A 72089-nucleotide genomic window follows, 5' to 3' on the forward strand; every position below is an offset into this window, starting at 1 on the left:
TAAGGATTGTCATGTTAAACCCTGCAGGTGGACTTAGTCCTACATGACGATAAGGTTGAGTGGTACTACTCTTGGACTAAGATATTAATTAAATGAGTTGTCAGTAACTCACTTAATTAGTGGACATTCGATATCTTAAACACAGGGAGACTAACACACTCATAATAAGAAGGAGCCCAAAAATGTAATTTGGGATTGGTGCGGTAGTTCAATAATAGTTCTCTAGTGGAATGAATTATTATTGATAAAATTAAGTTGTGTGTTCGGGGCGAACACGGGATACTTAATTTTATCGGGAGACCAAAACCAATTCCTCCTCTCGGTCCCTATCGTAGCCTCTTATTTATAGAGTACTATACCCACCTATACCCACTTTCTATACCCACCTAAAAGGGGTCGGCCTAAGCATGAATTGGGGTGGCCGACCCTAGCTTGAACCCAAGCTAGAGGGGTCGGCCATATTAAATTAAAAAGGATTTTAATTTTAATTTTTATTATGTGGAAGATATAATTAAAGAGAATTAAAATTAAAATATCTCTCTTGTAAAAGATCTACAAAAGATTAAAGAAAGAGATTAGATCTCTTTCCTTATTTGTAGATTGGTGAGATATTTTATTTTTTCTTTAAAAATTATTCACATGTTGTAAAATTAAAATTATAAAAATTTCCTTTTATTAACCATGAAGAGATTTTTGAAGAGAAATTTTATTTTTAAAATTTCTGGAAACAAATTAGGAAGTTTTAATTGTTGATTGAAACTTGTCTAATTTGATTTCATGATGTGGCCGACCATTAGAATTTAATTGGGGAAATTTTATTTTTCTCAATTAAATCATGTCAAGGAAATTAAGGAAATTTTATTGTAATAAATTTCCTAATTTGCCTAGGCCAAGGAATATAAAAGAAGGGGTGAGGGTGCCTTCATGGTTACAACCTCTATTATTTTCTCTCCCTCTTTTCCTTGGTGTTGTTGTCACGCCCCAAAGGAGTCTCTGCCAGACAAAAATCCGACAGCACCTCCTCTGTACGGCTGACAATCTGAAGCATCACTACAAGCAAAATACATCAGCCACATGTGGCTGGAATATTTATATACACAACCACGCATTTATAATAGCAACCCACACGACTGGAATGAAACAATCACAACCACGCAGTTATATATAAAACAGCCCACACGGCTGTACCAAAAACCAACACAGCGGAAAAACGAAAACGGAAAGCCCACACAAGATAAATAGATACGATGCATGCCGGCACGGCTTAAACACAAATACAACACCAAAACTATAAGATAGCCACATGGCTATACACAAAATACAATGCCAAAAATAAGAAAAGAATATACAAAGAAAGCAAGCGCGATCTTCGGATGAGACGTAGGACCCGGCAGACAGGATACTCCGAGCGACACTCCAACCATCTACCTGAAAACATAAGGATATACATGTGGTGGTGAGTATAGGTAACTCAGCGGGTAATAGACAAGATAGTGCATGGTCCATAAACAACATGGAGATCACAAGTATACAGTCTCAGTAGGGAAATAAGAACATGATCATACTATCATACTCAATGCACCTAAACATATCTGACATAATAACCTGACATACATACTGTATAAATCACAACCGACATAATGATAGATACATGCCCAATCTGGAATCAACACCTGGTACAATGGTCAGTAAACTCACTGGATCTGCAACACTACATGCGAAATATAAAACATCATATACATGTAAAATAAATGACATGTATGCAGCATGACAACCATATGCAACAATCATATCGCAAACAAATGCAACATACCACAAACACATGCAACTAGTATCTAGTAGGCATGTATGCAAATATAACCCCCAGATGCACCGTGCATCATATGCAAAAGTGCATGCATGCTCCATGGTCACCCCCGCCACCTCTCCGAACACCACGACCCCTGTATGGCCGAGAGGCTTGGGTCTGTGACGACTGTACTACCCTCCAGCCCACTATATAGTGGTCGAGGCGGACAGTCCACTAATAGCTATCTAGCTAAATAGCATCAGGGTCCCTGACTGCTCACAATGCCGGATCTCACTAAACCTCGTGACCGGGTGGCGCGACAGGACGAGCGGCAACTACTCCAGCTACCACTACCCATGAGTGGCCGAGTGTGCGGCGTTAAACCAAACCAACTGACGACTCTCTCACCACAAGGGAGACAATGGTCATCAGATGCAATGAATGATGAACATGATATATATATATATAAAATCATCATCCATGCAATAACTCCAAACCTCATAAATACCTCCAACATGAGTATAATCGTCATGATACCTCCACGTATCCCACCAAACATATGTACACACTATACATGTATAATCAACAAAAATCTCCAATAATCCCACCAGACATGTACACAAAAGATAAGTACAATCAACATGTATCCTCCAGTAAAAACACAACAGACATGTGTATATATCTCAAACATACAATCAACACAACTCCTCCAAAAGTACATGACAAATACGTATGTACACACCACATGTAAATGCACGGTCAACAAGATGACTCCTATACCATATACCCATCTATGTACAGTCCACATCATAGACCCAATCAGCATGGTAATACCAACAACCCGACAATCCCTACAAGACATACTCTACGCGTGTACTCACAACAGAGTAGATATCAAGAGTAGAGACTGTATATGAATTAAATAGATCATCTCTAAGCTCAAGCAAAAGTAACAAGCAGGAAAAACAGCAACTGAACACAATATAGGGTAAAGTAACCTAATCCGTCAAATAACAACCATGCACTAAGCTCAAAGAAAATCTACATAGAGGCAAAGGAAGAAATACCCGCCTTTATCTGTCGACCGCGTCAGACAAATCAATTCCACTTCGAGACGCTCGTCCCGAACCCAAGTCCTGCGAATCACATGGTATATATATAATGTGTAGCTAATCACATAATCAACAACAAACTAAACTCAAAACCTAATCCTACGTCGATTAGGTAACCCTGTTTAGTTTCCACCCAACGATCCAAACCAAAGTAGATGATAGGTCCATCCTTAAATTCCACTCTTTCTAAATCCAACCATAATCCACAATTCATCAATCTACCCAAGGCACCTTAAATCAATTTCTACAATCATCTCCACTAATCCCAACAAATGTAGAAATGAAACTAATCTTCAAAACTCACCTAAATCAACATATCACAATACTTCCAAATACGAGAATCATTTAATCATTTAATCCATTAAATCAACCACTAAACATCATGAATCCAACATGTATAATTCGTCCACATAATCAATCCAATGATCCTAAGAATAATCACATAACCAACTATATCGACCAATCACCATCAACAACTAATTAACCAAAACGCAACAACTTACCACTACAAGTAAAACCTTAATCCTTCTTTCAACCTTCCATGTTCACCCAAAACAAGACAAACCTAATAAGAAAACTAGTGGTAAACACTTACCCTGAGATATAGCGGCCAATCTAGTACCTCACAGCTCTACACCCATTGTCCAGCAGCTACAATTACACCTACACACCAATTCTTCCAAGAATTAATCTAGAATACCAATTATACAGCAAAGGGTTTGCTGAAACCCTAATCCACAGTCCAAAACTTACCTCAACAGAACCTCCATCCTCACCCGTGACCTCCACAGCTGCAAGAATTGGAGAGGGCAGTGACCGGCAACAAGGAGGGTCCATAGTACACCGACCCGATGCTTCCTCTCAACCGATCAAGAAGAACACTATAATCAGGAACCAATTCCTCAATAATTCTTGAATCCACAGCATTTCCAAACAAAGCCTTACCTTAATTGATCACCTACAGCTGATGTCGTGCGATCCACCTTGGCTGGTGACGATCGGCAATGCCCACCAGTAACCAGGTCAAGGAGGAGAACCAAAAGGGCCACGATCCGTGGGGAACAAGGCGAATCCCTTCTCCTCGTCGTGCCCTAACTCCACCGAGTCACTGCCGCACGCGCACGAGCACAGCCTAAGAGAGGATCGCATCGTCGGAGATGGTCAGAGCCGTCAAGATTCGGCAACTCCTCCTCAGGCGACTCGGCGAGTACAGAACCACGGCAGAGGGAGCTCTCCGTCGGTGCCAGGCGCCCGCGCATGAGAGGGAAGAAGAAAGGATCGCAAGAGGAGCCAATGGAGTCTTTGCCCTAACCTCGCCTGAAGGAAGATGGCCGGCGATCGTGAGCTCGGCGTCGGTAAGGCGAGAAATCGCCGGAGAAGGGTTTCGGGCAGAGAGAATCGGGAGAGGGAGGTGGGTTCGGCAGAATCGGGAAGGAGGAGAAGAAATCGGGGATTTAGGGATTATTAAACTTAGGTTAGTTTAATTAACCTTTAAGTTTATTCCTTAATCAATTTCTATTTAAGGGGTATTTTAAACAGGCTTTCACTATACCCCTAATTCATCCCCTCAAAACGAGTCATACGGACTCCGTTTAAATCCTGAAAAATTTCTAAAAATTTTAGAAAAATCCAATAAGATTTTTCGTACAGTAATATTTATTATTTAATTTTTCTGATATCTTACATTCTCCCCCACTAATAAAAATTTGGTCCCCAAATTTACTGGTCAACTCAGGGATCCTCATCCAAGGGTAACATCCGAACAACAAACTCATATACCAACCATCCAAGTAATATGAACAACTCTCAAACTGTGATGATTCACCTCCACGTGAATAACGATGACTTTGGGAGTCATAAGTCCATCCTACTACTACTCTCACATTATTGCCTAACCAGCTATGGCCAAAATCTACTATCTCTGAAATCTATAACCCACCATCAATAGTTCCTCCATCATCTATATAAGGCATTCAACTATCCATCAGTCTGAGGATAAAAATTTATACTAAAGCGAAGCTCCTAATCCAAAGTCTGCTATAACCATAGTTAAAAGCAAGATGAAAAATCGCGGATCTCCATCCAAAGCAATACTCAGAGATACCTCATCCAGTCTGGTAATCCCTCTAGAGTATAATCCTACTACTCAATCCAAAAGAATCTGTCCTACAAATCGATAGCTAGGGAGCAAGTCGTCGCCCAACAATGATTACCCAAACCAACATATCCTCTCCAAGTCCTGGATAATCCCACAACAAAATCCGTCATAACATGCTCCCAACTTCACTTCAGTATCCAAATCAACGGAGATAATCCTACTAATCACTGATGTTCAGCTTCCACTTGCTGACATAATAAACATCAAGTTACAAAATCCGCGATGTCTTTCTTCATATCGTTCCACCCATCAGAATGCCCTCAATCTCCCTACATCAGGTGTCAACCAAATGTATCACAAATCCAGATCAATATGTTTCCTGCAGTAACTCCTCCCGGATAAGAAGTTGTAGGACCGTTAGATTCGATAGAGGGGGGGGGGATGAATATCGATTCGAAAAACAAGAGTATAAGCGCAGCGGAAAAGTAAAATAGACACAATTATTTTACTTCGTTCGGAGCCTGTGACGACTCCTACTCGAAGGCCCGTGGTCCTTGACCACTTTCGTTGGGCAATCACTAGCAATTCGAAATAATGATTACAAAAGAATCGTACAGTGAATGCTAATGAAAACTAAAAACAAAATACCGACAAGAAGGGAAAAGAATGGAGCGTAGTGTCGGAGCTTTGTTGGCGTCGCACTGAACGTTGAGCAGCAAGACCAGCAGTAGAAGAATTCTCAGCTTAATTGATTGATACTGAAGCTCCTGTCTGGGGCTTCTTTTATATGCTGTTCCGGGCGCCTGGATTCCTTCCGGGCGCCTGGAATGTGACGTAGCTGCACAAATCGTGATGCTCCACGTGGCGACGACTCGGCTGGATATAATTTGCATTCCGGGCGCCCGGATCCCCTCCGGGCGCCCGGACCACCTTGTTCCAGAAATCTCCTTTTTCCTGCAAAACAAAGTTAGTCCGAGGCAATATATATCCTGCAAAACAGATTATTAGCACATTTGTAATAGTATGAATTGGCATAAGTTAGTATGACTTAGATTCCGTCCTTTCGGGCCGGAATCTAGTCACGATCTCGACTTAGACATCCGGTGGATCTAAGCCGGATCGGCGCCTAATGTCCCTTCGGGACCGTCCTCACGGTCACTCCCTCTGGTGACTTACCTCACTTACCGCCTGAGGCGCCATGTCGGCCCGTCTGATCCTATAGGTAGCTCGAGCTCATGGACCCGGTACGTGCACATAACCATCGAACGCTAATTCCTCTCCAACTTCCCGTTCCCCATCGACCGCTTGGACTTCGCCGATTATCCGGTCAGCCGTCGACTGCGGACTTTCCGCACACTTGATCAAAGTGTCAGATAACAACAAAACTAACTTAACCTATTTGTCATTCATCAAAACCTGGGTTAGACCGTTAGTGCTACCCGCACCAACAATCTCCCCCTTTTTGATGGAATGACAACTTGGTTAAGTTAGTGAAAACATATGCAAGAAGCAACATGTATTTATGTGGTTTTTAAGTTAGTTTGCATTTTCAAATTGATTTAGCTAACTTAACCACCTAACCCTTCTCCCCCTTTGGCATTCATAATAAAAACATGAACAAAGGTAAATAATCATAGTGAAGAGTTACTGTAACAGGTAATCAAATTTTGAAAGATATCTAAGTTTGGTTCAAAATTTGAACGATAAAAGTGTAATTTTTAACACCAAGTAAAAAAAAAATAGTCAAGTTGACTTGGGGGAGTTTAAAGTTTTGAAAACTTGTTTAAAGCATTAGCTTTTAGCTTTTAGAAAAATTGCTAAGTTTAGATAGTCTAATTTTCAGACATAAGTGTGTAAGGTCTAGATTTCAAGATCAAGTTTAAATTTTCAAAACAAGTTTCAACTTTGAAACGCTTTTCAAACATAAGTTTTCAAAACCAAAATTTCAAAATTAAGTTTGAAAAATTTATTTTTCAAAACTGATTGAAAAATACTAGAAAAATTCAGTTTTCTAGAATACTAGAAAAGTACTAGTTTCAAAATCATGGTTTAAAATACTAGAAAAGTTCAGTTTTTAAGTACTAAGTAAAAAGGATAAAAAGTTTGTGATTTAAAACAAACAATTTTGAGTTGAAAAAAAATTTCACAATTTTAAGCAAGTTGATTTTGAAAATTGATTTTTAAACTTTGATTTTCAAAATTAAGGAAAATGATTTTGAGAAGCTTAGTTTGTAAACTTAAGTTTTGAAAAATCTAATTTCCATAATTTTAAAAACTAAGTTAAATCTAATTTTCAAAATCAATTTTCAATAAAAAGTAAAACCCAATTCTTAAAAACAACTTAGTTTTATAAGAGTTAGTTTTCAAAAGTAGGTTTAAGAAATTTTTAAGAAAATATTTTTCAAACAAAATTTAAAATATTTTATATAAAGGAAAATTTTTAATTAATTCCTCCCCCTGAACCTGACACTTAACTTTAACCAGCTGTCTAACCAATTCGATACTAACTAACTATCAGAAGATAGTAGCTTTCACTTGGTTAGTCAGATTAAGTTAATTACAACCAGTCAGTGTTTGACTTGACTGATGAACTTTAATCTGATTAATATCTGAATTATATTTAACGTCCAGACTTATGCTGATGCACTGGAATAAGCATCTTAAGTCCAGACAGTTGGCCTATGCATCTCACCCCTTTCTATGTTTGTCAAACACAAGCAAGGTAAACCTAGGGTGTTGGTGAGATGATCAAAAACTAGTCCTATGGGTACATGCTTTCTAAGGATTCAAAACTAGTCTAAGGCCAAAACTGTTTTTGAAAATCTAAAAATGAAAAGTTTTGAAAATATACAGTTTTAACTTATGAGTTAAAAAAAACATTATTTTAAAAATAGTTTTAAGACAATCCTAGTCTATTAGGCACATCCCTAATTTTCGTCGTAGGTTGCTAAATTCACTTTCAGGGAGTGGTTTTGTAAAAATGTCAGCTAAATTTGATTTGGACTCAATGTACTTGAGTTCAATATCACCTTTAGTAACATGATCCCTGATGAAGTGGTGCCTAATTTCAATATGTTTGGTTCTTGAATGATGCACAGGATTCTTGGTTAAGTTAATTGAACTTATATTGTCAATTAATACTTTTACATTCGTGATGTTTAAATTGAAATCTTTTAGAGTATGCATCATCCATAATAATTATGCAACACATTCGCCTATAGCTATGTATTCTGACTCAGTTGTAGATAGAGCAACACAATGTTGCTTTCTACTAAACCAGCTAACAAGTGATGAACCTAATAATTGGCATCCACCACTTGTGCTTTTGCGGTCTAATTTGCATCTAGCATAATCTGAGTCAGAATACCCTATTAGTTCAAAATTATTTGTCCTAGGATACCAGATTCCTACATTTGTTGTTCCTTTAAGATATCTAAAAATTCTTTTAACTTGTGTCAAATGGGATTCCTTAGCACAAGTTTGGTATCTAGCACACATACTAACTGCAAATAAGATATCAGGTCGGCTTGCAGTTAAGTACAGTAGGCTACCTATTGCACTTCTATAGTATTTTAAATCAATTGGTTTTCCATTTGGGTCACTGTCTAAGATTGTGTTTACTGCCATAGGTGTTTTTATTTCTTTTGTATTTTCCATTCCGAATTTTTTAAGTAATTCTTTGGTGTATTTATGTTGATAAATATAATTTCCTTCATTTGTTTGTTTGATTTGTAATCCTAAGAAATAGGTTAATTTTCCTACTAAGCTCATTTCAAATTCTTTTTCCATTAGATTAATAAATTCTTCTAAAAATTTTGAATTTGTTGAGCCAAATATTATATCATCTACGTATATTTGTGCAATAAATATGTCTGTATTTAATGATTTAACAAACAAGGTTGGGTCAATTTGACCTTGTTTGAATCCTTTAGATGTTAAGTAAGATGTTAGCCTCTCATACCATGCCCTGGGAGCTTGTTTAAGTCCATATAGTGCTTTCTTTAATTTAAAAACATAATCAGGGTGTTCTAGACTTTCAAACCCAGGAGGCTGACCTACATAAACTTCTTCTTTATTTAGTCCATTGAGAAAGACAGACTTAACGTCCATTTGGTATAGTTTGAGTCCCTTATGGGCTGCATAACCTAGTAACATTCTAATGGATTCTAATCTGGCTACTGGGGCATATGTTTCATCATAGTCAAGTCCTTCAACTTGAATAAATCCTTTGGCAACCAGCCTAGCCTTATTTCTAGTAATTTCCCCAGTTTCACTTAGTTTGTTTCTGAATACCCATTTTGTTTCTATTATTTTCTTGTTATTAGGTGGTGGAACTAGGTCCCAGACCTCATTACGCTCAAATTGGGCTAGTTCTTCTTGCATAGCTATGATCCAATCTGGGTCTAGTAGGGATTCATCCACAGTTTTGGGTTCAATTTTTGAAATTAATGAAATTTAACTTAGGTTTCTAAACGATGATCTGGTTTGAACTCTTAATTCTGGGTCACCAATTATTTGATCAGTTGGATGATTTGGGTTAACCCTTATTGTTCTAGGAGGTTGATCCTCCTGATGTTGTTCCTCTTTTTCATGACTTAGAGTTTGGTTGGTTTCTGGAACAAACTCAGGTGTTTGTGTAGATCCTATGTCTTGTTTAGTTTCTTCAAATTTTACATTAGTAGTTTCTTCAATTTTTAAGGTAACCTTATTGTAAATTCTGTAGCCTCTACTATTTAGGGAATACCCTACAAAAATTCCATTTTCAATTTTGGAGGTGAATTTTCCTAAGTGTTCTCTTGTATTTAAGATGAAAACTGGGCATCCAAATACCTTAAAATATTTTATATTTGGTTGTTTATTATAAAACAATTCGAAGAACGTTTTGTTATGAGTTTTATTTATTGTTGTTCTGTTCTGTACATAGCAGGCTGTACTGACGGCTTCTGCCCAAAAGTATTTAAGTAGGTTATACTCATTTAACATTATTCTAAAAGCTTCAAGTAAGGTTCTATTTTTTCTTTCTACAATTCCATTTTGTTGGGGGGTTTTAGGGCATGAGAACTCATGATGGTAACCGTTTTCTAGACAAAAACTGTTAAAGTGGTGATTTTTAAATTCTCCTCCGTTGTCACTCCTAATTCTTTTAATTTTAATATCTTTTTCGTTCTCAATCTGTTTGCAAAAATTTGTAAAAATTTCAAAAGTTTCATCTTTATGTTTTAAGAATTTTACCCAAGTAAACCTAGAATAGTCGTCTATAATTACTAAACAATATAAGTTTCCATTTATAGATTTGACTCCATGGGAGTCAAAAAGATCTAAATGTAGAAGTTCTAAGATTGAGTTAGTTTGTGGTTGATTTGTTTGTTTGTGGGCTGATTTAGTTTGTTTGCCTTGTTGACAAGCATTACATATGGTTGAATCTAAGTTAGGTAGCTTTGGTAAGCCTTTTACAAGTCCATTTAGTTTACTTATATTTTTAAAGTTGGTGTGAGACATCCTCCTATGCCATAACCAAGTTTCTTCTTTTTGTGTTAAATAACACTTAATGGGAGAAATGGTTAGGTTGATGGCATAGATGTTGTCTTTTCTAAAACCTTTTAAGCTTATGGTAGGATTATCTAGATGTTTGATTAAACATTCTGTAGTTAGAAATTTGACCTTATACCTAGTATCACACAATTGACTTATACTTAGAAGATTATATTTAAAATTTTCAACAAGTAAAACATTTGTAATTATAAAGTCTAATTTTAATTCAATATTACCTATACCAATTACCCTGAGTTTGCCGTTGTTTCCAAAGGCAACTGTTCCTAGGCTTTTGTAAGTGAGTTGAGTGAACTTGGTGTGATCTCCAGTCATATGTTTGGAGCAACCACTGTCCAAAATCCACTTGGTTTCCTACAGTAAGTAGGATTTAGAGTTAGTCTTTTGAGCATGCATTATTTAAGTGTAGAATTAATTTAAGTTTAAAATTTTGAAATTAATTTTTAAGTTTAAAATTAAAATTTTGAAATTTATTTTTAAGTTTAGAATTAAAATTTTCAAATTAATTTTTAAGTTTAAAATTAAAATTTTGAAATTTATTTTTAAGTTTAAAATTAAAATTTTGAAATTAATTTTTAAGTTTAAAATTAAAAATTTGAAATTTATTTTTAAGTTTAGAATTAAAATTTTGAAATTTATTTTTAAGTTTAGAATTAAAATTTTGAAATTTATTTTTGAGTTTAAAATTAAAATTTTGAAATTTATTTTTAAGTTTAAAATTAAAATTTTGAAAATAATTTTTAAGTTTTAAAATTAAAATTTTGAAATTAATTTTTAAGTTTAAAATTAAAATTTTGAAAATAATTTTTATGTTTAAAATTAAAATTTTGAAATTTATTTTTGAGTTAAAATTAAAATTTTGAAATTTATTTTTAAGTTTAAAATTAAAATTTTAAAAATAATTTTTAAGTTTTAAAATTAAAATTTTGAAATTAATTTTTAAGTTTAAAATTAAAATTTTGAAAATAATTTTTGAGTTTAAAATTAAAATTTTGAAAATAATTTTAAATTTAAAATAAAATTTTGAAATTAATTTTTAAGTTTAAAATTTTGAAATTAAGTTTAAAATTAAAATTTTGAAATTAATTTTTAAGTTTAAAATTAAAATTTTGAAATTAATTTTTAAGTTTAAAATTAAAATTTTGAAAATAATTTTTAAGTTTAAAATTAAAATTTTGAAAATAATTTTTAAGTTTAAAATTAAAATTTTGAAAATAATTTTTAAGTTTAAAATTAAAATTTTGAAATTAATTTTTAAGTTTAAAATTAAAATTTTGAAATTAATTTTTAAGTTTAAAATTAAAATTTTGAAAATAATTTTTGAGTTTAAAATTAAAATTTTGAAAATAATTTTAAAATTAAAATTTAAGCCTTATTCATCTCACCCGATCTATATTATCAATCAGGGAATCCTATGATTTTGTGAGATGAAATTAGTTTGATTACAGAGTTTTGTTTTAACTTATGTTAGATTCAGACTTAGCTTTGGTTTCCACAAATAGGCATTCTTCGGATAAACTTCTAAGCTTGGTGAGTCACAAGGACATCATTAGAAGTAACCAACCTTTCGAGGTTTTCCGAATAGTCCTATCCACGGAACTTAGTACTAAATCTTGGTCTAACTGGTTAGGATTCGTTTAAGGGTAGCTTCGGTTAGTTCCACTTGGCCAAATGCACCAGATCGAAACCATATCTTTCTAGACATGCGATGCCCAAGTTTCCCTAACGTACTATCATCCAAAAATTTCACCAGTACCATGATTCAAGTTAAACTTGGTCTCTAATTCTAATTGCCCTGCAGGGTTTGTTAGTTTTGGAGGTGCCAGCTATTCTGGAGCCTCCCCCTGAATTATTGGCCATTAATTTAAGTTTTGATTTTAGGCTTGTGTCGATTCTTTTTATAGTTATAGTTAACTTGGTGATAATTTTGTTGTTTTTTAAACTGTTTAGATTTTGAATTTGATTTAGGTTTGGATTTTGGATTTTGGTTTGGTTTATTTATATAATGTATTTTTTCTTTAGGTATATAATATTGATTAAGTCCTACTTGCGTGGTTAGACACGCTTTCGGAACCCAAGCTAGATTGGTTGACTTGTATTGGGTTATTAATGATTTGAAGGTTTTATTTGAATTCGACTTATATCCTAGTCCGGTTTTATTATAACATGCTTTTTGATTATTTAGGATTAAGTCTAAATTTTTTGATCTTGTTGTGAATTTTTCTAACATCTCCTTTAAATTGTTTATTTCATTTTTTAATGATAAATTCTCCTTCTCAAGTGTTAGATCTTGAGTTGGATTTGAATTTTTTAATTGTTCCTTGAGGTTTTGATTTTCCTCAAGAAGTAATTTATTTTCATTTTCTACTTTGGTTAATTTGCTATTTAAACAGGAAATAATTCTAAAAAATTTTTTGTTTAAATTAAAGTATACCTCATTCGGGCCTTTGGAAACGAGTACGGACTCGTGGCTTGTTTCGGGTTCAGACCCGTCTTCATCTTCCGACTCGTTATCTGTTTCGGCTTCGCGGGCCATCAGTGCGAGGTGGCTCTGATGTTTCTGCTCTTCTTCCTCCGATTCGTCCGAGGAGTCGTCCCACGTTGCTTTGAGTGCCTTCTTTTTGGTTGGTTTTGGTTTGTCGAACTTTAGTTTTGGACATTCGTTCTTGTAATGTCCTTTTTTGTTGCAGCCGTAGCAAGTCACGTTTTTTTGTTCTGAGGGTCCTTTTTGCTGAAGCTCCTCTTTCTCCTGGTGAACATTTTTCTTACCAAGTTCACCAGGTGTTCTTCGTCTTCAGAATCTTGATCGGAGTCTTCTTCAAGTTCATGCTTGCTTTTCTTTGAGGAACCTGCAAATAAGGCTACACCTTTCTCGGCTCCAGCATTAGTTTGTTCGTGCAATTCTAATTCACAGAAAAGCTCATCCAATTTTAATTTAGAAAGATTCTTAGAAATTTTGTAGGCATCCACTATTGATGCCCACAAACTATTACGTGGAAAGGCGTTTAATGCGTACCTTATCAAGTCTCTGTTCTCCATCTGGTGGCCTATCGCATGGAGCCCGTTGAGGATGTCCTTGATCCTCGCGTGGAGTTGATTCGCTGTTTCTCCTTCCTGCATTTTTATATTAAAAATTTTATTTAAAAGCAGGTCTCGTTTTGTTACCTTAGCGTCGCTTGTTCCTTCGTGCAGCTCGATCAGTTTGTCCCACAATTCTTTAGCGTTTTTGTGTGGACCGACTCTGTTTAGCTCTTCTCTTGTTAGTCCGCACTGTAGAGTGTTGATCGCTTTGTTTTCTGTTGACGCTTTTTTCTTGAGATCTGCTGTCCAGTCTTCAGGATCCACTAGATTCCCGGCGTTGTCCACTGGAATTTTGTAAGGTCTTGTAATGCTCATCCATTGGTCAAAGTCAGTTTTGAGGTAGACCTCCATGCGCTTCTTCCAGTAAGGGAAGTCGTCCCCGTTGAAGAGTGGAGGTCGCACTGTGGTGAATCCTTCTTGTTGGGACATTCTGTGCACAGGTAAATAACCAAAAAATATCCCAAGACTTGGTCTTGGATTAGTAGTGCGGGAAGAAAAGAACTAGATTCGTGTTGCACTAATTTAAATTGATTAGAGAAATATTAAGTTAACAAAACACCAGTTTTTAAAATAAAAAAAACAAAAGAAAATTCACCCCCTGTCTGATTGGTGGTTGCACTAAAACAGAGCGTAACCTGGCTCTGATACCACTTGTAGGACCGTTAGATTCGATAGAGGGGGGGTGAATATCGATTCGAAAAACAAGAGTATAAGCGCAGCGGAAAAGTAAAATAGACACAGTTGTTTTACTTCGTTCGGAGCCTGTGACGACTCCTACTCGAAGGCCCGTGGTCCTTGACCACTTTCGTTGGGCAATCACTAGCAATTCGAAATAATGATTACAAAAGAATCGTACAGTGAATGCTAATGAAAACTAAAAACAAAATACCGTCAAGCAAGGAAAAGAATGGAGCGTAGTGTTGAGCTTTGTTGGCGATCGCCTGAACGTTGGCGGAAGACCGGCAGAGAAGAATTCTCACCAATTGATTGATATCTGAAGCTCTGTGCGGGCTTCTTTTATATCTTGCCCGCACTGGATTCCTTCCGCGCTGAATGTACGAGTCGCACAAACCGTGATGCTCCATGTGGCGACGACCGACTTGGCTGGATATAATTTGCATTCCGGCGCCCGGATCCTCCGGCGCCTGGACCTCAGCCGGATCGCCCGGACCACCTTGTTCCAGAAATCTCCTTTTTCATGCAAAACAAAGTTAGTCCGAGCAATATATATCCTGCAAAACAGATTATTAGCACATTTGTAATAGTATGAATTGGCATAAGTTAGTATGACTTAGATTCCGTCTTTCCGAGACCGGAATCTAGTCATGATCTCGACTTAGACATCCGAAAAGTCCCATCGGGACGCGTCCTCATGGATCACTCCCCTCTAGTGACTTACCTCACTTACCGCCTGAGGCGACCATGAAGGCCCGTCATGATCCTATGGCCCGTCGACCCGCTTGGACTTCTCGCCAGCTATCCGGTCAGCCCGTCGACCTAGCTGGACTTCTCGCCAAGCGTCCGGTCAGCCCGTCGACCCGCTTGGACTTCTCGCCAGTTATCCGGTCAGCCCGTCGACCTGTCTGGACTTTTCCTGCACACTTGATCAAAGTGTCAGACAACAACAAAACTAACTTAACCTATTTGTCATTCATCAAAACCTGGGTTAGACCGTTAGTGCTACCCGCACCAACAGAAGTGACTCAGAAACACACATAATCTCCCACGAAGAAAGAGAATCTAATTCTCATTACCTGCGAATTCTACTTACCAGCACAAGACTACTCTGCTCATGCTACATCGGAACTGCACTAAATCCTAGGTACAATACATTTGTGTAGAGTACAAATCCGTCTACACTAGAAAGCATAACTAGGATAGTGCGGTTAACAACTTTTCGTTTCAACTCCTGAAACTGATCTCGTACGCATCTATCCAGGAAAATTCCATACCCATCCTAGACAGTCCAGTCAACGGCGTAATAATGCTGGAGTAACCCTCAATCCAATCTCCAGTAATATCCAGCTAGACCAAGGAACAGCAAGTCTCCGGTATAGACTACGACTACTCCCAACTGATAACAACCTCTATCTCCTGTGGATCCACCGATATCCCTCTACTAAACACAATGTATCCCAAAAAGTCGTAAAAGACAATCACAATACGTACTACTAACTTCACATATAGATGTTCCCATCGAAACATCTCTAGAACAATACGAAGTTAGTGTACGTGATCCACCTCAGGTCGGGAATAGATCACAACATCGTCAATGGAGACAATGTAAACTGATCCAAACACCCTAATGATACCAAGTACATCGAGTCCATAATAACATTTAGGGCACAGTATGCCTAAATGGTAACACCAAAGTCTCAGAATATACGTACAATAGGCTCACTCAACCATAAGATCAACAACAGCAAGTCTGTAATTTAATCACCAACTATAAATCACCAAATCCATAAATATCACACATGTGCTACTCCTCATGTCACTATCAACATCAATCGCCAATTAATAGATCATCAAACTAAACATCCACCAATAGATCATCAAAAGACAACATATCACCACATCTGATCACACAATATCCACCAATCTCCAATCATCCTCAACATCAATCAGTCATACTAGATAGTCTCATAAACAAAGATAGAGTCAAAGGAAAGTATCCAACCTTCAACCCCCACTACCAACAAACTAAACGTATCCCAAAAAGGTCTGTCAAATCTTATCATCTCATCCTTTCCGATAATCGAATATCTACAGTAGAGGAATGTAAATCCAAAGTCGTAGGGTCACACAACCCGCTGACTAAGTGTCTACCTAACAAAGAGATATCTCCACCACCCTCATCATCATCCTATATATGTCCCTCAACAAATACCGATAAAAGGTCAAACCCTATAATATGAGATATAGACTACAAGATCTGGTAAAATGATCACGTGGTCAGGGTCTTGAGCTATCTGATAGAGACAATGTTAGCTGAGTCGTCTAACCATTGTCTTGTACCCCATCCTACTATGATTGCTCCACCCTGAGGTTCAGCAACCTTCAGTATCGAGCAATGAACACAAAGATAGAGGAACGCTATAACTAAATAGCTGATCAAACTATCTGTCAATCGACGCTCTACCCCTCGAGGATTATCATCTAGAATTATACCTAGTTATTGTCGGAACTCCTAGGTATTACTCAATTAATACCACTTCCTCCGTATCATTACAAGTCGTAGATCACTAGATACATCAAGGATATCTAACTACATCCGATAGGTCCATGAATCAGGATCTCCCATGGAGACACTTTAGGCGAGTCTACTAGTCATCGCCTTAAAACCCATCCTGCTATCAAAAGAAGTAGAGAATTACTCTCTCTCCAAACACCTCAAGGAAATCGCTAAGTGATGACCTGATCCTCCAAAAAACATTCTCTGCTTCTTCCCTCACATGGTACCGGGTCACGTAAAGGTTAAGCAGCTAACTTCAACCCTCTCATATCAGTACAAATCATATATCCAAATGTACTCTCCAACTCATACACCCTAGTAATGGATGTATCTCATAAGTGTTAAGCAGGTAGCTTTACACTTTTCCACATCAATGGAGGTATCATATCCAAATGTACCTTCTAAGTCATCCTATCAGGTACAGACAACCCATGGTCAAAGTCCCCATGGAATAGGATATGACAACCCTCTACAGGCTGACCAAGCCGACAATGGTATACGGCTAACTCAGTCCTCTCCATGACGGTACAAGTCACGTACTCAAGTGAGTCTCCCAAATATCTAACCCAACACAAGTAACCCCAAAGATCAGAATCTCTAAAAATAGAGTAAGTTGACCTCCTACTGATCGGATCAACATAAACAAATCGATCAACTACTATATGATCCAACAAGAGTATATCAATCCTCCACTAATCAAACTAAGGTAAATGATACACAACTACCCAAGTCAACAAGGGTAATAAGTCAACCATGTAAATCAATCCTCAACAAGAGTAAACTGGTACTCTACTAATCGAACTAACAGGAACACAGAACCAACTAAAATAAGTCAAGCCCCAACTATACCAGTCAACCAGGTAAAACAATCCTCAACTAATCGAGCCAATAAGAGTAAACCGATACTCAACTAACTGAATCAATATGAGTACATAGATACCCTCCACTATCCAGCTAATAATAACAAGGACTGGTATGTGACTCTAAATCTCAACCAACTAGTCATAGCAGTAACTAACACAAATGGTAGTATGATATAACAAATCCCTTGAGACTATAATCTTTGATCTCCATTAGGTCAATCGTGATCAGTGATTGACCCAACACATGCAATGCATGCTACAAACAACTGCACAGGTACTAACAAAGATGTACTAACACATGTCATAACTAACTATCATGAACAACAGTATATACACCAACAGAAATGTATGATAAAAATATGCAAACATACCTCCTATAGCCTGAAGATGTCCTGCTGCTGCCTGGTCCCAAAATCGAAAAAGTCCTATCAAGAAAATTGAATCACGAAATCCAAAACACGAATAACAGGCATCGTACCTGCTCTGATACCAAAAATTGGTATCAGATAAATCTCGAAAATCTAAAACAAAAACAAAACAGGCATCGTACCCGCTCTGATACCAAAAATTGTCACGCCCCAAAGGAGTCTCCTCTGTACGGCTGACAATCTGAAGCATCACTACAAGCAAAATACATCAGCCACATGCGGCTGGAATATTTATATACACAACCACGCAGTTATAATAACAGCCCACACGGCTGGAATGAAACAATCACAACCACGCAATTATATATAAAACAGCCCACACGGCTGTACCAAAAACCAACACAGCGGAAAAACGAAAACGGAAAGCCCACACAAGACAAATAGATACGATGCATGCCGGCACGACTTAAACACAAATACAACACCAAAACTATAAGATAGCCACATGGCTATACACAAATACAATGCCAAAAATAAGAAAAGAATATACAAAGAAAGTAAGCGCGATCTTCGGATGTCACGTAGGACCCGGCAGACAGGATACTCCGAGCGACACTCCAACCATCTACCTGAAAACATAAGGATATACATGCGGTGGTGAGTATAGGTAACTCAGCGGGTAATAGACAAGATAGTGCATGATCCATAAACAACATGGAGATCACAAGTATACAGTCTCAGTAGGGAAATAAGAACATGATCATACTATCATACTCAATGCACCTAAACATATCTGACATAATAACCTGACATACATACTGTATAAATCACAACCGATATAATGATAGATACATACCCAATCTGGAATCAACACCTGGTACAATGGTCAGTAAACTCACTGGATCTGCAACAGACATACCCGTGACACCTGTGCGATATAAATACGACTGCATATACATGTAAAATAAATGACATGTATGCAGCATGACAACCATATGCAACAATCATATCGCAAACAAATGCAACATACCACAAACACATGCAACTAGTATCTAGTAGGCATGTATGCAAATATAACCCCCAGATGCACCGTGCATCATATGCAAAAGTGCATGCATGCTCCATGGTCACCCCCGCCACCTCTCCAGATACCACGACCCCTGTATGGCCGAGAGGCTTGGGTCTGTGACGACTGTACTACCCTCCAGCCCACTATATAGTGGTCGAGGCGGACAGTCCGCTAATAGCTATCTAGCTACATAGCATCAGGGTCCCTGACTGCTCACAACGCCGGATCTCACAAAAACCTCGTGACCGGGTGGCACGACAGGACTAGCAGCAACTGCTCCAGCTACCACTACCCATGAGTGGTCGAGTGTGCGGTGCTAAACCAAACCAACTGACGACTCTCTCACCACAAGGGAGACAATGGTCATCAGATGCAATGAATGATGAACATGATATATATATATATAAAATCATCATCCATGCAATAACTCCAAACCTCATAAATACCTCCAACATGAGTATAATCGTCATGATACCTCCACGTATCCCACCAAACATATGTACACACTATACATGTATAATCAACAAAAATCTCCAATAATCCCACCAGACATGTACACAAAAGATAAGTACAATCAACATGTATCCTCCAGTAAAAACACAACAGACATGTGTATATATCTCAAACATACAATCAACACAACTCCTCCAAAAGTACATGACAAATACGTATGTACACACCACATGTAAATGCACGGTCAACAAGATGACTCCTATACCATATACCCATCTATGTACAGTCCACATCATAGACCCAATCAGCATGGTAATACCAACAACCCGACAATCCCTACAAGACATACTCTACGCGTGTACTCACAACAGAGTAGATATCAAGAGTAGAGACTGTATATGAATTAAATAGATCATCTCTAAGCTCAAGCAAAAGTAACAAGCAGGAAAAACAGCAACTGAACACAATATAGGGTAAAGTAACCTAATCCGTCAAATAACAACCATGCACTAAGCTCAAAGAAAATCTACATAGAGGCAAAGGAAGAAATACCCGCCTTTATCTGTCGACCGCGTCAGACAAATCAATTCCACTTCGAGACGCTCGTCCCGAACCCAAGTCCTGCGAATCACATGGTATATATATAATGTGTTGCTAATCACATAATCAACAACAAACTAAACTCAAAACCTAATCCTACGTCGATTAGGTAACCCTGTTTAGTTTCCACCCAACGATCCAAACCAAAGTAGATGATAGGTCCATCCTTAAATTCCACTCTTTCTAAATCCAACCATAATCCACAATTCATCAATCTACCCAAGGCACCTTAAATCAATTTCTACAATCATCTCCACTAATCCCAACAAATGTAGAAATGAAACTAATCTTCAAAACTCACCTAAATCAACATATCACAATACTTCCAAATACGAGAATCATTTAATCATTTAATCCATTAAATCAACCACTAAACATCATGAATCCAACATGTATAATTCGTCCACATAATCAATCCAATGATCCTAAGAATAATCACATAACCAACTATATCAACCAATCACCATCAACAACTAATTAACCAAAACGCAACAACTTACCACTACAAGTAAAACCTTAATCCTTCTTTCAACCTTCCATGTTCACCCAAAACAAGACAAACCTAATAAGAAAACTAGTGGTAAACACTTACCCTGAGATATAGCAGCCAATCCAGTACCTCACAGCTCTACACCCATTGTCCAGCAGCTACAATTACACCTACACACCAATTCTTCCAAGAATTAATCTAGAATACCAATTATACAGCAAAGGGTTTGCTGAAACCCTAATCCACAGTCCAAAACTTACCTCAACAGAACCTCCATCCTCACCCGTGACCTCCACAGCTGCAAGAATTGGAGAGGGCAGTGACCGACAACAAGGAGGGTTCACAGTACACCGACCCGATGCTTCCTCTCAACCGATCAAGAAGAACACTATAATCAGGAACCAATTCCTCAATAATTCTTGAATCCACAACATTTCCAAACAAAGCCTTACCTTAATTGATCACCTACAGCTGTTGTCGTGCGATCCACCTTGGCTGGTGACGATCGGCAATGCCCACCAGTAACCAGGTCAAGGAGGAGAACCAAAAGGGCCACGATCCATAGGGAACAAGGCGAATCCCTTCTCCTCGTCGTGCCCTAACTCCACCGAGTCACTGCCGCACGCGCACGAGCACAGCCTAAGAGAGGATCGCATCGTCGGAGATGGTCGGAGCTGTCAAGATTCGGCAACTCCTCCTTAGGCGACTCGGCGAGTACAGAACCACGGCAGAGGGAGCTCTCTGTCAGTGCCAGGCGCCCGCGCATGAGAGGGAAGAAGAAAGGATCGCAAGAGGAGCCAATGGAGTCTTTGCCCTAACCTCGCCTGAAGGAAGATGGCCGGCGATCGTGAGCTCGGCGTCGGTAAGGCGAGAAATTGCCGGAGAAGGGTTTCGGGCAGAGAGAATCGGGAGAGGGAGGTGGGTTCGGCAGAATCGGGAAGGAGGAGAAGAAATCGGGGATTTAGGGATTATTAAACTTAGGTTAGTTTAATTAACCTTTAAGTTTATTCCTTAATCAATTTCTATTTAAGGGGTATTTTAAACAGGCTTTCACTATACCCCTAATTCATCCCCTCAAAACGAGTCATACAGACTCCGTTTAAATCCCGAAAAATTTCTAAAAATTTCAGAAAAATCCAATAAGATTTTTCGTCCCGTAATATTTATTATTTAATTTTTCTGATATCTTACAGTTGTGGCCGGTCATCATCCTCTCCCTCTCTTCCTCTTGTGGTGGCCGAATACTTCATCCCTCTTGGAGTTCTTGTGGCGGCCGGATACTACTTGGAGAAGAAGAAGAAGAAGGAGAGAAAGCTAGCATCTCTTGGAGCTTGGTTGGTGTTTTGATCTTCTTCCTTGGTGAAGCTTCCTTATTGTTGGCCGAACCTAGCTAGGAGGAGAAGAAGGTGGTTGGTGGTTTCTCATCTCGGAAGATCGTTGCACACACAACGTCCGAGGTTAGAAGAGGAATACGGTAGAAGATCAAGAGGTCTTTCTAGAAGGTATAACTAGTAATTTTTCCTTTCCGCATCATACTTGTTATTTATGGAAATAATATCAAATACAAGAGGCTTACGTTCTAGTATTTCGAATATGTTTTTCGAAGTTGTGTTCTTTTGTTTTATTTTTCCTTGTGATTTGATTGTTCTTTTCGGTTAACCTAAAGTTATTTTAGGAAATTAAATAGTAGATTTTTATAAAAGGTTTTGTCTAGTCGGTGGTGGTTGCTCCCATATCCAAGAAGGCCATGTGCCTCGCCACTTCAGTACTGGGAACCAATTATGGAAATTAATATTTAATGGAATTAATAACTTAAGGTGATTTGGGTCGAACGTGTTAAGTTCCGCAGGAGATCCAAGTCAAAACCTAAAAGAACAAATAGATTAAGTTTTGGATCAAACGTGTTAAGTTCCGCAGGCGATCCAAAATTTAATTTAAAAGAACACATGGTAGCTAGGAAAAGGTTCATACCTTTGTACAAAATTTTTGTACAGTGGAACCTCTAGGCTTTCCGAGTAGCAACCAACACCAACCTCACTATCGCTCCTCCAGTTGTTTACCTCAACCTACCTACCAAACTTAGATCCTCAAGATCTAGTTTAGACTTTTCACTTAGCTTTGATCGGCTTGCCAGGACTTTTCTCTTGATCTTCAGTCCTCCAGACCTCTCGATCACACCACCAAGCGTCGGGTCCCCTTGACCCACTTGGACTTACACCTGGGTTCCACAATCTGCTAAAATTTCTCCTGCCTAGCCTTGAACTAGGTCTTTCCCGGTTGAGTAAACAGCCTGCACACTCAGTCAACTTGTTAGATCACAACAAGACTTAACTTGAACCTTTGACAACATCAAAACTTTCATTCTGATGCAACTTGCACCAACAATCTCCCCCTTTTTGATGTTTGACAACCAAGGTTCAAAGTTAAGTTAAAATATGCAATAATTAAATAAACAAGTAATTTAACTATTAACTCTCCCCCTGAGTTAAACAACTCCCCCTGAATTCTCTATCTCTTCCCCTTTGACACACATCAAAAATAGGGGAAAACTTCAAAACCAATTTAAAAGAAAATCTTTGAGTTAAAAAAAAATTAAGGTTTACAACCTAGTTAAAATTTCACAAAGTTTTTTTTAATAATATTTGAAAACCCTAACAATTTTTAGTTAAATCTTTTGAAGAATTTGAAAAATATTTGAAAAGTTAATGAAGTTAAGATTTTAAAAACATAGCAAAGTTAAGATTTTAACATAGGTAAAGTGTTTAGAAAAAATCCAATCTAAAAAATTATTGTTTACATAAAAAATATTTAGGAAGAGTGAAAGAAAAATAATTTTAAAAGAGATATAAGAATTAAGAAATTTTTGTTACAAAATATAATAATTTTGAAAATTTTGAGAAGTGTAAAATTGTGAAAAATTTCCACAAATTATAGAAATATTCCAAAAAAATTTCAAAAATAATTGTGAAAATGAATTTATAAACAGGAAAAGATTTGGAAATTTTGTAAGGTAGACTTGAAAAATATAGTTCGAAGCTCCCCCTAAAATTGATAATATCCTAAAAGTCCAAGCATGGTTAGAAAAACTAAGAAAAAAATGTTCTTATGATGAAATGTCCAACCTTTGTACAAAGCTAACTACCAATCTACAACAAGATAGTAGCAACTGACATAAGTTGGCCTATTTGAGCGTTTGGAGCTAACTAAGTTGTTACTAGCTAGCTCACTCAAATTGATCCATGTATGTTGTTTACAGCCCAGATTTATAGTGATGCACTGACATAAGCATCTAAAATCTTAGGCTAGGTCCTAAACATTTCACCCATTCTAAGTTATCAAGCAAGGGATCCTACTATGCTTGTGATGTGCGCAAATATTATGATCATTTACGCATGTTTTAGCGCACATTCACGTACTTTATGCATATATATTCGTTGCATGATTGCCTCTTTCATCCTGTATTCAGTATATATACCCTTTTGTTTGGATATCTGCTCTTTGTTTGGTTTTGTGTTGACAGGGATAACTTTTGGAGCGAAAACGATGATTATTAACGCACCGGAACAAGCCGAAGAACATGGTCATGCACTCTAGGCACAGCCGTGTGACCAGACAGAAAGGGAGCAGTGCATGGTCATGCAATCCTTGCACAGCCGTGCGGCCGAGACTAAGGCAGTTCAACACACGACCATGCAACCCTGCATGGTCGTGCCACCCTGAGACCGAGACCCGGAAGTGCCCAACCGTGCATCCTTGCACGACCGTGTGGTAGGGACCGAGGCCAGACACCACACGGTCATGCAGCACCAGCAGAGGAGGAAATGAACACGGTCGTGCCATCTGGGCGCGGTCATGTCGCCACAGCCAAACCCTAGTCTATATAAGGGTTTTAACCTTTTTTCTCGAGGGAGAGCACCGGGAAGTGAGCCATCAGTTGGAGAATTATCTTGGAGTCATCCCACGCTGTCTTGGACCTTCGTCCAGCGATCTTCCACCACCATATTGTCTCCAGAGGCAGAGGATTTGACCCGAAGGTCACTCGTTGACATAGGATAAGCATATTCTTTTCTTCTTTCTCCGTGTCTGAAGATTGTATGTCTATCTTCTTTATGTTGTTGGGTATTTATCCAACACTTATGGAGTAGATCCTTTGTTCTAGGATTAGGGAGTAGTTGTGGTTCGGTTTGATGTAGAACTCGTATTGTACTTACACTCGTTGGATGATCTTTTATGCTTTGTCTCAATTGCATGTTGCTTGATTGTGTAGAGCTTGTTAACCTCGTAGAGGAATTATTCCTAGATCATACACCCGAGGGGCCCTAGTGACAGGGGTAACTCATTCACGGACGTCTAGGATACTTCCTTGAAAGAGAGGCAAATTCTCCTCAAGGAAGCGAGAGACCAAACCTAAGTCTTAACCACTATTCTTAACTTACCAGTTAGAGTCGTGTCCTCAAGATTTACTGAGGTGCCCTAGTGACAGGGGTAAACCGTGACAGGACTTCTTAGGGTCCTTCTTTACCCTGTTACTTAAAAATAGCTGCTTTGGCTTCTGGTAATTGCATGTTAAAGGACAACGAGTGTAGGATAAAGCGTGACACATCAATATCACCACAACGAAACTGACCTCCTAGAGCTCTACATAATTAAGAGAACATTTCGACTCACCAGCTCTCGACCCTTCTCCCTAACCTTTCTTCCCTAGATTATTCGCAACCATTGGTAGTCTAGCTAACCCTTAGTGAACAATTGCTAGTGCTTATAACCAATCCCTATGGAATCGATATTTTTATTACTGACGATAAATCCGTACACTTACGAAATCATAACAAGTTTTTGGCACCGTTGCCGAGGACTACATCTATAACATTAGCAAAATCATATTGGATTAGACTAGGCTTTCTTTTCCTTTCTTAGTTCTTCGCATTCATTTCTTCTCTTTTGTTATTTTCTATTCCGCTATCATATTTCATATCTTATTATTGCATGCATAGAGCTAACCTTTCAGGACAGCTACTACCCTTTGATCCAGAGATTGACAGGACCTTTCTGAGGAGAAGAAATCTACAAAAGGCATTCCAAGTAGCACGAGAATCCTCAGAAATGGCCGAAAAACTACTAAAAGATTACACGGCACTGTATGCACGAGGGGTTTGGTCCAGCATCACTCGACCACCCATTGAAGCCAACAACTTTGAAATCAAGCCCGCAGTAATCCACATGGTCCAGCAAAACCAATTCGGAGGAGGACCACATGAGGACCCAAACCACCACCTAGAGCTATTTTACGAGATCTATGGCACTATGAAGGTGAATGGAGTCCCTCCAGAATCAGTCAGACTACTTCTCTTCGGGTTTTCTCTGAAGGACAGAGCCAAGCAATGGCTGAACTCACTTCCAGTGAACAACATATCATCCTGGGATCAGTGTGAGCATAAGTTTCTGGATAAGTTCTACCCACCTAACAAAACTGCTCACATGAGGAACCTGATTGCCAGCTTCAAACAAATAGACTCGGAATCATTATTTGAAGCTTGGGATAGATTCAAGAATATGCTAAGACAGTGCCCCCATCATGGCCTTGAAAAATGGTTGGTCTTGCACACCTTCTATAATGGAATAAATTGTCACACGAAGGTATCTCTTGATTCTGCAGCAGGAGGAGCACTGATGAATAAAAGCCTCGATGAAGCCGAAGAGATCATAGAAAATGTGGCACAGAACCACCATCAATGGGCATCTGAAAGATTCAGTGGCTCTTTTACTGGGAATCCAATTAAAGCGTAAGGGAAATTCGACGTAGATGCAGTTACACTGATGTCTGCAAAGCTGGACGCTCTGACCAAAAAATTTGATGCCATGGGAGGCAACACAGCTAATGCAATAGCATGTATTTGCGACACTTATGGAAGTACGGATCATGCTCAAGACACTTGCCTCTTTGGGCCGATACAGGCACAGATGAATCAACTTGAGCAATGTGATGCAATAACCAGCTACAATCAGAGGTAAAATAATCCGTACTCCAATACATACAACCCTGGATGGAGGAATCACCCCAATTTCTCATACTGAAATAATCAGGATCAAGGACCAGCACATTAGAATTATCAGCTTGGGTAGCAAAGCCACCAATTTGGACAACAGACCTATCAACAACAGCAGCCTTCACAACTGTCCAGGATTGAAAAGATGCTTGAGGAAGCTCTCTCAGAGCAAAAGGAGATGAGGAGCGAGATCAAACAACTGACTCAGAGGCTGGAAAACTCTGAAAAACACCAGAAAATGCAAGATAGACAGATAGCTCAGTCTGTCTCAAGAGCATAGGGTACATTCCCAGGGAAGCCAGATCTAAACCCAGTGGAACATTGCAACTGCATTGAGCTGAGGAGCGGACGTACTGTGGGAGATCCCCAAATCACTAGTCAAAAGGAGCTTGACTCAGAGAAAGAGCCCTATCTCTTACTGCCCAATCAGCCTCAAAACAGGGATGGAGAAGTGGCTGCTAAAAAGGTTGAAGGAACTCCTCAAGCTGCCCCACAGAATCAGACGATCCCTTTTTCCTCAGAAGCTTATAGCATCCCAGAAAGATGAAGAGTTCAATCAATTCCTTAAGAAGATCAAAGAAATCTACATAGAAGTACCATTGATAGATGCGCTGCACCAAATGCCAAAGTTCGCAAAATTTTTAAAGGGAATCCTATCTAACAAGAGGCAAAAAGGTGACTTCGAGACCGTGGCATTAACAGATAATTGTAGCGCTCTCCTTATGGTGAATTCTCCACCAAAGCTTCAGGACCCAGGAAGTTTCTCCATACCGTGAAAAATTGGTCCTGAACTCATACCGAGAGCCTTCTGCGACTTGGGGGGCAGTGTCAGCCTGCTTCCGTACTCCTTGTGCAAGAAGCTGGGCCTCCAGAACATAAAATTGACCACTATGGCACTTCAATTAGCGGACCATTTATGTAGATATCCAATGGGAGTAGTGGAAGATGTGTCAGTTGAAGTGGGTGGGTGTATAGTTCCCACAAATTTCATTATTTTGGACATGGAGGAAGACCCTAAGATACCGATCATCCTTGGAAGACCATTCCTTGCCACAACTGGATCCATCATCGATGTAAAATGTCACAGGCTATCCTTGGAGATCGGTAAAGAAAAGATCAAGTTTGATTTATCAGATTCCTCCATCTGCAACTCCTATCCTCCGCGACATTCTCGCAAGGTCAACATACACAAAGTCGAGTGCAATTTCCATGAGAGTTCTCCTCCAGCAAACAACATGAAATACATTTGTCCTGCACTAGTGAAATTGAAGGCGCAGGCTGGAGCATTAACCCTAGGTGGGGAACCATCCTTCCACGGGTTTAGTCTGCATTAACGGAAACGGGGTCGAGCTAAAGACCTAAAACAAGCACTTCTTGGGAGGCAACCCAAGGGTCTTCTTATTTTAGTTCATCATTCCTTTTTGTCGTTCTATTTCTCTAGTAAGTTTTAGTCTAGTGTTTTATTTTGGGTACTTCATTTTCAAGATGTGTATAGCCTCCATGAGCTGGCCATGAGCGCTTCTCATGGGCGTGGAGGCGACGGAGGAGTCAAACTGACGAAGAACGAATCACTACGAGCTTAAGGGAGCTGGCTGTGTGACCTCACACTGCCGTGTGGAGCCAACGTGGAGACTAAAGCCATGGGTCGTGCAACTCGAGACAGCCATGTGGTTTGTGCAGAGAAGGAAGAGGCACAGGTCGTGCCAATTAGCACGGTCGTGCAGCCCTACTAGAGAGGAGAAAGATCCTGGCCATGCCAACTGGCACGGTCGTGTAGCTCATACAGAGAAGAGGAAGACAAGGGTCGTGCCAACCGGCACGGTCATGCCACTTCAGCCGAGGGGAGAAAGAAGGAGTCCGTGCATCCTTGCACGACCGTGAAGCGTCCCGTTTGACCCGGCCGTGTCTATAAGACACGGCCGTGGCTCAACCCGTGCATGTCGCCTCCTCTTCCAAGAACCCCTATTTCCATCGCCCCCTCTCCCAAAAATCTTCTCCTCTCCACTACACCTCACCAACCCCTGATTTCCCACCTCTAGAGCTCACTTTTGCCTAGATCTACACTTAGATCTAGACCCTCCTCAAGCCACAAATCCGAAAAGAGAGAAGAATCTTCCCCATTTCCCCTCCCTTCCCCTCACTATTTCCATTCTCAAGATCCATTTCCACAAAGAACTCCTCCAAGCCTCGCACCATGTCGCGGATCTTGAAAAGGCTTCGTCGAGGGAGTGGTGGATCTAGCGGAGGAGACGCACCGGGAGGCGACAAAGGCAAAGGGAAGGCTCTTGCTTCAAAAGCCAAAGGAAAGAGAGTGGCATACGACGAAGGTAACGAAAACGAGTTCAATATTATTTTTAGAAATCATGAGCAAAAAGCTAGATATGATATTCTTGTCGTTAGGAAAATCTTATGCACTAAATATATGGATCCCACTACTATGGATGTGCTAGGAATTAGGGAGGACATAGATTGGATAATTAATGCTTTAGATTGGAATGATATAATGTACGCTCATGCACCGACTTACCCCCGCCTAGTTCTTAAATTTTTGAGCTCATTAGATGTTAGATTTCCTTCCGAGGACGACTACGCAGGGGTCATAACTTTCATAATGATGAATAAAGAAGTTCGGTGGATTTTTAGTGATTTCAATGATTGTTTTGGGTTACCTACTGGTGGATCGCGTGGATTTGATAGTGGTATTAAATGGAATTAATTTTGGATGTCGATTACCGGATCACAAGACCCTTATGAGCCCTCTAGAGCTAAAGCATCCCGGATGCAAAACCCGACCTTTAGATACCTTCACAGAGTGATGAGTAAAACGATCTTTGGTTGAGGAGAGAGCGATGGGATGGTTAAGAAGACAGAACTCTATTCTCTTTAGGCGGTGTTAAATAAAGTTGATTTTGATTCGGGGTTTCATTTCTTGCAAACTTTGTGGAACGCAGCTAAGGCATGTTCGGGGATGATAGTGTTTGGAGGATTAATCACCCAAGTAGCATTCAATCTAGGTTGTGCACTTGATGGATTAGAGGTAGTTCATGGTAATGACAGGATCGACATCGATTCTTGTCTTGCCATGAAGATGATTTGTCGGGATGAGAATGAGTTTGCTTTCCCTATAACCAACGGTTTTCCATTACCCCTTCCTTGCCCCGAGCATACTTCAGTTTGCGACCCCGCGAATTGGGTGATTTCTGATTTACACCCCGAGAATGTACCTTCCATTGTAGAAGAACCCGAGTACCACCAAGAGCCCTCGTCATCGGGGTTCCCGCAGCCTTCTGGACACCCGGACCCTCCTAGACACTCTTTTGCATATGGCACGGGACCCTCTAGTTTTGATTTTTCGAATTTCCATACCTCTTTAGACTCCCTTCATGAGAAGCAAAACATCCAACAACGATTGTTGGAGGGTCGCTTCATGTTATCTGACGACCAGTTTAGAGAGGTACAGGACCATTTTCAGTTCACTAGGGACTTCCATAGTCAGGTGACAGGGTTCATTCAGGATTATGATGTTGACCAGGAAAGGATGAGAAATTTTATGGATAATATGGATATCACTAGACAACAAGTAGATGCTTTGTATCAATATCATCAACATCTTGGCCATCTTCCTGGAATATCTAGATTTCCCCCTAGCTCACATCAAGGGTCGCCTTATCCCCCACCCTCGCCACCGTATTAATTTCATCAGGACGATGAAAGGTCTAAGTCTGGGGGTGTTGTTGCACAACCTGAGTTTTTGTCTTTCTCTTGTTTTTACATACTTTACCTACTTTTGGATATTTTATTTGATTTATTTTATTTAGTCTTGTTCTATTTGCATTTTATTTGTTTCTGCTTGTAACTCATTTGCATTTTTTCTTTCCTATCTTTAATTTTGTGGCATATTTGAGAACATCAACCATATACTTTCTCTGCTACTTGTCTGATAGTAAAATAGCTAGCATTTTCTTAGTTCATGAGTTTCCAGATGGTGTTAGTATGTTTGGTGTATCTTCTTTCTCTATCTTTAGTAGCATGAAATAAGCTAAGTATCGTACAGAGTTTGGTATAAGTTTTGGCCTAATCTTAAGGACCTTATTTTCACTACACTTAAGTACTTAAGCTTGAATAGTAGATATACTTTTGAAATAGTTATGATTCATGATTCATCTAAATTGTTTAGTACTTTTGTTCCCATAGTGATTCCTTACTTACATTTTGCTTACTGGATAATCTCGGATCATGGAAGCTCATTTGGAAAAATCCAAATCCCAACATATGCATCGCATGTGTAATAAGTGCTACATCTATAGCACCCAAAAAGAAAAAAAATGAAATAATGGATAAAAAAATAGTTGTCATGAGTGGAAACTAACAATTCACCCCTTTGAGACTAAGTTAGGTTACTGGGGAAATGAATGTTATGTTTCTCTTGACTCCGAGAAGTACCCTTTAAGACCTTGTGTAAATTAAGGAAAACGAACCAAGTGTGTGCAGGTAAGTGCCTATCACCGGGAACATTAGGAACTCAAATTGTATGACGACTTAACTAGGACAAAGAATTGAAACTTAAAGAGTTTGAGCTACTTACTGCACCGAGCACAAAAGACTTATGCTTAGGTCATACTTAGGTTGCTCCACAGTCATGCTTATCAATGAAACTAGTTGATAGAATTAGGCGAATGCACGAGGGATTATGAAACACTGCAGGAACTCAGGACACATAGTTTGTAGCATTTTGCTTGAGAACAAGCAAATGATCAAGTCTGGGGGTGTGATGTGCGCAAATATTATGATCATTTACGCATTTTTAGTGCACATTCACGTACTTTATGCATATATATTCGTTGCATGATTGCCTCTTTCATTTTGTATTCAGTATATATACCCTTTTGTTCGGATATCTGCTCTTTGTTTAGTTTTGTGTTGACAGGGACAACTTTCGGAGTGAAAATGACGATTATCGATGCATCGAAACAAGCTGAAGAACACAGCCATGCACTCTTGGCACGGCCGTGTGACCAGACAGAAAGGGAGCAGTGCATGGTCGTGCAATCCTTGCACGGCCATGCGGCCAAGACAGAGGCAGTTCAACACACGGTCGTGCAACCCTGCACGGCCGTGCCACCCCGAGACCGAGACCAGGAAGTGCCCGGTCGTGCATCCTTGCACGGCCGTGCGGCAAGGACCGAGGCCAGACACCACACAGTAGTTCCAATTGGCATGCCGTGCAGCGCCAGCAAAGGAGGAAATGAACACGGTCGTGCCATCTGGGCGCGGCCGTGTCACCGCAGCCAAACCCTAGTCTATATAAGGGTTTTGACCCTTTTTCTCAAGGGGGAGCGCCGGGAAGCGAGCCGTCAGTTGGAGAATCATCTTGGAGCCATCCCACGCTGTCTTGGACCTCCGTCCAGTGATCTTCCACCACCACATCATCTCCAGAGGTAGAGGATTTGACCCGAAGGCCAATCATCGACATAGGATAAGCATATTCTTTTCTTCTTTCTCCATGTCTGAAGATTGTATGTCTATCTTCTTTATGTATTTGGGTATTTATCCGACACTTATGGAGTAGATCCTTTGTTCTAGGATTAGGGAGTAGTTGTGGTTCGGTTTGATGTAGAACTCGTATTGTACTTACACTCGTAGAGGCAAATTCATGTTTTATGCTTTGTCTCAATTGCATGTTGCTTGATTGTGTAGAGCTTGTTAACCTCGTAGAGGGATTATTCCTAGATCGTACACCCGAGGGGCCCTAGAGACAGGGGTAACCCATTCACGGATGTCTAGGATACTTCCTTGAAAGGAGAGGCAAATTCTCCTCGAGGAAGCGAGAGACCAAACTTAAGTCTTAACCACTATTTTTAACTTACCAGTTAGAGTCATGGCCTCAAGATTTACCGAGGTGCCCTAGTGATAGGGGTAAACCGTGACAGGACTTCTTAGGGTCCTTCTTTACCCTGGTACTTAAGAATAGCCACTTCGGCTTCCGGCAATTGCATGTTAAAGGACAACGAGTGTAGGATAAAGCTTGACACATCAATACCACCACAACGAAACTGACCTCCTAGAGCTCCACATAACCAAGAGAACACTTCAACTCACCAGCTCTCGGCTCTTCTCCCCGATCTTTCTGTTGGAACCCCAAGATTGTTTTGGTGTGATCAACAAGTTAAGTTAGGTCCTGTGTGTTTCTAACCTTGTGTCTAAGTGTGCAGGAGCTTAGAAGCACAGGTAGTCGAGCGGAAGACGCAGCTAGCGAGAAGGACGGCAGTCCGATGGACAAGGTGCTGCGGAAGAGTATATCGGCGGACGAGAAGGAAGCGTGCGGTGGTTCCGAGGGACGAAAGCCGGAGCGGAAAATTGCTCGGGGAGCAAGAGACGCAGCTAGCGAGAAGGACGGCAAGCGGTGCGTCTGAGGGACGAAGACTGCGGATGAGTACGCCGGCGGACGAGAAGGAAACACGCGGCGATTCCGAGGGACGAGAAGTCGAAGGGAAGCCCGCTCGAGAAGACCGAAAGTTGGGTTCGGGTGAGCCCTTTTCCGGATGGCAGAGATCACCTAAGCGAACGGATCTGGAGTAGAAGACCCGGACCGAGGCGAACTGAACCGGAGCAGTGGTCCCCGGATGAAAAAGTCAACATCGGTTGACTTTAGGCTCCGGGGCCCCCAGAACAGTCCGGGGCCCCCGGAGCAGCCTGGGGTGCTCAGAGCAGCCCGGGGCGCCCGGAACCCTTCCGAGCGCCCAGACCCGGTTTGCTGACCAGATCGCATCAAACGCGATCTGAACGTTGGGGATAAAGTTTTATCCCCCCAGGGCGCCCGGAACCCCTTCCAGGCGCCCCGACCAAGGCTATAAATATAGCCTTGGTCCAGAAGCTTTTAATCAACTCAGTGCATTCCATTTCCAACACTTGTACGCTACTGTTCTAGATTAACTTCTCTATTTTATGCTTTCACTGCTGTAAGAGGCTTCTCCGCCTGAAGGAGATACTAGTGCTACATTCCTTGGATTAACAACCTCCTTGATTGTAACCAAGTAAAAAACCTTCTGCCTCTTTCTTTCTGCTTTTTATTTACTGCTTTAATTTTATACAAATGTACTGTTGAGAGTTCAAGAAAGGGTTGTCTTATTTTTGCAGGCTATCCAACCCCCCTTCTAGCCGACCGCAACGTTCCTACAAGTGGTATCAGAGTCGAGACGCTTCAGGAGAACTAACCGCCAAACAAAGCAACGAGTTGGCCGGATCTAACATCCACCCGCCAAAATTCGAGAGGGACTTTGCAAGCTGGAAGAAGCACATGGAGGTATTTTTTTGGTACAGATTTCGATTTATTACTAACAATGGAACTCGATTTTGAAGCTCCCGAGGGCAAATCAAAAAATCAATGGACAAAGAAAGAGCAGGCCGAGTGCGTGGCAAATAAGAAAGTAGAATTCCATCTGCTAAGCATACTTCCGCCACAAGAAGTCAACCGTGTCGGCACCTACAACTCGGCAAAGGAGCTTTGGAAGAAGTTCCTTGAACTATACGAAGGAACATCTGAAGCCAAGCTTGTGAGGCGGGACTTACTTCGCAACCAGCTCACCAACCTCCGTCTTGAAGAAGGTGAAACAATTGCACATCTACACTCGAGGATACAGGAGCTCATCACCGGACTTTCGAATCTCGGAGAAGAGGTAAGTAACCGAGATTCGCTCAGGTACACTTTAAATTCCTTTCCTAGAAACTCAAAATGGGCATCACTAGTAGATGCCTTTTACATTTTGAAAGATCTAGAAAAATTTTCATTAGACGAATTCTTTTCAACATTTGAAGTGCATGAGTTAAGATGTGCAGGAATGAAGGAGCCCAAGAATAACGTCGCCCTCAAAGCTTTGAGAGACGAACCTGAGTCAGAATCTTCTCTTGATGACGAGGAAATGGTAATTATGGTAAGACGATTTAAGAAGTTATATAATTCTAGAAAAACTAACTATCCACAGGGTAGAAAGAAAAGAACGATCCGTTGCTACCATTGTGACAAAGAAGGAAACATCAAGGACAACTGCCTCAAGCTAAAGAACAAGGATAAAGAAAAAGGTATAAAGCTTGTTCAAAAGTGCAAGGCCCTAAAAGCGACGTGGGACGATACATCGTCCGAATCGGAAGTCGAAGCATTCTCTGGACTCACACTGATGGCGAGTCATCAAGACGACGACTGCAATTCAAGTTCCTCCGAGATGAGCATCGAAAGCATCGATGAAGGGGGAGCTTCGTCAGAAGAAAGCAGCAGTTCAGGGGGAGACACGGATAACGAAATCAAGGTAAGTCAAGTACGTTCACTTCCTCCCGACAAACTTTTTAAATTTATTAAATTACTAACTAAAGACTGCTGCAAGTTAGAAAAAGAAATTAAAAATTTAAAAGGAATATTAGCTGAATCTTGCTCGTTAGAAATGTTAGACAAATCAAAACTAGAAAAATGAAAATTTGAAGTTAGAAATTCAAATTTTGAAAATTTAAGTAGAAAACTTAAAAAACCATACATGTCCATCTAAAACCAATTTTAGAAGATCTAATCATTTAAATTGGTACTTTAAATATCACCCTGGACAAATTAGGAACATTTCAAGAAAATATGTCCCTAAAAATTTTTTAATTAATCTAGTGGGTTGGAACCTATATTGGGTTCCTAAATCATGCTTAAATTAATTTTAAAATTAAAATTAGCACTTTAAGTGAGAAAATTAAACAAAGAATTTCTTTATGAGGCTTTGTCAAGGAAGTTATTGTTGCTCCAATAACCAAGAAGGCCTAGTACCTCGCCACGACCTGGAAGCCAAAATATTGAAATAAATATTTAATTAACTTACTAATAAAGCATTAATTCAAGAATTAATTAATTCTTTAACAAATTTATTTAAAACATTTTATTTTAATTTAGAAATTTACTTACTTAGAAATTTTTTTTTAATTGCCTAAGTCATTTTTTTTTTAAAAAAATGAGCTTAAAAATTCTCAAAAATTTAAGGTAGAATTTTTTTTAAAAAAAAAATTTACTTAGGATTTTTTTGTACTTAGAAAAATTTTCAATAATCATTTTCTCCTAAGTTAAAAACTTTTTCTTGAAACTAGAAATCTCAGCTTAAATTACTTAGAAAATTTTTCTAAAATTTCTTAAAAACTTAGAACTTTTTTAGAAATATTTTCTCTAAATCTTTAACCCTTAGATTGTTTTTCTTGGAACCCTATTTTTTTTGTGATCAAAGGGGGAGAAGGGAAAGTATAAGTCTAGGGGGAGGTAGATAGATTTAATTTTTTATCTTTTCTATCTTTTGCACTTAAATTACAAATTATGTTAATTTACTTAATTTTATTTTATGTCTATTTTAACCCTAGCTTAACTTGCGTTGATCACACCAAAAAGGGGGAGATTGTTGGAACCCCAAGGTTGTTTTGGTGTGATCAACAAGTTAAGTTAGGTCCTGTGTGTTTCCAACCTTGTGTCTAAGTGTGCAGGAGCTTAGGAGCACAGGTAGTCGAGCGGAAGACGCAGTTAGTGAGAAGGACGGCAATCCGAGGGACGAGATGCTGCGGAAGAGTACACCGGCGGACGAGAAGGAAATGTGCGGTGGTTCTGAGGGACGAAAGCTAGAGCGGAAGATTGCTCGGGGAGCAAGAGACGCAACTAGCGAGAAGGATGGCACGCGGTGCGTCTGAGGGAGGAAGACTGTGGATGAGTACGTCGACGGATGAGAAGGAAACACGCGGCAATTCCGAGGGACGAGAAGCCGGAGGGAAGCCCGCTTGAGAAGACCGGAAGTTGGGTTCGGGTGAGCCCTTTTCCGGATGGCAGAGATCACCCAAACGAACGGATCCGGAGTAGAAGACCCGGACCGAGGCGAACTGAACCGGAGCAGTGGTCCCTGGATGAAAAAGTCAACATCGGTTGACTTTAGGCTCCAGGGCCCCCGTAGCAGTCCGAGCGCCCGGAGCAACCCGGGGCGCCCGAAACCCTTCCGGGCGTCCGGAGCAGCCCGGGGCACCCGGAACCCACCCGGTATGTTGACCAGATATCGTCAAACATGATCTGAATGTTGGGGATAAAGTTTTATCCCCCCAGGGCTCCCGGAACCCTTCCAGGCGCCCCCGACCAAGGTTATAAATATAACCTTGGTCCAGAAGCTTTTAATCAACTCAGTGCATTCCATTTCCAACACTTGTACGCTACTGTTCTAGATTAGCTTCTCTATTTTACGCTTTCACTGCTGTAAGAGGCTTCTCCGCCTGAAGGAGATACTAGTTCTACATTCCTTGGATTAATAACCTCCTTGGTTGTAACCAAGTAAAAACCTTCTGCCTCTTTCTTTCTACTTTTTATTTACTGCTTTAATTTTATACAAGTGTACTGTTGAGAGTTCGAGAAAGGGTTGTCTTATTTTTGCAGGCTATCCAACCCCCCCTTCTAGTCGGCCGCAACGGTCCTACACTTTCTTCCCTAGATTATTCGTAACCATTGGTAGTCTAGCTAACCCATAGTGAACAATTGCTAGTGCTTATAACCAGTCCCTATGGAATCGATATTTTTATTTCTGACGACAAATTCGTGCACTTACGGAATCATAACAGCTTGTGAGATGCTGGCTCCTAAAACAATAGGATCGTGTAATTCTAGGGTAAAGACCTAGGCTACTCTATAAAGAGAAAAAAATATGAAATAGGTTTTGAAAATAAAATTTGAAATGGGAATTTTTATAAAAAAATCATTTGAAAAACTACTAAGTAATATTTTAAAAGCATGTTAAGAAACCTATTCTATAAAACACAACCCTAATTGTCTTCTTAGGTCACTAAATTCTACTTCAGGTAAAGGTTTAGTAAAAATATCTACCAAGTTATATTTTGATTCAATATAATTAAGTTCAATATTCCCTTTGGATACATGATCCCTAATGAAGTGATGTTTAACCTCTATATGTTTAGTTCTAGAGTGATGAACTGGATTTTTAGTTAGGTTTATAGAACTTATATTATCAATGTAGGTTTTTACATTTTTATAATCTAGATTAAAGTCTTTTAATGTATGGGACATCCATAGCAATTGGGTTACGCATTCACCCATTGCTATGTATTCGGCTTCAGTGGTAGATAAGGTCACACATTATTGCTTACGGCTAAACCAACTAACTAAAGATGATCCTAGCAATTGACATCCTCCACTAGTACTCTTTCTGTCTAACTTACATCCAGCATAATCCGAATCAGAATACCCAACTAAGTCAAATTATGAAGTTAGAGGGTACCACATTCCTACACTAACAGTTCTATTGATACAATCGACCTAGGATTAAATAGGGTGATCTTTATTTTTGATGTGTGTGTCAAAGGGTTTAAGTTAGACTTTACATTGATTCTAATATGTACTTAAGTTATGCAGGACTTGGTAGATTGCACAAGCTTGGAAAGTTCAATGGCTCAGGTTCTTGGAGATTGGTGAAGGATGGTGCATCCGATGGACCACGGATAAGAAGCAAACGGAGTGAAGGGAAGTGAACCTCAAGGCAATGTGAAGGATGGCACGAAGAATAGTTGCAGGCTTGAGTGCATCTGAGGGACAAAGGCTGAGGAGGAAGACTTCAAGAGCAACTCCGGACACCAGTCCACTGATCCAGTCAACTGGGAGCGAACAGAATGCTTCTGTTCACTCAGTCCACAGTCACCAGTCGACTGATGAAACATGCAGTCGACTGCATGTTTCAGCAGTCGACTGATATAATGTCGTTGTGTGATACCAGTCGACTGCATGTTTTAGCAGTCGACTGATATCGGGAATTCCAGCATACTGTATATAAAGTTGAGAGCTTGGAAAGAAAAACTTAACTGATTCAAATTACTGTTTAAGCTTTCCAAGTGATCTTCAAGTCTTACAACTCTTATTCTCTCCTCCCTAAGCTCATCAAAAACTTGTAAAAGGAGGAGATCATCTTGTAAAGGTTTCTCCACCATCACTCTTGGATTAAAAAGGAGAAGATCTTAGTGAAGCTTGATTGGGTGTGTGTGTGCCTTGGATTAGTCACCTCAAGGAGGTGGAGACCAAGTAAATCGAGGAGTTAGCCTTGTTTTCTTATTGTTTTTCAATTTCATTTCTTTTTGTGCTTCCGCTAACAAACTGTAGGTGAAGAATCGAAGAAAGGCTATTCACCCCCCCCCCTCTGGCCATACTCAAGGTCCTATCAATTGGTATCAGAGCCCGGGTTCGCATCGGAAGACCTCACCGTCAACCGAAGCATCAAAATGGCATTTCAAGAGGGATATAGCATCGCAAGGCCACCCTTCTTTGATGGGAACGACTTTGCATATTGGAAAGGTAGGATGGAGTATTATTTAATAAATGACATTAAAAATTAGTTTAGTGTTGTAGATGGATTCGAGATGCCAAAGGATGGGTCGGGAGCTCCTCTTTCAACCAAGGATTGGACAAAAGAGATGGCAAAGAAGGCTCAAGCAAATGCAAAGGCTACAACAACCCTACAATGTGGACTCTCAAAGGAGCAACTAAGCAAAGTAGGACCATTCAACTCCGCCAAAGAGCTTTGGGAAAAACTCATTGAGTTAAATGAAGGATCAAGCGAATCAAGGAGAGCCAAGAGAGATCGCTTGTTGGGGCAACTTCAAACTTTCACTATGAAGTCCAATGAAACCGTGAGTCAAATGCACGGTAGATTCAAGGAGATAGTAAATGGACTTCATGTAATAGGTGAGAAAATTGACAATCGAGACTTAGTAAGGTATGTTCTACAATCCTTTCCTAGAACTACCTTATGGGCATCAATGGTTGATGTGTATAAGGTTTTTCTAGAGATCTTTCCTTAGTTAAGCTTGATGAATTATTTTGTTAATTTGAACTTCATGAACAAGTTAATATGGTTTCAAAAGAGAAAGGTATGACTCTTATTGTAGAAAAGAAGGAAAAGAAAAAGAAGAAAGAAAAGAAGATAGAATCCTCATCATCCGAATCCGAGCAAGAATCATCGGATAGTGATGATGAAATGTCGGCGAGTGAAGTGGCTCACTATGTCAAAAAGATGATGGGAAGATTAAGAAAATTCACAAGAAAGGATGTGAAGAAAATGTTTCAACCCTCAAAAGGTAAAAGTAGTCAAAGTTCAAGTTTTAACACTAATGTCACTTGTTATGGATGTAACAAGAAAGGACACATCAAGCCAAATTGCCCGGAACTAAAGAAGAAAGAAGAAAAGGAGAATAAGAAGAAGGAGAAAAAGAAGAAGGAAGCCATGGTGGCTCAAGCTACATGGGATACACCAAGCATTGACTCATCGGATGAAGATGAGCTATGCCATGTTACTCGACATATGGCATTTATGGCGTTTGAAGATGACAAAGAAGAGTCAAATCAAGAAGAAGTGTCAAGTGAAGAGGATTCATCAAATGGAGAGTCATCAAGTGAGGAATCATCATCAAGTGATGATGATGAGGTAAAAGAATCTCCCAAAGTAGAATTTCTCAATAAAACTATTGCTCACCTCAAAAATACTTTTGTCAAATCACAATCTAAGGTAAAAACCTTGAAGGGAAAGCTTAGGATCATTAAAGTTGATGCATGCATGTCTAGTAAGTCAAATATGCTCAAGGAAGAAAATGAGAAATTGAAGAATGATGTGATTGAATTAAGAGCATGTTTAGAAAAATTCACAAATGGATCCAAGTATCTCGATATGATCATTAGAGATCAAAGAGTCGTTTACAACAAAGCCGGAATAAGATATAGACCTAAGGAAAAGGAAGTCGCTTATATGTCTCTAATCAATGGTACTAGGAATGATGCACTTAGGAACAAAGTTACGAAAAATCTTAAAGGGAAGGTAAAACAAGCTTGGGTGCCTAAGAAATATTTGAATGATATTTCCCAATCTATGCATGGGTACCAAAGAGTTGTGTGTTTTATGTTTCTTAGGTAGAGGAGAAGAAGGATGCAAGTATGCGGATTGTGGATAGCGGTTGCTCAAGACATATGACCGGTGATGTGAGCAAGTTCTCCACAATAAATTATATAAAGAAGGGAACGGTATCATTTGAAAATAGTAGAAAGCTCAAGATTATAGGTAAAGGTATAATTGAGGTATCATCTAAAATTACCATTCATAAAGTCCTATTGGTTAAAAGTATGGGGTTTAACTTGCTTAGTGTTAGCCAATTATGTGATGCCGGATATAATGTTGAGTTTCATCCCGATAAATGTTTAGTTAAGCACAAAAATTTTGAGAATGTTGTGCTAAATGGATTTAGAAAAGCAAATCTTTATTATATTGATCTTTCATATGCTTCTAATCCTCCTATTAAGTGTTTAATATCAAAGAAGAGGAAGGATGGTTATGGCATAGAAGACTTGGACATATCAACATGAGAAACATAGCCAAGGTAGCCAAGATGGAGCTAGTAAAGGGACTACCAAAGATCAAGTACATCAAGGACAAATTGTGTGATGCATGTCAAGAGGGTAAGCAATCAAGGTCATCACACAAAGGTAAAACTTTAACTAGCACTTCATTTCCATTAGAGTTATTGCATTTGGATCTTTTTGATTGTCATAGAACACCCTCTTTGGTAGGTAACAAATATTGTTTAGTGATAGTAGATGATTATTCTAGATATACTTGGGTTTATTTCTTGAAACAAAAGGGGGAAACTTTAGAAACAATTATCGGGTTTACCAAGAGGGTAGAAAATGAAAAGAATCTCAAGATTGATAGAATTCGAAGTGATCATGGTGGAGAGTTCGAAAACTTGAACTTTTCTAAATTTTGCTTGGAAAATGGCTATAAGCACGAATTTTCTTGTCCAAGAACACCTCAACAAAATGGTGTAGTGGAGAGAAAAAATAGGGCCTTACAAGAGGCGGCTAGGACCATGCTTAATGCATACTCTTTACCTAGCTATTCGTGGGCCGAAGCGGTTAATACCGCATGTTATATTCAAAATCGTGTCTTGATTCATAAGTTTTTAGGTAAAACACCTTTTGAATTATGGAATGGCAAAATCCCTACAATTCACTATTTTAAAGTCTTTGGTTGTAAAGTTTATATTCTTAATACTAAAGATGACTTAGGAAAATTTGAGGCCAAGTCCAATGAGGGAATTTTAGTTGGATACTCATCTACTAGTCGAGGATATAGAGTATACAACAAAAGGACTCAAACGATTGAGGAATCATCCAATGTTGAGTTTGATGAATCCACTAGTACTTACCCTAGGAAATCCCCTATTGATAAGGATATAAGTGAATCAAATCAAGATGTTACTCAAGAATTACAAAATCTACATTTAGGGGGTATTGATCAAGGGGGAGGAAGAGATGGTTTGGATGATGAAAGAAACAATGTAAACAATGATCCTTCCAAAGATGATGATTCTATAACCTCAAGGATCTTAAGGCATCATCAAGATCCTCCTATCAATCAAGTAGTTGGAGATGTTGCACAAGGGGTAAGGACTAGGTCATACTTTAGAGATCACACTAGTCAAATTGCTCTAATATCACAACTTGAACCAAAAACAATTGATGACGCTTTACTTGATACGGATTGGATTCTAGCAATGCAAGAAGAGTTGAATCAATTTGAAAGAAGTGATGTATGGGAGTTGGTTCCAAGACTAAATGATAGTACAATTGTCACAACAAAATGGGTCTTTAGAAACAAGTTAGATGATCAAGAGAGAGTCACTAGGAATAAGGCTAGGTTGGTAGCTAGGGGTTTCAATCAAGTAGAAGGACTTGATTATGATGAAACATATGCTCCGGTAGCACGATTAGAGTCCATTCGGATACTATTAGGATATGCCGCCTATATGAGGTTCAAACTTCATCAAATGGATGTAAAATCGGCCTTTCTAAATGGGTTCATTAAGGAAGAAGTTTATGTAGAGCAACCACCCGGATTTGAGAATATAGATTATCTGAACCATGTTTATAAACTTAAAAAGGCATTATATGGTTTAAAACAAGCTCCCCGGGCTTGGTATGAGAGACTTTCATCCTTTTTAATTTCTAAGGGCTTTAGGAGGGGAACAATTGATCCAACATTGTTTTTAAAGTCTAAAAATGGAGACATTTTCATTGCCCAAGTCTATGTTGATGACATCATCTTTGGCTTAACAAATAATGACCTTCTTCATGATTTTATTAAACACATGGAAAGCGAGTTTGAAATGAGTCTAGTTGGAGAATTGAGTTTCTTTTTGGGATTACAAGTAAAATAAACTAATGAGGGAACCTATGTGTACCAATCCAAATTTACTAAAGAACTTATCAAGAAATTTGGGTTGGAAAATGCTAAAGGAGCAACTACCCTTATGGGGACAAACACCAAGATAGATAGTGATCAAGAAGGAAAGTTAGTGGATCCAAAGCAATATAGGAGCATGATTGGTAGTTTGCTATACCTAACCGCTAGTAGACCGGATATATTATTCGCAGTAGGAATGTGTGCAAGATACCAATCATGTGCTAAAGAGTCACATTTAGTAGCGGTAAAAAGGATTTTGAGATACATCAAGAGCACTCTTAATGTGGGGCTTTGGTACCCTAGAACTAGAAATTTTGACTTAATTGGGTATACCGATTCCGATTATGTGGGTTGCAAATTGGATAGAAAGAGTACTAGCGGTGGATGTCAATTTCTTGGACCTTCTCTTGTAAGTTGGAGTAGTCGAAAACAACCTTGTGTGGCATTGTCCACAACCGAGGCTGAGTATGTGGCAATGGGTGGTTGTGTAGCCCAATTGCTTTGGATGATACATACCTTAGAGGATTATGAGCTACATTATTCCAAGGTCAAGGTCTTATGTGATAATGTGAGCACCATTAATTTAACCAAAAATCCGGTCCATCACTCTAGAACAAAGCACATTGAGGTAAAACACCACTTCATTAGAGATCATGTGGCAAGAGGAGACATTGAACTACTTTATGTTGAATCCAAATCTAATCTTGCCGATATATTTACCAAACCATTACCCGAAGCGGAGTTTATCTCTATTAGAAGAGAGCTTGGTTTGTGCCTTGTAGAATAATAGATTTAGCTTTTCATGATCCCATAAATTTAAAAGCTAAATACATACTTGAATGTATCTCACAAAGACCTAGGATGACTTGCTTGTATTTAGACATCATGCGAGATATTAGGAAGATGCATTTGGCTCACCATGTTAGTTGTGATGCATTATTGTGAGCCAAAATGACATCTAGAGATATCAATCCTTCATTGGACCAATCATTGGGAAGGCTTGTGCACGATCAATGTGCTCTTTGCTCTTAGAATATGATTGGAAATTTTTTGAAACAAATATGGTCATAAGGACATTAATTTATGAATTCATTGCATAATTATCATATAAATGACTGCTTGAGATATACTCAGATTTGGCTAGGTCAATCATTTTGTATCTATTTAAACTCACACTCAAACTAGTACTTTAGATCAAGGTTCCATCCTTGTAATCTTGATAGTTATCAAGTTTGTATCTATTTTATCGGTTGGATTATATCCACTTGTATACCTATTTTTCCCAAGTAAATATTCACATAACAGATCACTCCACGAATTTTGGGCATTTTTAAAGGTCTAGAGAATATTTGGTGATTTTTCAAAACTCGGATCCTGATTTTTCCATCTGCGTGCCAGTTCCCTGCTACTACATCAGTCGACTGGGTAAGTCGACTGTTGCAGTCGACTGATAGCACTGTTCGACCATACAGAATGGTTCTGTATATTTTCTCTCTAGGGTGCAGTCGACTGATAAAACATGCAGTCAAATGCACCAGTCGACTGCATGTTTTAGCAGTCGACTGACGCCCTCGATTTTATATAAGCCGCGCGATTGGGGTGGCGGCAGAAATCCTAGTTTTTCACCGCCGCCCGCTATTTCTCGCCTCCTACACCTTCTTCCTAACATCTTCCACCGTTTTGTGGCTCCAAATCCTCTTCCAAACCTTCGGATCTGTTCTCCCTCATGCTCCTTCTCTCATTTGATGCCTGGAACATGGTTTGGCCACCCCTCCGAGGTTTGGGTTGCGGTTCCTGCCATCTCTATGTCATTCGACGATTCCCCGGCACAATGGAGCGTCGGTAATACCTTCTTCCATGTTTGTTCCGTTATTTTGGGGTTGATTCTTGCCTAAAGTCTTCTATGTGTTGTTTACATGTTGTTTCCTTTCATGTTTGACTGATACTTGGCACGGTTATTGCATATGCATGGTTTAGAGTTAGGCAAAAATATCCGAGTGGAGACGGTACCTCTCGGTAGCACACTCGGCAGCCCCCTCCGGCGCCTTCTGGAGGGTGGTTTCCCTCCACGGCTTGCCGTACTCGGTTTGAGAACACCGACTTCAAAATGATGAGTTGTCGCTATCTAAATCGTCCCTATTTCACTAGAATTGCCCCTGAAATCATTGACATCAATGTGCATTATGGTTTAGAAAAGTTATTTCATTGCACGACTACCGTCAATTTAGACCTATGTAAGGAATTCTACAATAATCTGTGTCCATCTAGTACTGAGGGTCATGCATATGTCACTATGGTTGGCGGGACATCCATTAGCTTCACCCCTGAAATATTGAGGTCATTCTTAGGGTGTAGGCGGTCTACTAGCACCTTTACATGTTTTCCTCAGGTTGAGGAGCCTTTATCTAATACACTCTCTCATATCTCTATTGATTTGATTCATCAGCATTATTTTCATGTCCCTAGGCCTCCTCTTAAATGTATTTTTGATACCACTCGCATGTCAGCCCCCAGTTACGTTCTCTATAAGGTTGTCATTGCATGTCTTCTACCCATCGTGACCAAAGGGCAAGCCAAAATCCATCTTCCTCATCTAGTTCTGATGTATGCCCTAGAGCAGCGTCTTGATATCGATATTGCTCTTTAGGTCTATGAATCTATCATCCACTTTTCTAGACTAGTCCAGGGGAAGTTATACATGCCTTTCTGCCATGTCTTAACATCATTTTTCGTGCATAAAGGGATAGATGTCACTAGGGGTGCCTTGCATCAATTGTCTAAGGACTTTGATCAGTTAGGGCCTCGCCAGATGTTTTTAGCCCAGATTGAGCCGCGTGATGGTGTTATGGTGTGGCGTCGCCGCCCCGGCCAGGATGATTCTGATTCTGATGATGATGCAGAGGAGGTCCCTGCTCCTGCTGCAGAGCCTGCCCGTGCCTCCCTGCGAGAGCGTGTCTTTCACTTGGGGGAGTTTGTTCGGGAGGAGTTTCGGAGCGTTCGCCAGCAGCAGACAGAGATGTTTGATATGATGCGGTGCTGGGATCTTGCCTACCAGGGCCCCCCTCCTCCTCCACCTTCCCATGATGATGCGTCGGCATAGGATCTTGTTGTGTTGCTATGGTGTTGGGTGACCTTTTGGCTTTGTTTTGCTTATCTTTTCTCACCTCGAACACTGTTGTTGATGATGTTGTTGGATGTTATTCACTCTTTTGCCTATGTTGTTTGAGACCTTTTATCTTTCTATTTATGCATGATAGTTATGTTTCTGGTATTATTGTTACTCTATGATTATGTATTTCTATTTGTAACTATTCGTGTACACATATGCTTCGGTTTACTCTTGTCGTGCTATGGTTCGATGAAATTGTTGCTTCTTCTTATTTTTTTTGATGTATGTCAAAGGGGGAGGATACAACAAGTTTAAGTTAAAAATACTTTTGATAGAGCATATGTTAAGGGGGAGTTTTAGATTATAATGTTTTTAATATAGTATATGTTAAGGGGGAGTGTGTGTGGATCTCTTTATGCCTTATGGTTCATGATTTATATCATGCTTACAATCTTCAAAGTTATGAGATGATTTTATGCTTCATGATAACAAATATCAAAGTTATGTTTCATGCCTATATTATGATTGTAAATTTCAAAGTTGGTTTTATGTCTAACTTAAACATATTACCACACATCAAAAAAGGGGGAGATTGTTGATACAATCGACCTAGGATTAAATAGGGTGATCTTTGTTTTTGATGTGTGTGTCTCAAAGGGTTTAAGTTAGACTTTACATTGGTTCTAATATGTACTTAAGTTGTGCAGGACTTGGTAGATTGCACAAGCTTGGAAAGTTCAATGGCTTAGGTTCTTGGAGATTGGTGAAGGATGGTGCATCCGATGGACCACGGACAAGACGCAAACGGAGTGAAGGGAAGTGAACCTCAAGGCAATGTGAAGGATGGCACGAAGAATAGTTGCAGGCTTGAGTGCATCTGAGGGATAAAGGCTGAGGAGGAAGACTTCAAGAGCAACTCCGGACACCAGTCGACTGATCCAGTCGACTGGGAGCGAACAGAATGCCTCTGTTCGCTCAGTCCACAGTCACCAGTCGACTGATGAAACATGCAGTCGACTGGTATAATGTCGTTGGGATGATGACGCACAGGATCTCTGCAGATTTGATTAAAATAGTAGTCGTTGTGTGATACCAGTCGACTGGATGTTTTAGCAGTCGACTGATATCGGGAATTCCAGCATACTGTATATAAAGTTGAGATCTTGGAAAGAAAAACTTAACTGATTCAAATTACTGTTTAAGCTTTCCAAGTGATCTTCAAGTCTTACAACTCTTATTCTCTCCTCCCTAAGCTCATCAAAAACTTGTAAAAGGAGGAGATCATCTTGTAAAGGTTTCTCCACCATCACTCTTGGATTGAAAAGGAGAAGATCTTAGTGGAGCTTGATTGGGTGTATGTGTGCCTTGGATTAGTCGCCTCAAGGTGGTGGAGACCAAGTAAATCGAGGAGTTAGCCTTGTTTTCTTATTGTTTTTCAATTTCATTTCTTTTTGTGCTTCCGCTAACAAATTGTAGGTGAAGAATCGAAGAAAGGCTATTCCCCCCCCCCCCCCCCTCTAGCCATACTCAAGGTCCTATCAAGTTCCTTTTAAAGATTTAATAATTCATTTAACTAAGGATAAATGTGACTCTTTTGCACAAATTTGGTATCGGACGCGCATACTTACTGCAAATAAAATGTCAGGTCTGCTTGTAGTTAAGTAGAGTAAACTTCCTATCATGCTTCTATAATATTTTAAGTAAACGGGTGTACCATTTTCATCACTATCAAGATTAATGTTACTTGCCATAGATGTTTTAAGTTCTTTAGAGTTTTCCATACCAAATTTTTTAAGAAGGCCTTTTGTGTACTTAGTTTGATGTACATAGTTACCATCTTTAGTTTGTATAATTTGAAGACCTAAAAAATAAGTTAATTCACCAACCAAACTCATTTCAAATTCATTTTCCATTAAAGTTACAAATTCCTTTAAGAATTTTGAGTTGGTTGAACCAAATACAATATCATCAACATAAACTTGAGCTATGAAAATGTCTGAGTTAAAGGTCTTAAGAAAAAGTGTAGGATCAATTTGCCCCTCTTTAAACCCTTTATATTTTAAAAAACTAGACAGTCTTTCATGCCAAGCCCTAGGTGCTTGCTTTAGTCCATATAATACCTTTTTTTGTTTAAAGACATAGGTTGGGTTTTCTATATCTTCAAAACCGGGTGGTTGACTTACGTAGACTTCTTCCTTAATATGTCTATTTAAAAAAGTGGATTTAACATCCATTTGGTATAACTTGAAACCTTTAAATGTTGCGTAGGTGAGCAACATTCTAATTGATTGAAGTCTAGCTACTGGGGAATAAGTCTCATCGTAATCTAGTCCTTCAACCTGACTGAACCCCTTGGCTACTAAACGAGCTTTATTCCTTAAGATTTCACCTTGATTATCTAATTTATTCCTAAATACCCATTTGGTGTCTATGACTATCTTACCTTTTGGTCGAGGTACTAAATTCCAAACCTGACTCCTTTCAAATTGATTTAACTCTTCTTGCATTATAATTACCCAATCAGGTTCTGTTAATACATCATTTATGTTTTTAGGTTCAATTTTAGATATTAATGCTGTTTGACTTAGATTTCTAAAAGCAGATCTGGTTTGAACCCTTAATTCAGGATTTCCTATGATTTGGTCAACTGGATGATTAGGGCTAGATTTTAATATTCATGGATTAGAATCTTCATATTGTTTGGTTTGTGTTAATTTTATTCTTCTTCTTGATCAATGAAACCATGTTGATTAATTGAAATGTTGTCATTTTCATTAAAGGTTACATTGGTGGTTTCCTTAATTTTCAAAGTAGATTTATTATAAACCATATAAGCTATACTTGTAGATGAATAGCCAAGAAAGATTCCTTGGTTAGTTTTCAAAGTAATTTTCCTAAGTAATCCTTAAGGTTTAAAATATGCACATGACAACCAAAGACTTTAAAATATTTTATGTTAGGGATTTTGTTAAAAAAAAATTCATAAGATGTTTTATTTTGATCTTTATTAATTATAATTCAATTTTGGGCATAACAAGCTGTATTAACAACTTTAGCCCAAAAATATTTAGGTATATTGTATTCATTTAACATTGTTCGTGCAGCTTCTTGTAAAGTTTTATTCTTGTGTTCAACTAGGCCATTTTGTTGTGGAGTTTTAGGGTAAAAAAATTCATGGTGATAACCATTTTCTAGGCAGAAATTAGTAAAATTTTGATTTTTAAATTCTCCTCCATTATCACTTCTGATTTTCTTGATTTTAATTTCTTTATAGTTTTCTATTTGTTTACAGAAATTTCTAAAAGTTTCAAAAGTTTCATATTTGTTAGATAGGAATTTAACCCAAGTATATTTAGAATAGTCGTCAATAATGACTAAGCAATAAAGACTTCCATTTAGTGATTTTATGCCATGAGGGTCAAATAAGTCTAAATGTAAAAGGTCAAGAATTTTATTGGTTCTAATTTGATTAGTAGGTTTGTGAGTTGATTTAATTTGTTTTCCTTGTTGACAAGAATTACAAAATTTATATATAGGATTTCCTAATTTTGGCAAGCCCTTGACTAATCCACGTTTGTTTAATTTTAGTAAATTTCTAAAGTGGGTGTGAGCTAATCTCCTATGTCACAACCAAGTTTCATCATGATTTGTTAAAAAACATTTGGGTAGCATTTTAGATAGATGAATTGAATATATATTTTTATCTCTAAAACCTTTTCATGATATATTAGATGAGTTATTGTAACTTATCAAACATTCAGAAGATCAAAATTTAACTTTAAATCCTGAATCACAGAGTTGACTTATACTAAGCAAATTATATTGAAAATGTTCAACAAGTAAAACTTTTTTAATTGAAATGTTAGCCTGTAATTGAATTTCACCTATACAGATTACCTTTAGTTTGTCATTATTTTCAAAGGCAACTGGCCCTAGGTTTTTAAATTTTATATTGGAAAATTTGTGTTGATCCCCATTCATGTGTCTGGAGCAGCCGCTATCCAAGATCCATTTATCCAGAGCTTTGGATTCCTACATAAAACGTAGGATATAAACCAAAGTTTGACTAATGGATGATTTTAGGTATGTGGGTAAATTTTTAGATTTTGTTGGTATTATTGATGTAGTTGAATAAGTCTGATCAGGTTTCTTTTTTTAAAAAAAATGATTAAGGTTTAAAATTAGTTTAACAGGTTTAATTAAGTTTTTAAAATAATTTTAATTAAGTTTTAAAAATAATTTAATTAAGTTTTTAAAATAATTTCATTAAGTTTTAAAATAATTCTAAAATAATTTTAAAATAATTTTAATTAATAATATAAATTAATAATTTAATTAAGTTTTTAAAATAATTTTTATTAAGGTTTTAAAATAATTTAATTAAGTTTTTAAAATAATTTAATTAAGTTTTTTTAAAAATAATTTAAATTAAGTTTTTAAAATAATTTAATTAAGTTTTAAAAATAATTTAATTAAGTTTTTAAAATAATTTAATTAAGTTTTTTTTAAAATAATTTAAATTAAGTTTTTAAAATAATTTAATTAAGTTTTTAAAATAATTTTAATTAAGTTTTTAAAATAATTTAAATCAAGTTTTTAAAATAATTTAATTAAGTTTTTAAAATAATTTTAATTAAATTTTTTTTATTTTTTTAAAATAATTTAATTAGGTTTGATATTAATTAGGTTTGAAGTTATTTGAATTATTAAAAAAGGTTATTGAACTCATATTAGATTCAAACTTAGCTTTAGGTTAATCAAGCAGGCTTCCTAAGGATAAGTTTTCAGTTCAGTGGCGAGGCATATGACCTTCTTATGTATCAACGGTGGACCACTTGCTGAAGACTTTCCAAATTGTTCTCGCTCAAAAAACTTGATACTAAATTTTGGTCTAACTAGTTCATGTTTAACTAGGGTAGCTTCGGTCAGATCCACTAAGTCTAGTGCACTAGGTAGAATACACAAGATTCAGCCTAGACATGCCTTCGACAAAGCTTCCTTAATGTACTATCATCCCAATCCATTCTGATGCTATGTTGTAGAGTTTGGTAAACCTTTTGTATCTAACCATTCTAAATAGAAAGTAAACCTAATCCTAAGTGTATGAGTTCGATTAATCATGTTGGTTGAATTGTCTTTCTAGTTGCTCCCCCTGAGTCATAGCTTAGATAAGGTCTATCTAAGTAATGAATTTGACTCTTAGGGATTAAGTATAGGTTTGATTTAATTGGTTTGGTTAAATGTTTTGTTTGGACCCATGCTTGGACTTGACTTCTAATATTTTGACTAATTAATGACAAGTATGATTTGTTTGTTTGTTTAGGATTGTAACCAAGTCCTGATTTGTTGTACATGGCTCGTTGTGATCCAAGTACCATGTTTAGACACTTGAACCCCAGTTCGAACTTTTCTAACGTTTTCTTGAGTTGCTCAACTTGACCTTTCAAGTCAGAATTTTCTTCCTCAAGTTTTTCAACTTGAGTTGAAGTTACGACTTGAACTTGGTTAATCGGGTCACTCAAGTTAACTTGCTACTTAAGGTGGTCTATTTCCTTAAGTAACAAGTTATTTTGTTATTCAGATTTTGACAATTTTTTAAACAAACATTTAACTACTTTAAGCAAGTTAGACTTAGAATAAATCGTTACCATATTTGGATCTTCCGATTCGTGGCTTCTTTCAAACTCGATGTCGATCTCGGACTTGTACTCTTCATCGGACTCAGAGTCAGAATCTTCGTTTCTTGCCATAAATGCAAGATGGCTCGAATGCTTTGTTTGCTCCGTGTCAGATTCATCAGAAGAGGTCTCGTCTCATGTTGCTTGGAGGACTTTCTTTCATCTTGTCGATTTAGTCCTTTCTTCCTTTCGATTTGGGCATTCATTTTTTAAATGCCTCTTTTTGTTGCATCCGTAACAAATCACTTCTGATTTGTTTTGGGTCTGGTTGAGTGGTGTCTTCTTGGCACTTTTTCTGAATTTCTTCTTCGTTAGCAATCTCCGGACCATGTTGACTAACTCTTTTACATTTGTTGAGTCAGCGTCTGACTCGCTTTCAGACTCGATCTTTGTTTTTGTGTTAGTTTCCTTGCTTGGACCTACATACAAAGTTACTCCTTTCTCGACATGGCTTACGTTAGATTGTTCGTGTAATTCCAATTCCCAGAATAATTCATCTAACTTAAGAATTGAAAGATCCTTAGAAACTTTGTACACATCTACAATTGATGCCCACAAAGCATTCCTCGGAAAAGCGTTTAACGCGTACCTTATTGTGTCGCGGTCTTCAAGATTATGTTCGATCAGATAGAGACCGTTGAGGATGTCATTCAGTCGAGCGTGGAGTTGCGAAGCGGTCTCTCCGGGGAACATTTTAATATTGAATAAGTTATTTAAAAACAAATCCCTTTTATTTTCCTTAGATTCGTCAGTCTCTTCATGTAGTTTGACTAGGGAGTCCCACAGTTCTTTAGTGTTGTCGTAGGGACCGACTCGGTTCAACTCCTCCATTGTGAGCCCGCACTGAATGGTGTTGATCGCCTTGTAGTTTAGTTGTGCCTTCGTGATCATTGGAGGAGTCCAATCTTCTAGTTCTAATGGTGTTCCGTCTTTCGTTGGGGGAGTGTAGTCTTTCAAGATCGTAAACCAAAGTTCGATATCAGCCTTCAAGTAACACTCCATTCTATTCTTCCAATAACTGAAATTTTCTCCTTTGAATAGTGGAGGTCAGACAGTGTTGTATCCTTCTTGATAAGAGTTTGACATCCTTAAAAGAATAATAAACAAATTTCCAAGACTCTCTTCTTGGGATTAGTAGTGCTTGAAAATTACAAACAATAAAAATATATTCTAGAATAATTGATAAAAAGAAGAAGTTTTAAAAAGTTGCTTTGAAAAATGGTTAAGTAATTTCAGAGCTTACGAGACTCTAATACCAATTGTTAGATCGGATGAGTGTGATAGAGAGGGGGTGAATATCGCGTTTTTTAAAACTTTTCTTTTCATATTTAAAAACAAGTAGAGTAAGCAGCGGAAAGTAAAATGAAAGACTAGTTCGTTTACTTCGTTCGAAGTGTAGGTCGACACCTACTCGAAGGCCCGAGATCATTGACCGCACCGATAGGCAATCCAGTATAACCCTTCTTTTCGAAATCCTCGGAAAGAAGCAGATCGTACATATACAAAGATATAAGATAGTATAAATTTAAGTGCAATACAAATAAAGTATACCGACAATAGTAAGTGAAGGTTGAAGCTCGGTCGGTACTTCCAGACGGAGTAGCTTAAAGAGTCGTAGAAGACTTGTAGCACGGTCCGCTTGCAGAGATGAGCTTTGAGATGATCAGAAACAGTATTGTCCAGCCTCAGACCTCGAGCTCCTTTTTATAAGTATCTTTGAGGTTCGGTCGACCGATCCCTCTGTTCGGTCGACTGAACCAGCTCCCTTCCTTCCTGGCTGGAGTCTGACGCTGGTTCGATCTTTTGCATTAACTGGTCATTAAGGGTTTGGTCGACCTATCCCAATTTTCGGTCGACCGAACATGCTCCTTCCTTGTTCGTCGAAATTTTCCAAGATCCTCATTTAATGCTGCTTTAATGTTGATTGGTTCAGTCGACCGATCCATGGGTTCAGTAGACAGATTAGCTCTTTTTCCTTTTGCTATTGATCGATGCTGATGAACTGGCCTGTGCTGAGTCATCATGGTTCGATCAACCGATCTTACTTATCGATCGACCGATCAAGACTTGATCTGACTCGGTCTATTCTGGTCTGATCTAATTACTGCTTTGATCTCTCCTTATTCGGTCGACCTATTCACTGGTTCGGTCGACCAATCCAGTCGGACCTACAAAAGAGTGTTACACAAAACATCCTACAAAATAGATTGATCCTGTTTGAGAGGCTGACCGTGAAGGAGATCCGGAAGAAGGAAACCCACTGTAATGACGAAGAATGATGCCGATGAAACCTCGACCCGAGAAACCCAAAGCGGATCGGAAGAAAACCAGAGTCACCGAAGGAAATCTGATAAGTAGGAAGAAATCCCCGTCCAAATAGGAGAAAGTCGAACTTTCAAGCTCCCGAAGCTCCCTGCGCACAAGAGACCAACCAACACTATCGTCAGTGACCTAAGACCGGGGTGGGAATCCCTGGCTAGGCCCTCCGACGCTCAAGTTAGTGATCTCTCTTGATGCCGAGGAAGGAAGAAGAAGATGAACAGTAGCCAGAAAATTAGGGATCTGAACTTACCCAGCCAACGGAGAGGATTCTCCCTTTTATAACACTTCATATAACCTCCGTAGTCATGAAGTGGACCCCGGTTTGTTAGAGTTCATTATGACATCAGCTACGTACTTGGGGAAGATGATTTTTAAGGAATCTTTTTTGTACCCCAGATGTACCTTCTTTGTCGTTTAGCGCCTGCAAGACAATCTGAAAGCATATTTCCCGCCAAAATATATATTCTCTATCATGAATTATTCTATTCGATATATTCATGTATGATTCTTCTTCATGTGACTTCTATTTGTATCTTTATTGTGTCAAAATAATATTTTATCCAACATGTTTCTGAAGTATTCATTAACCCTTTTGGCCGATATTGGTCTATCTTTGCTCTGGAGTATGTATCGGTCGTTATTGGCTTACCTTCAATCAGCAATCATGTATCGGCCGATCTTGGCCTACCTTCGTTCGGCAGGCATGTATCGATCGATATTGGCCTACCTTCGTTCGGCAGGCATGTATCGGCCGATATTGGTTTATCTTTGCTCTGGAGTGTGCATCGGTCGTTATTAACTCACCTTCATACGGCAAGCATGTATCGACCGATATTGGCCTACCTTCGTTCGGCAGGCATGTATCGACCGATATTGGCCTACCTTCATATGGCAAGCATGTATCGACCGATATTGGGCTACCTTCGTTCGGCAGGCATGTATCGACCGATATTGGTCTATCTTTGCTCTGGAGTATGTATCGGTTCGTTATTAACTTACCTTCATATGGCAAGCATGTATCGACCGATATTGGCCTACCTTCGTTCGGCAGGCATGTATCGACCGATATTGGTCTATCTTTGCTCTGGAGTATGTATTGGTCGTTATTGGCTTACCTTCATACGGCAAGCATGTATCGACCGATATTGGCCTACCTTCGTTCGGAAGGCATGTATCGACCGATATTGGCCTACCTTTGTTCTGAAAATATGTTTCGACCGTTATTGGCCTTCCTCCTTTGACTCTTTCTTCCTTTTCTTTCCTCGTCTGAAGACCCACAAAACCTAACCCATATCACTAGCCTTCCCTTCAAGTCTAGTCGAAGGAGGTGTAGACGACTGACTAGACAGAAGTATGATCTTGTCTTTTCCTACCCATGACTCTGCTCCAGATTTTGAAATGACCTCACAGATTTTGTGTACCACTATCTTAATAGATTAAGTGTGGCCATACTGTAAGCCTTTTTCTCCTTTAAATAGGGCTACAACCTTCTCTTCACCCACAACCCCTCTCAGTTCTTTTTCTTCCTTGCCACTTTTTGTTGCTAAGGCCATGGTCATGGATCCTCCTTTTTGGAGGCAACTTTTGTTGGCCCAGGTGAGATCTATATATGAGTTTATCGGGATTTTTGCTCCGGCTACTTCAGGGGGTTCAAGGGATCGTCTTAAGAGATGAAGCTTCACAGTTCAAATCTTCTATCCAAAGATGTAGGTGCTATGAAGGACTCAAGAAACTTCAGAGAAATTTTTTCTACTTATAGAGGGGCAGCCAAATGACCCAGGGGTGTTGTGTGAAGGGCACAGCACATGATACCCTTGGGCTAAGATTGGTTGCTCCACTTGCTGAGCTCATACGGCTTGAAAGGGGAAGTGGTTTCTATACTTATTTTTCCTTGATGGAATGAATCCATGTTTCCCCTTCTTATCGCCCTTGAGCTTTTGTCTTTCGTTGCTTTCTTCGTCCCGGGCAAAATATTGCCTCTTGTGCGCCTTGACAAGCTCGGACGAAGTGGGCTATTTCCCTCTCCGCTCCATGGTAAGTTTGAATCTAGTGGGACTGAAATTTTCTGAGTGCCCTAAGGGTTTATGCTTATAATATTTGTTATCTATTTGAGGTTTGCTGTTCCTGAGGAAATGTGACGCTATGTATTTGATCAGATTCTAAGTGTAAAGACAAATTTTTGTATCTAATCAAAGGCTTTTATTGAATCCCTCTATCATTTACAATGTGGTGTTGTGTTCATCATTTCTTCATGTATCCTATGTATCATTTATCATAGCTAAGGTTATCTTAACTATTAGTATAGTTTGATATTATAACCAATGTTATATCAACTGATGTTGTCTTATTGACTGAAGTCAATATCATATTTATCCAACATAACCACAATTGCCCTCGTTAATAAAAATATTTTCAATAAATACTAAGTCATATTCTACACGGACAGATTAACATTTGTCATTCTTCTAAACTTTTACTCTTAAAATATTCTTGTCTTTAGCCTGGGTATGGTCAAAAAGTTCTGTCCTTTCTATTTTATTAGGCCCAGCCGATCACGTCTTCTTTCAAAATTTTCTAATCGGTGATTGGCTTTCCCTCGGGTGAGAGAATGTTCGAAGCACTACCAACCCCATCGCGATCCGATTCGTCACGTCTGATATAAATGCCTCTCTTTTTTTTATGATGACCTGACACATGCCTTTTCTGATCACCACGTCACATAGGCCTTTTGCCTTTCTATTGCGATCCTCAGCGTCTGCTGAGCTACCAATGTTGGTTGCTTCTCTAAAAACCTTTCGCTTCCACCTTTTTCCTTCTCTAGAGCTCTTTTCCTGTTGCTGTCTTCAACCAGTCCTCGTGCTCGCCGTTTCACGACGATCCCCTTTCTTGTCTTCAGTAAGTAATCCATTATTGCTCTAGCCCATACCTTTGTCCATGGCTGAAGAAGCAATTGCTCCTTGGTATGTCCATATGTCTTCTATCTTTGATAAGAATGCTAGATTATCCATCCGTCGTCAATATGAAATTCCTAAGGAATATAAGATCATACTCCCAACACCGAATGATCGACCTCATCATCCCCCTGATAACTGCATGACTTTTTTCAGGGACCAGTTGATAGGGGCTTAAGGTTCCCCATTCCTCCTTTCTTAATTGAAATAAGTCTATATTTTGATATTCCTTTGCAACAATTTGCTCCTAATGCATTTCGTTATCTATGCGGTACTTATATGTTGTTTCGTCTACGAGATATTCCTCCTACTCCTCAAAATTTCTTCATGTTTTCCTACCCCAAGCTCTCGGAACCTGGCGTCTTCTTATTCCAGTCGAGAACTAAAATGGTCCTTTTTGGAGATATGTCATCGTCTCTTAAAGCCTGGAAATCTCGTTTTTTCTTTTTAAAGTTTCCGGGACCTACTCCTTGGTCTCATGCTTGGAAATCTTTCTTGCCTCCCTTACCCGATGTTAGAGAGTTTCATCTCCTTCCTACTTTTCCTATTTATTGTGAGAAGTTGTTAGGTCACTGGCTCTCGATCCCGAAATGGTTGAAGGTCAAGCTTCTATACCTATTTGGTTTAAGCCCCGTCAAACCCGATACTCACATTTCCTTAGGTAACGTCTTGTTCCTTTCTTTTTGCTTATAACTGCCTAAATTATTTCTCTTGTTCTATACAGTGGAGAGTTTTTATGATGCTTTGATTGACGAAGAAATACGCGTGGAAGAAGAATTGCTTCGCGCCAAGGAGGCCGAATTTCTGGCCGCTATCGCCCCTCCACCAACTACTTTAGCCGAAATACCTAGCTCTTCTGGGCTTCATGCGACTCCAGGAGGTTCTTCTAGGGATCCTGCTGCGCAGGTCCTCCCTGATCCTGCTCCCGCTATTACGTCTCCCGCAGCTGTTACTGTCTCCCCATCTGCCTCTATTCCTCTTATTGAGCTTACATCCCCTGGTAGCTCTAATAAACCCCTAACTGAGATTTCTGCGGGCAAGCGTCTGGGACGCAAGCTAACCAGGGCTCCTCCTCCAAAAAGGAGGCTCCTTCTTTCTGCTGATGAGCTTGCTTCAGAAGATTTGGTGTCAACTGACCTTCTTTTCGATGAGCCCACATTAGCAGAACTTTATCCTTCCTTGAATTTTCCTACCTCTCCTTTTCCTAAAACTAGTACTTCTGGTGACGTTACTTTTACTTTTCCTTTGTCTATTCCGACTTCAGGATCTCTACCCTCTTCGCCTTCTTCTTACTTGGTTTTTGCTCCACCATATATCCCTACTTCTTCCTTCTCAACTGGCTCTTCTACCATTCCTGTTCTCCCAATATTACTGGGGGGTTCTTTCGCTAGTTCCTGGGATGAGGTGCGTCCCCTCTTTGAGGGGCTTTCCATTCCTGAAGTGATTGACCGCTTTTCTAATAAAGAGAATAAGGTATGTTTACATACTCCTGCTTTCTGTTTATGAAGTATCGTCTTACGGTTTTGAATATGCTCCCAGCGGTGGCTAGAGAACATGGGTTTCTCCCGACTATTGCACAATCTGTACACGGAGAACGAGAAATTGAAATCAGAGAACAAAGGGTTGCGACAGCAAGTTACCGAACTGTCTTCTGCCGAGTTTTCTGCTGCCGCCAAGAAGCAATTTGAAACTCAAATTGAGAGTCTTGAAGCCCGATTCAAATTGGTTACGAACCTTAATCAAGAGCTGACCTCCAAACTCGGCGAACTAAAAGAGAATTATGAAGCAGAATTGAGCGAAAAGTTGAAGGCCTTGCAACTAAAAGAAAATGAGGTGGCATCTCTAACCAATTCCCTTGATTTAACAAAAATCGAAGTTGCTGCTAGGGAGAATGAACTGAAAACCTCTCAGATGGTGTTAGTGGTTTATAAGGAGCACGAAGATGTTCGGTACAAAGAACGAGCCACCGCCATGATCGAATCTACTGAGTTCAACCGGCCGATTGTGAGATCCATCTTGTCTGCTTTTACGGCAGGGGCCAAAGGAGCAATTCGACAATTGGAAGAGGAGGGCTACTTAGCGCGCGTTCCTCCTCTCAATTTCCTGAACCGTCGCAGACTCATTGAAGAAAGACCTCCTGATTTGTACCCAAAGCTAACTCTAACTTAATTTTCGGTTATTGTAGAGAAGGGGGATCGAGACTTTGCCATGATCCTCCAGCAAACTTATGTGTTTCTGAATGGTATCTTTGGATTGCTAATCTTACTTTATCTTTGGATAATTTGTCGGTTTCATGTAAATGTACCAAATGTTACTTGGCTTCTCAATGCTCAATCTTTCCCTATGACTCACTCTTCAATAACCCGGTCGATATATAAGTACCGTTCGGTATTTCGATGGGACTTCCGATATCGATCGATTTATCTTAATCGACCGATTTTCCCCATTCTTCATTGACCCGGTCGATATATGTATAAGCATTGGTAGGTATCGTCCGATATTTCGAAGATACTCCCAATTATCGGTCGACTTATTAGGATGGTTCAATTTAACCAGGTTGCTCCCATTAACCAATATTCAAGGCTTGACCCGTGCTTTGAACCTATATTTATAGTACTAGTTTTTGCTTTGTCCTCATCATGTCTCTTCAAGAATTATTTCTAGGGAAATTTTACGTCTTTTCCGAGGTAGTTTATTTGACTTTATCTTTTTCTATTGATTTTATTCTATGATATTATTACCTTTTATGACGATTGACATTCTGAGCACCTTTTATTTTCCTTTTCCCTTTCGTCTCTTCTGTTTAGAGGTTTTAGCACAGAACTAGAAAAGGGACAAGGGTTTACGGAGTCTTCTTCTGCTTCCCTCCGTCCATCTTTTCGCTTCTCAATTCCTTTTCTTCTAACCCCTTCTCTTCATGGCGGTTTCTTCTCCGGCATGGTTTCTCTCGTGTTCTTCCGACCTCACAGATACTGAAGAAGAGGACTTACAAGCAACCTATAGTTTTCCCTCTTACATTGTCCGTCCCGCTCCTCATGAAGGTCCTCACCTTCCTCCCTTAGGATGTATTTCCATCTTCAGGGACCAAGTCTTGCAGGGTTTCAGATTTCCCCTTCACCCTTTCTTTTGTGAGGTTAGCCGGTATTTTGCTATCTCGCTCAACCAGTTCGTCCCTCAATCCTTTTCCATTCTGGTGGGCTTCATTGGAGTATCCAAACTGTTAGATTTCCCCTTGTCTCCTCGTCTTTTTCATCATTTCTTCATTCCTCGCCGAGTAGATGTGGGCGTTTTCAAATTTCAGTCTCGTCCTAAGGCCATTCTATTTAACCGCATTCCCCCTTGATGTGCGTAGATTATATACTCTTTTATGCATGTTTTTACGCACATTTACATACTTTGAGCATGCTTGATCTATGCATTTTTATACTTCCAGCTTTCCTTTTAGCATATTTACTCTTTTGGTTCGGAGATCTGCTTTTTGTGCATTTTCTGTACACAGAAGTCGAAATTGGTGAAGATTATGCGTCCTCGGGCAAGCTTGGAAGGAATTGAAGGGAGAGAGCATTAGGCCGTGTACCACACACGGCCGTGTAGTTTTAACAGGAAGGGAAGAGGACAATGGCCGTGTGAATCTCACACGGCCGTGTCTTGATTTGAAGAAATTAGAGCAGATGCCTTACATGGCCGTGTAGATCTACACGGCCGTGTGAGTTTTCCAGAGGCCAAGCAGGTGGTGGTCGTGTGCACCACACGGCCATGTAGCATTTCCAGAGAGCAGAAGGGTCCTGGCTGTGTGGAGTCACACGGCCGTGCAGCTTTGGCAGAGAAGGAACTGGACATGGCCGTGTGAATCTCACACGGCCGTGTCATGGGGCCGTGTGGCGCCCGATTTCCTCCTCTATTTAAACCCTCCTTCATGAATTGAAAGGGGATCTCTCCCCCTTTGGGAGAAGGCAAGATTTGGTGGTTTCCTCCCATTCTTGGGAGGATTTCTGGGCGATTCGAGGGGAGTTCTTGACGATTTCGACTCCGGAGCGAGGATTGGATCCGAAGACGAGGCTTCTTCATAGATAAGTTTTCTCTTTCCCCCTTTTCTTGGTTTCTTGGATTGGGGATTTAAGAAATGCTTGTAATCTTTATTTCTTCGGGTATTCTTCCTCGATTCATGGAGTAGATCTTGTATTCTAGGATTAAGGGAGTATTTGTATGATGGATTGATGTAATCTCTTATGGATTTGCCATTTTCTTGTTTCAATGACATTGTCTTGCTTGTATCAATTAGATCTTGAATGATTAATGGTGATTTGTGCTTAATTCTCATTCTTGATTGATTGTTTGGATTTCTTGTGGACTTTGTAAAGATAAACTCTCACTCGATCATCCGAGGGATCCACGTGACAGGTGCAAGCCCGTGTAAGGACGTTTGAGAGATAATCTTGAAGAGGAAATAGGAATATTCAAGAGAGTAGGATGGATCTTGTGATTAGTTTCTTGTATCTTGATAGATTAATAAGTTGTGGGCTTATATGTTGATATCCGAGGAAGGCATAGTAATAGGTGCGCTTCTGTGTAAGGACAACGTAGGTTCACGTCTAATTGATCATATTTAGATACATTTCTCAGTCCTTAGCCGGTTATCTATTGCAAGAGAGAACCGGCAACTTTCTACAAGTATTTGGCAATTGAGGGATAAGAATTGGTGAACCATTTACATTCAATAAATCTTACAAAGAAACCAAAACTCCTAGAATCTCCCTTTATCATAACCCAAAACACTAAACTCTTGTTTGTTGATCTTTAATATTAGATTTGTTTACCTTCACTTTGCATTTGAAACAATTGGATGGTTGTTTAGCTAAATCGCATTGAGACATTTCTAGTACTTATTCTAGTCCCTGTGGATACGATAATCTTTTATATTACTTGCGACATTTCCGTACACTTGCGGAGGGTAACAAGTTTTTGGCGCTGTTGCCGGGGACTGCGCTATAACATTAGGAATTATCAATTGAGTTAGACTAAACATAACATTTGTTTTCCTTTCATATTGCATAGTTGTAACTAATCATTAGATTTCTGTTTTTACTTTCTTGTATAACTTTTACTTCTTGTTAATTCTTTTTGTACAAATTCAATTCTGCATTTTTGATTCTTTTATTTTTCTTTTTTTGTTGAATTGTCATTTGCTATCTTGTTCTTGTGTATGCGAAGATCTAACTTTGCAGGGGAATTCTTTCCTTTTGACCCTGAGATTGACAGAACTTTCCATAAAAGAAGAATTCTGCAAAGGCAAATTGAAGAACAAGAATATCTAAACATGGTGTGCAAGTCACTAGGAGATTATGGAGCTCCGAAGTCTGCAAAACAAATGGGAGCAATTGTTTACCCTAACATACAAGCAAGAAATTTTATACTCAAACCATCTTTTGTTTCCATGGTTCAGAAAACTTAGTTTGGAGAATTGGAAATTGAGAACCCTTATTCCCATTTGATGGAGTTTTATAGATATTGTTATACTTTGAAATATGAAGAAGTTTCATCTGATATTGTTCAGCTGCTTGCTTTTCCTTTTAGTCTGAAGGATGCTGCAAAAAGATGGTATAATTCTCTAAAGTCGCAAAGTATCAAAACATGGGATGAGTTAGAGCAAAAATTCCTTGACCAATATTTCCCTCCAAGGAAAACTACTTATTTGAGAAGTCAAATTTTAAATTTTAAGCAATTGGATGGAGAAAAATTATACCAAGCCTGGGAAAGATATTCTTCTCTTCTGCAGTTATGTCCACATCATGGAATTGAGAAATGGTTAATTATGCATTTGTTCTATGTTGGGCTTTCTTTCTCAAATAAGAACCAACTGGATTTAGCATCTGGAGGATCATTTTTGAAAAAAAGTCTAGAAGAAACTTTTGAGATAGTTGGCAGAATTACGCAAAATTTCAATGATTGGGCAGAGCAAGATAGCTCATTCTTAACAATGGATATCATTAGAGAAAAGGATGATGTTGAAAAAGGGCTTATCTTGAATCAAAACGATTTCCAAACATTATTTCCTTGGTGCTGTGAATCATTATCAAAAATGTTTGGTGAAAAAGCATTTTCAACAGAAAGGGGGTATGTCTTGGTGATCATAAGGAGGATGATCTGTCTTTAGATAATGAAGAGTTTTTAGAAGAAAGCTTGGCTAAGGAGGAGACTATGTTGATAGAACAAGAGCCAGTTTTACCAGAAATAGTACCACCTCAACTTGAACTTAAACCATTACCACCAAATCTTAAGTATGAATTTCTTGGGCCGAATTCTACTTATCCAGTTATAATTAATGCTCAGTTAAATGAGTTTGAAACAAAGAGACTGTTGGATGAGTTAAGGTTGCATAGAAAGGCCATTGGATATACAATTGATGATATAAAAGGGATTAGTCCATCTCTCTGTATGCATAGAATTTTACTTGAAGAGGGGTACAAGAACTCAATAGAGCATCAAAGGAGACTAAATCCAAATTTAAAAGAGGTAGTAAAGAAGGAAGTGATTAAACTTCTTGATGCAGGGATTATTTACCCAATTTCGGATAGTGAATGGGTGAGTCCAGTCCACGTGGTTCCAAAGAAAGGAGGAATGACTGTTATCAAGAATGAAGAAGATAAGCTAATTTCAACACGAACAGTGACGGGGTGGCGAATGTGCATTGATTATCGGAAGTTGAATAAAGAAACAAGGAAGGATCATTTCCCTTTACCATTTATTGATGAAATGCTTGAAAGATTGGCTAAACATTCCTACTTTTGTTACTTGGACGGATATTCTGGATTTTTTCAAATTCCAATTCATCCTCAAGACCAGGAGAAGACTACTTTTACTTGTCCTTATGGTACCTTTGCTTATCGTCGGATGCCATTTGGGCTTTGTAATGCTCCAGCCACTTTTCAGAGATGCATGATGGCAATTTTTTCAGATTTAATAGAAAAAATTATGGAGGTTTTCATGGATGACTTCTCAGTTTATGGAAATGACTTTGATTCTTGTTTGTCAAATCTTTCTACTGTTCTAAAAAGGTGTGAAGATACAAACCTAGTGTTGAACTGGGAAAAATGTCATTTTATGGTTAAGGAAGGAATAGTTTTGGGGCATAAAATTTCAGAGCGTGGTATTGAGGTAGATCAAGCAAAAGTGGAAGTAATAGACAAATTACCCCCACCCATCAATGTAAAAGGAGTTAGGAGTTTTTTAGGACATGCTGGTTTCTATAGACGTTTTATTAAGGACTTTTCAAAGATTTCCAAGCCATTAACTAATCTGTTAATTAAAGATGTTGAGTTTTATTTTGATAGCGAATGTATTGAAGCCTTCAATAAAATCAAGAGTGCTCTTACAACAGCTCCAGTCATTCAAGCACCTGATTGGGATCTTCCTTTTGAAATAATGTGTGATGCTAGTGATTTTGCTGTAGGAGCAGTTTTGGGACAACGAAGAAATAAGATTTTACATGCGATCCATTATGCAAGTAAAACACTTGATGCAGCCCAAGTAAACTATTCTACTACAGAAAAAGAATTGCTGGCAGTGGTATTTGCTATTGATAAATTTAGATCCTATCTAGTAGGATCAAGAGTAATAGTATATACTGATCATGCAGCTATTCGGTATCTACTTGGAAAGAAAGACGCTAAACCTAGGTTAATCAGGTGGATTTTACTTTTGCAAGAGTTCAACCTTGAGATTAGGGATAAGAAAGGAGCTGAAAATGTAGTAGCGGATCATTTGTCTAGAATATCTCAAAAGTCAGAAAATGAGGTGGATTTTGATTTACCTATTGATGACATATTCCCGGATGAACACTTATTAGCTTTATCAAGTGTGAGAACTCCTTGGTACGCAGATTTTGTGAATTTCCTTGCTAGTGGAGTGTTACCTCCGGATTTTTCTTATCAGCAAAGGAAAAAGTTTTTTCCAGAAGTTAAGAATTATGTTTGGGATGAACCTCTCCTGTATAAGAAGTGCAATGATGTGATTTATCGAAGATGTATACCTGAAGAAGAAGTTAGAGATATCTTGTTTCATTGCCATTCTTCGTCCTATGGAGGACATTTGGGTAGTTCAAAAACGATTACGAAAATTCTTCAAGCAGGATTTTATTGGCCAACTTTATTCAGGGATGCTAAGTTGTTTGTTCAGTCTTGTGATCAATGTCAGAGAACTGGGAATATAACTAAAAGAAATGAAACAATGTTAAATTACATTCTTGAGGTTGAGTTATTTGATGTTTGGGGAATTGATTTCATGGGACCTTTCCCTCTTTCATATGGGAATAGGTATATTCTTGTGGCGGTAGATTATGTGTCCAAATGGGTAGAAGCTGTGGCATCTCCTACGTGCGATGCGAAAACAGTTATCAAATTATTTAGGAGTATTATCTTTCCAAGATTTGGGGTGCCAAAGGCAGTCATTAGTGATGGAGGATCACATTTTATAGAGAAACAATTTGAAAACTTACTTAGAAGATATGGAGTGAAGCATAAAGTAGCAACACCTTATCATCCTCAAACTAATGGGCAAGCTGAGATATCTAACCGGGAAATTAAGTCCATATTGGAAAAGACTGTATCCACTTCAAGAAAGGATTGGGCATTGAAATTAGATGATGCTTTATGGGCATATCGAATTGCTTATAAAACTCCCATTGGGATGACCCCATTTCGATTAGTTTATGGTAAGCCTTGCCATCTTCCAGTTGAACTAGAACATAAGGCTTATTGGGCAATTGCAAATTTGAATATGGATTTAAAGGAAGCAGGGGAGAAAAGGAAGCTTCAGTTGAACGAACTTGATGAATTAAGGATGGATGCATATGAGCATGCTAAATCTTACAAAGAAAGGACGAAGAAATGGCACGATCAGCACATTCTTCGTAAAGACTTTAATGTAGGAGATTTGGTTTTGTTGTTCAATTCAAAATTAAAACTTTTTCCTGGGAAGCTTAAGTCAAGGTGGACGGGTCCATATGAGGTAAAGAAGGTTTATCCTTTTGGAGCTGTAGATATTTGGAACAAAGATTTTGGGATAATTAAGGTAAATGGTCAACGTCTGAAAAAATATATTCATGGTACGAAAATAGAAGAGGTACAAAGGTTGTATTTTTCTGAACCTCGCCCTCCAGATTGAATTCTTTTAGCTAGTATAAATTCATTTTGTTGGTTTTTACTTGTTTTTAATTTTGTTTTCAGGTTAAGCCATGACATTCAAGGGAGGTGTTTGGGCCGTGTCATCCAGACACGGACGTGTAGGATCTCCCGAGGAGAAAAAGATCTAGGCCGTGTCCCAAACACGGCCCGTGTCTGGAATCCAGAGAAGAAAGAGAAGGGGGCCGTGTCACAGACACGGCCGTGCGATGAGAAATGAATATGGCCGTGTGATATCACATGGCCTGATCCACATCTTCTTAGGGAATTAGGGCACGGGGTGTGGGCGGCACACGGCCGTGTACCGCCGCTCGTTCCTCTTTCCTATTTTCCCATTTCTAAAGGTTTAAACTACTTCTTCTAATTTTTCCTTCTCATTCTTCTTAAGGAGATTTGATTCTCTTCCATGGAAAACGTGATTGAGGAGATTTCGGCCACAAGAAAAGGGAAGGAGAAGGTGGTTGCAAGAAAGGAGAGGAATGTTTGCTTTAAAGGTATTTCTAATGACTTTGGTATTGTTTTCTCTAGTGATGAGCAACGGTATAGATATTCTTCTTTATGTAAACGACCTCTTTTAGGCACTAGGTTTCTTGATGTTGAAACTTTAGAAACTTTGGGGTTTAAGGATGATTTAGTTTGGTTATTTGAAAGGATAGGATGGAGTGGTTTAGTGAACATAAAATTTCCTACTTATCCTAGAATTGTTTTTGAATTTTTAAGCTCAATAGAGGTTGATAATGTTCAAGGTGGGAGGAAGTGTAAATTTCGTTTGTTTAATGAAAGTTATGAATGGACGTTGGGAGATTTTAATACTTGTTATGAATTGCCAAAGAATGATGTGTGTGTGATTTTGCCCCAATTTGAGAATTCACATTTTTGGCGACAAATTTCTGAACAACCGCTATTTGATCCTCATAATTCTAGAGTTTTCCAAATTATCAATCCTATTTTTAAATATGCTTACTTATTCATGAAAAACACTATATTTGGAAGGGAGGACAAAGAGGGATCAGTAAGACTTATAGATTTGTATTGTTTGTGGGCAATGGTCGAAAATGTTCAAATTAATTCTGGTTATTTTTTTTCTTAGACATTTGGCAAAATTAGGGAAATCAAATTCTACCACACCTATTATTTTGGGGGGATTACTTACTCAATTGGCCTTAGTATTAGGATGTGATTTGAGTGAATTAGAGGTGGTGGAGAGTTCTTGTACATTGGATTTCAATTCATGTTTAGCAATGAAAATGATTAAGCATGAAGAGCATGGATTTAGTTTATTCATTAAAAATGGTTTCCCTTTAAAATTGCCCAATCATGATTTTACTACAATTCATAATAAAGAGAATTGGTGTTTAAAGTTAGCTAGGCAACAATCTAAAGCTTTGTCAACTTTTACTCCAGGAAATGTTTCTAAGGGTAACCAAGAGATTCATAGTTTTATGTTTCAAGAACTTAATTCTGCTTTAAAGAATATTCATAGTGATTTAGATTCAACTAATGAATTTCTTGAGAATAAGAAGCTTATGGAGGAGGAACTATTTAAAAAGCTACAAGATTGTTTCAAGAGTGAAAGAGAATTGTGTGATAAGATTTCTAAAATGATGAATGCTTATAAGGCTAAAATGGAATTTCATGAAGATCTTAGAGGTTTTATGAGATTTGTGCAGGATGATATTGATAAATTGTTTGAGTATCATAATTTTTTCAGAAACGAAGTTAAATGGTTTGTTAAAGATTTTGCATTTTCCTTCCCTGATTTTCCACCTCCTCCACCATATTGATTTCATCGGGACGATGAAAAGTTTAAGTCTGGGGGGGTGTCATGTACTGTTTAGTTTGGTTTTCAGTTTTTAGTTTTTGTTAGTTTTTCATGTTGGTTCTTATTTTCATTGCTTGTTGCTTTATTTTGCTTGTTTTTGAAATAATCATGGCAAAAAAAAAAATTTTGAGAACATCAAATCTTCACTTATATGCTTTCTTGGATTCAAGTGAAATGTTAGCACGATTATTGTCTTGATTCATGATGTTCGAATGATGCTAGTAGTAAACTTTGTGTAGTTCTTTTTTCTATCTTGGGAAGCATTAATAAGCTAAGAATCTTATGGTGATGAGTTTTAGTTTTGGTTCAACCTTAAGAATTTTATCTTCACTACACTTGTGCTTAATGCTTGAATAGTTGATGTCATTGAAATAGTCATGATTTATCTTGTTTGCTTAGTACTTGGTTTCCATGGTGATTTCTCAACTTTCATTTTGGTTACTGGATGAGGCTCAAATCATTAAAGCTCGTTTGGAAAAATCAAAATATCCCAACATGTGTGCTAAAAGTATATTTGTGAATAAGTTTTGCACAATGCAAACACTTATAAAAATAATAATAATAATAATAATAATAAGGGATATAAAAAATAGTTGTCATGAGTGGAATCTAGCAAGTCACCCCTTTGAGACCGAGTTAGGTTACTGGGGAAATGACTGCTTAGCTTCCCTTGAGATTGAGCACACCTTTGAGACCTTGGGTTAGTTGAGAAATATAAACCAAGTGAATGGTGAGTAAGTGTCTATCACTGGTTACTTGTCTTTTACTGGAAACACTAGGAATTTAAATTTGATGACGACTTGACTAGGACATGGATTGAAACTTGAAGGGTGTTGAGTTACTTTTACACTGTGCACAAGATTCTTATGCTTGAACCATACTTTACTTGTCTCCATGATCACGCTTGTTAATGAAACTTTTTGATAGAGTTAGGAAAGTGTACTAGGTTTTATGAATGTGTTGTAGAACATATGAATTTAGACTGCAGCATTTTGCTTGAGGACAAGCAAAGGTTTAAGTCTGGGGGTGTGATGTGCGTAGATTATATACTCTTTTATGCATGTTTTTACGCACATTTACATACTTTGAGCATGCTTGATCTATGCATTTTTATACTTCCAGCTTTCCTTTTAGCATATTTACTCTTTTGGTTTGGAGATATGCTTTTTGTGCATTTTCTGTACACAGGAGTCGAAATTGGTGAAGATTATGCGTCCTCGAGCAAGCTTGGAAGGAATTGAAGGGAGAGAGCATCAGGCCGTGTACCACACACGGCCGTGTAGTTTTAACAGGAAGGGAAGAGGACATGGCCGTGTGAATCTCACACGGCCGTGTCTTTATTTGAAGAAATTAGAGCAGATGCCTTACACAACCGTGTGAGTTTTCCAGAGGCCAAGCAGGTGGTGGCCGTGTGCACCACACGGCTGTGTAGCATTTCCAGAGAGCAGAAGGGTCCTGGCCGTGTGGAGTCACACGGCCGTGCAGCTTTGGCAGAGAAGGAACTGGACATGGCCGTGTGAATCTCACACGGCCGTGTCATGGGGCCGTGTGGCGCCCGATTTCCTCCTCTATTTAAACCCTCCTTCATGAATTGAAAGGGGATCTCTCCCCCTTTGGGAGAAGACAAGATTTGGTGGTTTCCTCCTATTCTTGGGAGGATTTCTGGGCGATTCGAGGGGAGTTCTTGACGATTTCGACTCCGGAGCGAGGATTGGATCCGAAGACGAGGCTTCTTCGTAGATAAGTTTTCTCTTTCCCCCTTTTCTTGGTTTCTTGGATTGGGGATTTAAGAAATGCTTGTAATCTTTATTTCTTCGGGTATTCTTCCTCGATTCATGGAGTAGATCTTGTATTCTAGGATTAAGGGAGTATTTGTATGATGGATTGATGTAATCTCTTATGGATTTGCCATTTTCTTGTTTCAATGACATTGTCTTGCTTGTATCAATTAGATCTTGAATGATTAATGGTGATTTGTGCTTAATTCTCATTCTTGATTGATTGTTTGGATTTCTTGTGGACTTTGTAAAGATAAACTCTCACTCGATCATCCGAGGGATCCACGTGACAGGTGCAAGCCCGTGTAAGGACGTTTGAGAGATAATCTTGAAGAGGAAATAGGAATATTCAAGAGAGTAGGATGGATCTTGTGATTAGTTTCTTGTATCTTGATAGATTAATAGGTTGTGGGCTTATATGTTGATATCCGAGGAAGGCATAGTAATAGGTGCGCTTCTGTGTAAGGACAACGTAGGTTCACGTCTAATTGATCATATTTAGATACATTTCTCAGTCCTTAGCCGGTTCTCTATTGCAAGAGAGAACCGGCAACTTTCTACAAGTGTTTGGCAATTGAGGGATAAGAATTGGTGAACCATTTACATTCAAGAAATCTTACAAAGAAACCAAAACTCCTAGAATCTCCCTTTATCATAACCCAAAATACTAAACTCTTGTTTGTTGATCTTTAATATTAGATTTGTTTACCTTCACTTTGCATTTGAAACAATTGGATGGTTGTTTAGCTAATTCGCATTGAGACATTTCTAGTGCTTATTCCAGTCCCTGTGGATACGATAATCTTTTATATTACTTGCGACATTTCCGTACACTTGCGGAGGGTAACACCCCTCAAGGCAAATGGTATCATAAATTTTTCTATATGCGTCTACCTTCTCCACCTCCATTTCCTATTCAATGGATACATGATCTGCCCCCACTTCCTGACACTCAAGGTCTCCTCAATGATCCCTCTGTTGCCTCTGCCTTACCTAAACTGCGGGGAGCGAAATTCAGTTTGCCACATCTAATTGAAGAGGGCTTAATGTTTCCCTTCGGGATAGGCAACATTAACACTCCTTTGGATAGTTCCTTTGGTGAGTATAATTATTTTACTTCGCCTTTGCTGATTAGTATATCTCTATAATAATGATGTTTATCCTCTGTTTTTCAGCCGATGCTATTCTTCCGGCTTTTATGTACAGGAATCCTGCTATGACCAAGTCCTTTATCAATAATCTTAGAGAACAATGGTTGTTGGCTCGCCGATCCGATCCCCATCCCTCTACCTTGGGCTTGCTTTCCGAAGAAGAACGACAAGCAGAGGGTGCCGCACTCATGGAAGAGGAAGAAGAAGAGCCTTTTGTTACTTTAGTTAAAAAGCCAAATCTTACCAAAGATTCTCCCTTTGGTGATTTCTTTAGTACTTTTGTACAAACTCCTCTTGTTCCGGCGCCTATTTCTCTTGAAAGAGGTAAGGCACCGATGACTCCCACCAATATCATCTCCAATCCTGCTCTTTGATTGATGAGGCCCGGTCTGCTTATCTCTTCTTCTTATATTGTTTCAGCTTCTCCTGCTTCTGCCTCTGAGATGGCCGCTATCTCTCCTGTGCCTTCTACATCCTTGGCATTGGCCTTGCCTCCCTTGGCTTATAGGCCTCGAGCAAAATGAACACCTTGCCGGAGATCTTCTCCCATTGTCAGCCCTTCAGCCGTTAGTGTTTCCACAATTGCAACAACCCCTCCTACACTACTACCTTCTATTCCATCTAGTTCCTACTCTGCTCCTCTTGCTTCTACTATCCCTTTTCCTTCCATTGCCTCCTCTTCTTCTCCATCTCCGGCTTCCTCTAATCCCCCTCCTTTATTTAGAGTGGCTGCGGGCTTACCTTCTCAATTGGGACAGCCTTCTAGTCCTCCTGGCTATGGCACTTTGCAACTGCAAGGTTTGTTGGCTGAATCTTGGTCGCAAGGTTATGAACAATTGCGAGGCCTTAGTCTCCCACATCGAGCGGATCGCCATAGTCGTCAGGCAGTGGCTGTAAGTATTCCTAGTTATGTGTTTATTAGCTTTGTAACTTTATCTTTAACCTACATTATCCTTTTATTTAGTTCCTAGCCACAAGTCTGCATATCGATCAGCTACTCACAACTAAAGATCATGAGAACACTAAGTTGAAAGCTCAACTAGAGACATTGAAGGCTGCCT

General features: G+C 39.0%; 1 protein-coding gene and 1 non-coding gene across 2 annotated transcripts; one reads left to right on the plus strand and one right to left on the minus strand.

Annotated features, from left to right (window-relative positions):
- Window positions 1–25811: 25811 nt before the first annotated feature.
- LOC121972523 lies at window positions 25812–26495 on the plus strand. Its single transcript, XM_042524180.1, has 2 exons — window positions 25812–26136; window positions 26365–26495. Exons 1-2 carry the CDS (start codon window positions 25812–25814, stop codon window positions 26493–26495), a joined length of 456 nt encoding a protein of 151 aa, XP_042380114.1.
- Window positions 26185–26290, minus strand: LOC121974025. Its single transcript, XR_006109910.1, has one exon. It is a non-coding gene; the product is annotated as a small nucleolar RNA R71 (small nucleolar RNA).
- Window positions 26496–72089: the final 45594 nt, after the last annotated feature.

Source organism: Zingiber officinale, chromosome 4A, assembly GCF_018446385.1.
Source record: "Zingiber officinale cultivar Zhangliang chromosome 4A, Zo_v1.1, whole genome shotgun sequence".
Taxonomy (NCBI): Eukaryota; Viridiplantae; Streptophyta; class Magnoliopsida; order Zingiberales; family Zingiberaceae; genus Zingiber; species Zingiber officinale.

What these genes read in the sequence shown, in the direction of transcription:
- LOC121972523 (XM_042524180.1), top strand. Translation starts at nt 25,812, where the DNA reads ATGGCCGAAAAACTACTAAAAGATTACACGGCACTGTATGCACGAGGG. An exon ending in CATATCATCCTGGGATCAGT is followed by an intron (nt 26,137 to 26,364) that starts GTGAGCATAAGT and finishes TTGATTCTGCAG; the next exon opens with CAGGAGGAGCACTGATGAAT.